General features: G+C 33.4%; 2 protein-coding genes across 2 annotated transcripts; both read right to left on the bottom strand.

Moving 5' to 3' along the window:
* Positions 1–31,375: 31,375 nt before the first annotated feature.
* On the bottom strand, positions 31,376–39,146 carry LOC114944870 (uncharacterized). The gene is made up of 5 exons (XM_085483179.1): positions 38,966–39,146; positions 38,483–38,772; positions 37,828–38,302; positions 37,099–37,353; positions 31,376–31,666 (listed from the first exon to the last, which is right to left on the bottom strand). Exons 2-5 carry the CDS (start codon positions 38,513–38,515, stop codon positions 31,446–31,448), a joined length of 984 nt encoding a protein of 327 aa, XP_085339305.1. The 5' UTR covers positions 38,516–38,772; positions 38,966–39,146; the 3' UTR covers positions 31,376–31,445.
* Positions 39,147–39,248: 102 nt separating this feature from the next.
* Positions 39,249–40,444, bottom strand: LOC146723100 (uncharacterized). Its single transcript, XM_085483175.1, has one exon. It carries the CDS (start codon positions 40,353–40,355, stop codon positions 39,249–39,251), a length of 1,107 nt encoding a protein of 368 aa, XP_085339301.1. The 5' UTR covers positions 40,356–40,444.
* Positions 40,445–72,089: the final 31,645 nt, after the last annotated feature.

Below are 72,089 nucleotides of genomic sequence, written 5' to 3'. Positions count from 1 at the left end.
GACACGACTTCGTCTAACGCCTCGACGATTTTCTTACCGTTAGCTGCCCTTAGCGCGAAACACTCGATCCATTTTGTAAATAAATCCTGGATAACGAGGGCGTATGTGAAACCGGACTTACTTCGAGGGAACGGTCCCATTACGTCGGCAGCTACTACGGTCCAGGGAGCGTCGACAACGCGGTGGCCCATTAAACCCGCAGGACTGGCCTGTTCTACCTTAGTTCGTTGACAAACCTCGCACCGTTTCACATAGTCCGTGATATCTCTAAACATGTTCGGCCAGTAATAACGAACGGCTAATCGGTGGTAGGTTTTCTCAACCCCGAGGTGCCCGGATCGCGGTTCGTCGTGTGCCTCTCTCAACGCGTCTCTCCGCAACTCTCTAGGCAACACGAGTTTCCACCTATCCAGATCCTCGACGATCTCCGACACGACCGGCTTCGGTCGACAGAAATATAGTTGTCCGTCCACTATTCTCCAATCGGTAAACGGACGCGCTTTCGTGGCGACTTCCGTAAGACGCTTCTTATACCAGGCATCGTTCGTGTTCGCGTTTTCTTCGACATCTACAGCGGCGACAATGGGAATCTCGGTGTCACCCTCGAACATTCGCGACAACGCATCAGGCACGTGATGTAGCGCGCCTTTCCTGTGTATGATCTCGTAATCGTACTCCAAAAGCTCTAACGCCCATCTCGCGAGTCGACCTGTTGGGTTCTTTAAGTTGTGAAGCCATCGCAGACTGCTATGATCGGTAATCACCGTGAATTTATAGCCCTCTAAGTACGGTCTAAACTTCTTTATAGCCCAGATAACGGCTAAGCATTCCTGCTCCGTCACGGTGTATCTCTTTTCCGGATCGGCTAAGGCTCTACTCGCGAAAGCGATTACGTGTTCTTCCTCGTTAATAGTTTGCGTAAGCACGGCACCTATTCCGACCGAGCTAGCGTCCGTCTGAAGGACGAACGGAATGCTGAAATCGGGTCGCGACAACGTGGGCGCGGCAACGAGATACGATCGAATTTCCTCAAACGCGTGGACCTGTTTGTTGGTCCATTTCCACGGCTGATCTTTCTTTAACAGGCGCGTTAGCGGTTCGCTCCGCGTCGCGAATTGAGGAATAAACCTCCGATACCAGGACGACATACCCAGAAATCGTCGGAGTTGTTTTAAATTCGTAGGGGCCGGGTACTCGAGAATCGGCTGTGCCTTCTCCGGATCTACTGATAATCCCTCCTTGCTCACAATGAAACCGAGATATTTAACTTGTGCGCGGCAAAATTCGCACTTCTCGGGATTGATCGTTAATCCGGCAGCGAGGATCTTTTGCAACACGCGATCCAGCCATTCTAAATGCTCTTTGAAAGTTGGCGTCACGATCACAATATCATCTAAATACGCAAAAGCATGCGGTTCCATCTCCGGTCCTATCAGTCGATCAAGTAACCGTTGAAATGTCGCGGGCGCTCCCGTCAAGCCGTACGGCATCCGCGTAAACTGATACAGGCCTTTCTCCGGAACGCTAAAGGCGGTAATTTCGCGGCTTTCATTCGCGAGGGGCACCTTGAAAGTAAGCTTGGCTCAGGTCGATCGTCGAGATGTAACGCGCCGAACGCAGTTTGTCCAGTATGCCGTTCATATTCGGCAGCGGGTAGGCGTCCTTTTTCGACACGTCGTTTACCTTCCGGAAATCCAAACAAAAGCGATACTTTCCGTTGGGCTTTTTGATCATCACGATCGGATTTGACCATTCGCTATGCGAGGGTTCGATTATCCCGGCGCGCAGCATTTTATCTACCTCGGCGTGAATTGCTTCCTGTACCTTCGGAGATACGAGGTAGCAGCGCTGCCGGATCGGCTTATTTTGTCCGACATCTATCGTATGCTCGGTAAGCGAAGTGACACCGGGATTCTCAACAGGGTCCGGCAACCGCTCTTTAAGAAATCTACCTAATCTTTCGGTTTCCGACGGGGTCAGTTCCGAGAGTCCACAGCACGTTTGCGCAGATCCCTTATTATTTAGAAAGGGGTACCTGCACGTTGATTCGTCGGCGAAATACCATTCCGCGGCAGCAAAGTCTACTATTACCTTAAACGCGCGCAAAAAATCGACTCCTAATATACACGGGACGGCTAGGCTCGGCAACAAACACGTGGAGACGTCGCGGCTTCGACCTGCTACTTGAAGCGTAATCTCTGCTTCTTCGCGTACCTCCGCTAGCTGTCCGTTCGCGGTTCGAATCTGCGTACGATGATCGCGGTTAATCGGCGATCTCAACCGGCGAATAATTTTTATGCCCGCGGCTCCGAGGATGGTTCTATTTGACCCCGAGTCGATCAGAGCGCGTAAGGTTTCGCCCCCCAGCGAGATCTCGCAGTACGGGAGCTGCGACAGCGTTCGAGCGTCGTCGCCGAGTGAGCTGGACGACAAGCTAGAGGCCTCGCTCGTGGCTTCCGCGCGGGCCTTTTCTAAGTATTCCGGGATCACCGGGGCCCGCCCTAGTGATTCCCGCTTTCGTTTCCCGCACATGCCGGGCACGTTCGGACGGTAACGTTTGTTTTCCCGCAACGATAGCAATATACGCGGCGCGGCTCAGCGCATTCGCGTGCGATATGGCCGGCCTTGTCGCAGTTCCAGCATTTGCCGGATGATTTCGCAGAATTCGCGTGACTCGAGGACGCGACGTTACTCGTGGAGGCGGCAGCCTCACTATTCTGTCGTGCGGAATTAGATTGCGCCTTCGTCGCGCGAGCGGCCTCTTTTCGCGCGCGTCTCTCGGCACGCTTCTTTCCTGGGAGGTCATCCGTCAATCCGATAGCCGCGACCGCGGGAGTTTTCTTAGAACTCTTCGGCGGTGCCCGATACGCGAGATCCGGGAATATCATCTGTTCCGGCGGCGGAGGCGCACGATATCGACTAGCGGCTTCGTACCCCTGCTCCACTCGCGTAGCCTGACTCTCCAGTGAAGCAAAATCGTAAAAGTCGCGGCGCTGAACTACGATTTGCAACCGCGGCAACATATGCCGGTGAGCCTGGTTAAGCTGTTCTTCCAGACTCCACGGCGGACTCAGTCTCTCAAACATCGCGCGAATACAAGTAAGAAAATCGGCAATCGACTCGTATTCCCCCTGCGTGCGTCTCTGTATGTCTTCGCGTAACGCGAACTGAAAGTCCGGACTACCGAACCGCGCACGCCACGACGTTTCAAATTCCTTCCAAGTCCGCCACCGTCCGCGCTCGTTCCGATACCAATATAAAGCCGTGCCGTTCAAAAAGAAAGGGATACACTTGAATACGTCGGCATCGGTGGCCGTGAATAGGGCGCGACCCTCCTCGATACGCAATAGGAAGGCTTCCGCGTCGCAACCTCGAGCGCCGGAGAATTTAAGGTTCCACCGACGCATCATCTGATATACGTCGGTCGCGGAATCGGTACGACGCGCGGGCGCACGAATTTCCGGTTCGCGTCTCGGCAGCTGTAGTAACGGAGGCTGCAAGAGATGCTCCGCGAAATCCATTCCCGGGGTCCGAACTCGATCGTCCTTGATGATCGTTCCGGTACTCGATTCGCCCGATGCGCGATCGTCCCCGCTATCCTCGCCTTCCGTTTCCGGAGTCGGCGGCGGCCTCCACCCTAATTGCTCGCAGCGAACGGCTTTGGTCAGCCGCGCACGCAAGACGGGTAATATTCCTTCCGTTTTCAATCCGCGGCATTCTAATTCTTCGCGCAATTGTTCTAACGATAATTCGTGGAGTCGCGCGACTCGTTGTTCGGCGTCGGAATCCATGGCAAGGATCGTTGTTCGTTCGGCCGTGGACGCGCTAATTGCCGGTCCTCGCGAATCAATCTACCGAGGCGTCGTATTATTGGACCGAAGACCGATCAGAGAACATACCCAAAAAAAAAAATATTTTCCGCCAAGCAAGGGACGAGAAAAAAAAACTTTTCCGAGAACGGACACTCCAGCTAATACCCTGAAATAAATATTTGCTTCACGGCTGTGAACTTCAGAACGTAAACATTCGGCGGCAATAATAAACGGATTAGTCGTCGAGAAGCGATGAGCACGACGGAGGACAATAGGGCCACGTCAATATAACGCGCGGTGTCACGACCTATCGAGAAAATAACAAGTATACACAACAGCGTCACGCTATGATATGCTAACGCGAGCGAATTCTCGAACAGCCTATGAGTCGCGATCGGATTCTTTCTCTTAATGAGGTTTAATTCCCTAGCCCCAATCAGTGCTGTAATTTCATGGATCGTTTCCGCACAATACAACGTGTCAATCGTAAACACTATATAATAGCAATTATCGCTGAAAGAAACGGATTATCGCACATTATAAGAAACACATTTTATGATAATAAAGCATTTATAAATAATGAGCACATCTTATATATGTTCGGCAGCAGACACCTCTCTCTTTATTTCATATGCTTCTATTTAATTTTATATAAATGGTAGATATTTATTCGATCCGTACTTGATTACTTGATAAAAGATTATTATGATCTCAAAAGTTTATATTAATGGAAACTTCTTTGCTGTTACAAGGGGAGCAGCAACAGGATAGAAAAAAAAATTTAACCATAAGGGACGACAACTGATTGAACTCTCTCTTGGAAATACGAGAAAAGAGAGAGAGAAAAAAAAAAGTATATATATAATTTTAAAGTTATCAGTAATAATTTTTCATCATACGCTAATAAATTTTGTAAATAAGTTATAAAATTTTCTATTGAGAGAGTGTGCGCCGGATTACAATTTCAAACATACAAGAAAAATTTTCAATTGATACATAATTCCGTCAAGTACATGTTTAGCCGAAGAAGAAAAAAAAATGTTTGTTCTCGTAATGTTAGTTTTCCCCCAATAGTTCCCGATAAGTAAAGGGAGAAAGCGAGAGAGAAAAAAAAACTTCTCTCCTTCAAATTAGCTCGTCGCAACAGATATCTTCAATTTTCCACGAAAGTTATTTTTTTCGCGAAAAGAAAAAAAAAAGAAAAATTTTTTCTCAGTCTTACGTGATGTCGTTAACGTCAACGCAAAAAAAATTTTAATTTTTCGATACTTATTTTACTCATAATAATTTTACAGAACTTTATCTTCCCAAAAATCTCCCAACAAAATTTTCCAACATTTATTAATTTTTGACGAGCCAATTTCCTATCTCCCCTTAATTACACACAAAAAAAAAGAAAACTTTAATCCTCTGGTGAATTTCAGTTTCTTCGCCACGCACCGGGTCTTCAGGCCCCCACGTTGGGCGCCAATTTATAACCGTATCGCGCGGAATTCGCAGCGAATATCCATTCGTCGCGGAAGGAGAAAAGTCTCCTGCGGAATATCGGTTACCTTCGGCGCGATCTCTCCGTTCGATCACAAAAAAAATTTTTGCAACAAACAAAAAAAAATAATAAAGAGAAAACTAAAATCTCAATTTAGTTGGGCGCCAGGTGCGGCAGCCGCACCGTCTCTCAATTTATAAATTCGCGGGACGCTAAGTCTTAATTTCCTCGGACCTCTTGTCCTAGCCCTTTCGCGGGCGTCAATCACGGGAGAGAGAGAGATCGCGACGGCAACTTTCCCGCTCGGCTAGCCTCTGTGCGGGTAAGGGTTCGGGTGCGTGGCGGCAAGAAATCACCCTAGGAATTAAAGTTAGTAAAACATATATTTAACTTTGGTTCACAAGACACATGAGTATATAATATAAAGAAATAAGCGGCGTGCACAGACGCACGATTGAGAGTTCGGTGGGGCACTACGCCCGGTGGTTCGCCGTGCCGAGTTATGAATAATCTTTAACAAATTCGCGGCAACAAAGTAGGGTCCCCAATAACGAAAAGACGATTAATTAAATCGGCGACGCGCCACCGGGTATATGGCTCCACGCCGCGGGGGCGTGATCCGCGCGGTATGGGCGACAACAAAGGGGCCGGCGTAAGGGCGCACCGCGTGCGCCGTACATAAATTCCACACACACAAAATCAAACGTAATCACGCCTTTTCGTTTAAGCCTTTACAACCTCAATACTTCACAACATTAATACTTTACATTATCAATACTTTAATGAGCCTGAAAGCGTTTATGAGCTCTTTGACTTTCGCTTCGAACAATAATCGGCAACGCGTAAATCGCGGTAATTTTCGCGCGACAATGTTACACGCGAAGACTGTCCACGCGGGAGAGAGAATACGCGAAAACGCAAGAGAGTGGATGGGTCATAGTTTCTCCCAATGGAGTTTCGTTACGTTAATACCGTGACTCGACGATAAAACGAATCTCTCGTAATTCTATAACTGGCCGGCAACTAAGTCCGGCATACTCTCTTAACGATAAGTAATTCGGGACCCATCCACTCGGCTACCTTAATTCGGCGACAGCAGGATGACCACGTCGTCTCACCAGTCCTATAACGATCCTTATCGTCCTCTCCTCTTTCGCTCTCCCTAAGTGCGCTTCCGTCTCGGGACCTCCGCTCTCTTCGGGCGCTCGCTAGACAGTGCCGAACCGGGGGCCCTCAGGAGACACGTCGGTGACCCAATTATGTAGATAGGCCACTCGCGGCGCTATCAGGTCGGCCGCGCGCGCGGCCTCGGTGATCCTTGCGGCCGCGCGCGTAATTATCCTTACCCGCGGAGTCCTGATCCGCGGGTTGCCCTTCGTAGGCGGTCGTCGCGGCAGCGCACGGCAGGGCCGCTCCTTGCTCTCCTTCGGGATTCCGGAAGTCCCGGGGGCGGCAGCTCTCCTGCCGGCGCTCCGTATGCGGGGACTCGGGTGCTTGTTGCACCCGAGTGGCCATCCCCTGTTCGCCCCTGGAAGGTACAAATTTTCAGGCAGTGGCACCTACTCCGTTGTCGGATATTTGGTGAAGAAAATTTTAACTTTGGGCTTACCGGGCATGTCCCTGACGAAGGGGGTCCCCGTCGTCCTGCTTCCTATGCCTTCCCCTTTCTCCTCCAGGTTTTCTCTATCGGCTGAGACTCGTCGCACATCCTGTCTGCCGCCGAAATAATCCTAACTCTCAACAAAACAACAAAAAAAATATATGGAAACGCGTAGCAGCGGGTTCGCGTCCGATCCCGCGCTTTTCGCACGCACGCTCTCTCTCTCTCTCTCACTGTCTCGGGAGAGCAGAGGTCCCGTGCCCTCCCCCGATCGGGCCATTCAACCCTTGTGACGGACAATTTCAATTTGTCACGTCACAATATATATACATATACATATATTAGGCTATGGTCGGACAAGACGCAATAAATGCTTCGAAATATTATGTTTATTCTTGTGAAATAAAGGACAAAGATAAAATAATCCTAAAAAAATCATAAAAATGAAAAAGTCAGGCCATGTTCAAAAGAAGGTACTCAAAAATTTAAACGATCTAATAATAAATTATCACGAAAAGTAACTGATATGTTATTCAAGGTGCCAGTTCAAAGTGAACATACGTAAAGTGTATATTATCTAAATTTAGTAATAATATATTACCATGAAAAGTAACTGTGATATTTTATTCAAGGTGCAAGTTCACATTGAATATACATACATATAAGTAAAACTGATTACAATTTGATTCTAGAAAATAAGTGCGATATGTTATTCTTAGTGCACAAAATATAATAGTCGTTTATAGAGATTTGATTTGAAATTCATACTAGCCCGTACAATGAAAAATAATTGCTCGTAATTCCAGAGTACCAATTTGTTAATGACTCAGAAAAATAACATGGCGGCCTGCTCTCAAAAAACTATGATGTTTCTCGATGTCCATTTAGAAATAATGTCGAAGCTCTTACAGAATAATTACTACAACATTTGAAATACGAAAAGTATTACATTAGAAGAAGATTAGATTAAAATAAGGATTCAACGTATTTTTAAAAGCTCTACACACACAACGAAGTGAATATACAAAACTATATACAAATACCTTTTTCTTCTGTGTTTCTGAAGAAAATTGTAAGTCAAATGAAACCTTGCACTTTGAGAACCATGTCACTTACTTTTCAGAGTCAAATTGATAAATTTTTTTTTGTATATTTTAATGATATTTATTTCTCACTTGTATCTTGAATAATTAATATGTAATTTTTTATTGTATATTACGACAAATAATCAGTAAACTTTTTAAGCGTATAGCTTTATTGTAGTTGACCTGAGAACTGTACATTTATAAATTTTACTTAATATACACCCGTTTCGAGCAACAAGGCAAAGTTTTCTGATCAATAACTTACTCCCTGAAAATACGGTATAACACAAATCGGAAGTTGATACAAAAATTCGAAATTTTACTAAAGAAAGATTGGAGGTTTTTAATTTATACAATTTTCACAACTCTTATTTCAATTATTTATTCTACCCATCGAAAGTTTTTTGAGAGCAGGCCGCCATGTTATTTTTCTGAGTCATTAACAAATTGGTACTCTGGAATTACGAGCAATTATTTTTCATTGTACGGGCTAGTATGAATTTCAAATCAAATCTCTATAAACGACTATTATATTTTGTGCACTAAGAATAACATATCGCACTTATTTTCTAGAATCAAATTGTAATCAGTTTTACTTATATGTATGTATATTCAATGTGAACTTGCACCTTGAATAAAATATCACAGTTACTTTTCATGGTAATATATTATTACTAAATTTAGATAATATACACTTTACGTATGTTCACTTTGAACTGGCACCTTGAATAACATATCAGTTACTTTTTGTGATAATTTATTATTAGATCGTTTAAATTTTTAAGTACCTTCTTTTGAACATGGCCTGACTTTTTCATTTTTATGATTTTTTTAGGATATCACTTACTTTTTAAAGTACAGATATATAGAGCAGCTTTCTAGTAATTCAAGTATCACAAATATATGTATTTTCGATTCTTATCACATAACTTTGTATAAGTAACAATTTATGCAATACAGTCCAAAATAATTGAAATATATGGTATATATGTACATATATAAAATATATAATTATATTATAGTATACATATATATTTTATTTAATCATATATGTAAATGTTTGTATAATTGTAATAACTTTTAACGATACATTGCACATTTATTTCAATTGCAACAGAATGAATTTATATTCTTGTATGAATATTGAAAATAAAGAATGGGCCCCTCCATCGCCCAGTCTCGTGAGAACGCAACCATATATTTTTCTTCGTCTCTCCGATTTTAACACGACATACATATTTCTGTCTGATAATTTTTTTCTTGATGATACTTTTTGAAATGTCATGAAGCCTAGGTCAAATTAGAAACTTATTGCACTCGTTTTAATGCAGCGCTTACAGCAGCTTTTATAAAGCGCCAGAGCAGCCGATATTTTATTTTGGCGCTTACGGCAACTTTTATACAGCGCTAGAACAGTTGATGTTTTAATGTAGCGTTTACGGCAGCCTTTATACAGCGCCATTATTTAATCTGTTCTAAGAACAATATGTATGCCCCTTGTGCTCCTTTGGGCCATTTTTTCTTGAACACTTCCATATCATTAGAATAATACCATTCCGATTTTGTGTCAGCTCTCAACATACACGTGTAGTGACCACGATTCATTTCTTCACCTTCGTGAAATATAGCGCTTATTAGCTTGTACTTTTTTTTATTAATCGTGATATTACTCGTCGGCACGGCGGTCATTCGATTGTTGATAATTTTTTTAGAAGCACCGTTTATAAAAGTATATAAATTGAGCTGTATTACTACGACGGATAAAGTTGATTCGATTACGGTTTTCTTTTTCAACACGGTGCCCTTACATTCGTTACAATTGCCGTTTATCGTTTCCCATTTAAAAAATTCTACATTAATCAAACTTTGTAGAGTGACACCTTTTTTCCTTTTTAATGTCGAATGTATAGGTAATATTAACAAACTACTGCTTTCCAGCTTAGTTACATTGTAATTACATTTGACATTCGAGCAACATGTTACGTGCTTTAATTCGAGTTTTAATACATCATTGATGTCGGAATACGTCGACATTAGAGCCGTAAAAAATTCCGAAACATCTTGTTGTGTTCGTTCTTCGAAGCGTTTTCCGACAGATCTTCTAACCGCTTGAATGTTGCAATATTTACGTTCACCATACGCGCAGATAGCATCAATCAATGCATTCGATGCTTTATTTTTCAGTATTTGTTGCCTAATACGTACGCAATGAAACGCACATTGTAATATTACATTAGCGTAACACGAAACAGCATCGTTATTGCAAAGGCCATATATTTTCCACGTAACTATACTTTCTGGTTCCTCACAATCATAATTCTGCATATCATTAATGATATTAGATTAGAGGATATCCCATCGACGATCGTACATTTTCACAACCTTTTTCTCGGACGGATTGATTTGTGGCAGTTCAGATTTGAATATAGATCTCAGTCGATTCTACAATGGCTCTCGAGTTTGCTTTAACTGATGCTGGATTGAAATTTATCAAATGTAGGCCTTCCAATTTACTTACTCGTGACAAACCTACATAGGCTTGACCATCACTGAATACAGTCGTTCCTAAATCCATCATTGCATTGTTACATGTAATTCCTTCGATTATAAATAATTCGACATTCTTTAATTTGTCTCTCAAAATTTTCAAGACCATGTCTGACAATTGCGTATATTTTGGTGTAGATTCATGACTAACCGGTAGTTGAAACATTCTATGGATTGTCAAGCCATCGATATTGAATGCTGCGATACCCGTGGGAGCAGATATGGCAGTCGTTTTTTCCAAATTTATTCTGATCCAATGTTTAATCGTTTCAATTAGAAAACTTTTCCCTGTACTACCCTCGCCACTTACGTACAGTCGCAGAATCTGATTCTTATCTTGTAAAACTTGGCATACTCCATCAAAGACTCTTTTCTGGTCTTTGTTCAATTGCGACATCATTTGCGATAAATCAATCGGGTCGTCAATCTTACCAAAATCTTCCAGATTTTTCATCGCGTCGTCAGCTTCTATCGGATTACAATCCAGTTCATCGTCATCGGATTTGTCTCTGTCTGCTGTTTTCAGATCATTTTCGCGCTTCTCGATTAATTCAGCAACGTTCTCAAAAGCTTTCTGTATTTCTTCGAGCCTTTCGTGATATTTCATTGCCTTTGTTAAAACGAATTATATAATCGAACTCTGTTTAGAAAAAGGTAGAACATTTCATTTGCCTCTGCCTTTACAAGAAACATTGGATAAGGTATGTCCTCCGAAAGATCCTATAAATTTGAATAACGTGTTGCACATTCTCGTTCGAGGTATACCCAAGAAATCTAAAGTGGTTTGGGAAAAATTGGTAGATATTAATAAAATGTATAAGGCTTTACAATGGTTGAAAGAAAATAATCCTCATTACTCAAAAATTCGTCTTCCAGCGTCATCTGATGATCTATTAAAGAATAAGTTGTAGGAAACAGAATATCGGATTGTCGATGAGGAAAGCGACAATGACGAAATAAATGAAGTGGTTGAGGAATTACCAGCATTGAATTTGTACAATGCCGGAATATTTATTTATTAGAACACGATTGATGTCGAAACATAGTAGATTCAGGTTGAATCTGCAGTATCTGTTCTTCCTTCTCAATGATGCTAACTACCGACAGTTAATAATAAGTGCATAATAAGTGCAATTTTGTTATTATAATTATATATAATAGTTATAATAAGGTTTTTACAGAATATATACATTGATATCAACAAAATAATATTAATGTTACATATTTAACATAACGTTACAATTATGTCATTAAAATTACGTAGTATTTACGAAACTTTTAGAGTATACACATTTATATTTAACCAAAATACATAAATGTTACATAACAAAGTAACACCAAAATTGCATAACAAATTCATTACGTTATTGACATAAATGATACGTCATTGTTTTGTTTCGCCGATCTATAACATATACATATATAGATTATTATGTAATTGTTTCGTAAATGATCCCTTCGTGTTTACTGGGTATCAGAGATGGCAAAATATCAATTAAATTTTTAATAATTGAACAAATGATATGAACAGATTAAATTAAAATATTTTTAATTGACGATTAATTTTAGAAAGATTAATTAGATTTCGTTACAATGACGATTGATATAAGCTAGATTAATCGAAGATCGTTTAATTAACAATTAATATGATCGAAGTCAATTAAAGATTATTTAATTGACAATTGATATAAACGAAATTAATCGGAGAACGATCGATTAAAAATTAATACAAGCTAATTTAATTAAAAGTTTTTTAATTAACGATTAATATGAGTTAATTTTAATTAGAAGTACTTTAATTGACGATTGAAAAAAACAGATTCAATCGAAGACAATTCAATTGACAATTGATTTGAGCAGAAACAATTAAAAAATATTTAATTGACGATTAAATATAGCAAATTTAATGCGAATCTCTTCCATTAATGATTGACTTAAGAAAATCGATATAATTTCTCTATTTCCATTAATTAACAATGTGTAACGATTAATACAATTTAAATTTTAATCGAAGATGTTTGATTGATGATATTAAAATGACTGAATTTAAATAATATATATCTTTTCCTTGGTTCTAGCAAAGTTATTGTACGTAATAGTTACAATATAAATAATAATTCAATTCAATTTCAATTCAATTCAATTTTTTATTCGTCCCCTAAGGGATTGAAGGCGCTTTTGAAGGAGCGTTCCCCAACCTTACAAACTCTTACAATCTTACTTATATCTACTCTTAACTCTACTCTTACATCTAATTTACAAATAACTTAATTCTACCTTAACCTACTTATCTACTACTTTAGAGAGAGAAAGAGCCGTCCCTACCTATCGCTTCGCTTAGGCTTCCGATTCCCCATACATTCTCCACCACCTCATTCATACCTCACTCATTCTCCTCCTCATACTTCCTTCCTCCTTTTCCCCTCCCTCCCTCCTTTCTTCCGTTCTCCCCTCTTCCCTCTTTTTCTCTATTTTTCTCATCCATCCTTCCCCTTCTCCTCCTTCCTGCAGTATTCCTTTCATTCTTTCCCACCAGTTTCCCTTCCCCCCTTCTCCCCCACATTCTCCTATCACATGCTCCCATGTTTCATCTTCTATCCCGCATAACCTACACCTTCTTTTCCCTTCTTCTTCCCAGTATCTCGCCCCTCTCATCTCATTGTTCATTCTGAACCTAACTATCCTTCTCCATCTACTTTCCCCCCATCCCTTTCTCAGGTATTCCGGTAAACCCTCCTCCTTCCATTCCCCATACCATCTATTATATCTCGACTCTCTTATCCTCTCCCATCTTTCCTCCTTCTGCCTCTCCCTGTCTTTCTGTTCCCACCCCTCATATACTTCCTCTCCCCTTCCCCTTTTTTCCTCCATCTCTTTCCCTTCTATTCCTCTTTCTTCCCAGAATTTCCCCCTCTCTTCCTCCCACATCGTTCTTTCCTTTCCTCCCCTTATCCTCTCTTTCATATCCTCAAAACATTTCCTCGCTAAACTTCCTCCCCTTCCTTCCTCCAACTTCCTCTCATACCCTACCGCCCTCCTTCCTGCCCTTATCCTAAATTTGTCTTTTCCTAATATAAATAATAAATAATTTACGTTTTTTAAACCATATTTTTATTCAGAACATTTTCAATTCATTATACATTTTATTATATTTAATTTAATTATATTTAATGTTAATATATATTTCTCGAATTTTTTTCATTTGTTCTAAAATAATAAATGTATAATATGTTATAATAAAATGTGTTGCACATATATACAATATATATTATAATTCAAAATTATTAATCAAATGTAAATATTGCAGGAAGTTTGGTAATATAACGAAGTGTAACCATACAGTTTTCTTCTGGAGAACATTTCTGCATTTAACTAAGTAACCATTTCACAATGTTTTTACATATTACATTTAAATTGTGTTTATTTATTATAAATAAATTATTAGATATTATAATTCAAAATTATTAATCAAATGTAAATATTGCAGGAAGTTTGGTAATATAACGAAGTGTAACCATACAGTTTCCTTCTGGAGAACATTTCTGCATTCAACTAGGTAACCATTTCACAATGTTTTTACATATTACATTCAAATTGTGTTTATTTATTATAAATAAATTATTAAAGAGAAATTTTGAAAAATATTGAATAACATAATTAGAATACGTTGTATATAAATATTTATATAAATGGTCTTGTTTTAAAATTGTATTATTATTTAAATGCTTAGAATGTATATATTTTGTTATTATGTATTTCTTTATATATTTATATTTTTTTTATTTGAAAAGATTCATTTTTCTTTTTCCTTTTTTTAAATTAATAAATTTTATTAAATATTTGTTTGCCAATTAAACAAAAATGTAATCGTACACCAGCAATTACTTTTCAAAATATTATTTTTCTTGTGTGTGAATAGTTTCATATAATATCTGGATTGCAAATATATTGTTATAATAGTTTTGTTGCATATCTATTATGCATATAATTTTTTATAATAAATAAACACAATTTGAATGTAATATGTAAAAACATTGTGAAATGGTTACCTAGTTGAATGCAGAAATGTTCTCCAGAAGGAAACTGTATGGTTACACTTCGTTATATTACCAAACTTCCTGCAATATTTACATTTGATTAATAATTTTGAATTATATTATATATTGTATATATGTACAACACATTTTATTATCAGGAGACGCGGTAGTGTCTCCGGCCATGTTCAAACCCTAAAAGACCTTAAATGACACTACAAGTCTCCTTTTTCATGCACCATCAAAGTCCATTTTTTGGGGGTGTAGAACTACTAAAATATAAAAAATTTAGAATTGCACGTAATATAACCTGAAAGGCGGCATCGCCACGAGTAATTTGAGCCAAGAAAAAATAAAATCGGTCAAGCCGTTCTGGAGATACAAGCGGTCAAAAAGTGACGTTTTTCATGAAAAATGAAGTAACGTCGTCTTCTTCTTCTTCTTCTTCTTCTTCTTCTTCTCTGTCCGCGTATAAATCTCTTCTCACCTTTCACTCACACCTCCCTCAACTTCCACCTTCCCCTTTCCCTCCCACATCCCGCTCCACCCCGCCCCCCCACCCCACCCCCACCCCCACTCCCAGCCACTCTTTCGCCTCTTTCACCCTCTTTCGTCCTCTCCTCACCCTCTTTCATTCTCTCTCACCCTCTTTCACCCTGTTTCGTCTTCTTTCACCCTCTTTCATTCCCTCTCACCCTCTTTCGTCCTCTTTCACCCTCTTTCGTCCTCTTTCACTCTCTTTCGTCCTCTCTCACCCTCTTTCATTCTTTCTCACCCTCTTTTATCCTCTTTCGTTCTCTTTCACCTTCTTTCACTCTCTTTCAGTCCTCTCTCACCCTCTTTCATTCTTTCTCACTCTCTTTCGCCCTCTCTCATCCTCTTTCGACCTCTTTCACACTCTTTCGTCCTCTCTCACCCTCTTTCGTTTTCTTTCACCCTCTTTCGTTCTCTCTCACCCTCTTTCGACCTCTTTCGTCCTCTTTCACCCTCTTTTGTCCTCTCTCACCCTCTCTCACCTCTTTCACCCTCGTACGTCCTTTCTCACCCTCTTTCGTTCTCTTTCACCCTCTTTCGCCTATCTCGTCTTCTCTTACCCTCATTCGTCCTCTCTCACCCTATCTCCAAAAAATCATAAAAATGAAAAGGTCAAGCCATGTTCAAAAGAAAATCCTCAAAAATTTAAACCTAGTCTGTACAATGAAAAATAATTACTCGTAATTCCAGAGTTCCAATTTGTTAATATCGAATAATGTATTTGTTTCAAGTAATGGCAATAGAGTCAAATACATACCTACGTATATGCAGTTTTTGCTGTTAATTGTACTTGAACGAAAAAAATAATTAAATGATTTAAATATAGCACATTTTAAATCAAGAAACTTATATAATCGAACTCTGTTTAGAAAAAGGTAGAACATTTCATTTGCCTCTGCCTTTACAAGAAACATTGGATAAGGTATGTCCTCCGGAAGATTCTATAAATTTGAATAACGAGTTGCACATTCTCGTTCGAGGTATACCCAAGAAATCTAAAGTGGTTTGGGAAAATTTGGTAGATATTAATAAAATGTATAAGGCTTTACAATGGTTGAAAGAAAATAATCCTCATTACTCAAAAATTCGTCTTCCAGCGTCATCTGATGATCTATTAAAGGATAAGTTGCAGGAAACAGAATATAGGATTGTCGATGAAAAAAGCGACAATGACGAAATAAATGAGGTGGTTGAGGAATTACCAGCATTGAATTTGTACAATGTACAGGAAAACAAAAATAATAATGATCAAACCGTTTTAAAACGTAGGGCTTTTCTCACACAAATCACTGAACATTCGGATATTAACGATCAGTATACAATATACCCAATACACGCGAAAAGAATCGATAACGAATCTGCATTGAAGCTTTATCAAATGGTGAAAATTGAAGATTTTCCAATGGATAATCGTTATTAATATCTGGATGTCATGTGTTTCCCTGATTTATATTCTGATGGTGTCAATGGACAACGAGAAGATAGAAACTTTGCATTGCCGGAATATTTATTTATTAGAACACGATTGATGTCGAAACATAGTAGATTCAGGTTGAATCTGCAGTATCTGTTCTTCCTTCTCAATGATGCTAACTACCGACAGTTGAAAAGTGGTATCTATTATACGATGATGGTTACTAACCCACGAGAGAGATACACTGCTGGTAGATACTTGAACGAATTAAAAAGTTACCAATTAGAATGGAATTTAATGAGTATTTTCGCAAAATTGAGAAATACGGATCAATTTTGGCGACAACCGTCCAATAATGTAAAATGCATGACTTTGCATTACGGTCCAGCGACGTGGTTTTTGACTTTGAGTCCTAGTGAATGGAAATGGTCCGATTTGGGTGAATATTTACGAGATATGAATCCCGATAAAGAGAAGTTAGGCATCAGCGAACTAATCGCATACGATCCTGTAAGTACTTCTAGATTCATGTACATAAAATTCAATACCATGATTGATTTATTTGTTCGTCCGATAATCCAATAGGAAAGGTTATTCATTACTTCTGGGGACTGGAATATCAACGTAGAAGTATCCAGCACATGTATTGTATGATTTGGATAAAAGATGCTCCAGTATTAGGAAAATCGCCGGATGAAGAAGTTGCTACGTTTATTCAAAAATACGTAACGTGTGAAACTCCAGATGAAAATGTTTCGCCAACGTTGTACGATACGGTAATAAGTGATCAGAATCATAAACATTACTCGTATTGCATGCGTACGAAACAAACGGAAACTAATATATACAGAAAGTGTCGGTTCGATTTTCCTCGGCCAGTTACTGAGAATTTCGTTTTAAGAGACGTTATCACTTCGATAGTCGGTAGAAAAAATTTACGCAGTAAGAGCAGATTGTACGATCTTCCTCGCAAAGAGTCGGAAAAGTTTATAAATGATTATAATCCGTCTATCAAATTAGCCTGGGAGGGAAATATGGACATACAATTTATTAGAGAATTTAAAATACGAGTAATTATTTTTCATTGTACAGACTAGGTTTAAATTTTTGAAAACCTTCTTTTGAACATGGCTTGACCTTTTCATTTTTATGATTTTTTGGAGATAGGGTGAGAGAGGACAAATGAGGGTAAGAGAAGACGAGATAGGCGAAAGAGGGTGAAAGAGGACGAAATTGGGTGAAAGAAGGCAAAAGAGGACGAAAGAGGGCGAAAGAGGGTGAAAGAGGGTGAGAGACGGCGAAACAGGGTAAGAAAGAATAAAAGAGAGCGAAAGAGGACGAAAGAGGGTGAGAGGGAATGAAAGAGGGTGAAAGAAGACGAAACAGGGTGAAAGAGGGTGAGAGGGAATGAAAGAGGGTGAGAGAGAATGAAAGAGGGTGAAAGAGGGCGAAAGAGGGTGAAAGAGGACGAAAGAGGGTGAAAGAGGACGAAAGAGGGTGAGGTAGGACGAAAGAGGGTGAAGACGAGAGAGGGTGAAAGAGGACGAAAGAGGGTGAAAGAGGACGAAAGAGAGTGAAAGAGGACGAAAGGGGGTGAGAGGGAATGAAAGAGGGTGAAAGAGGGTGAAAGGGAATGAAAGAGGGTGAGAGAGGACGAAAGAGGGTGAAAGAGGCGAAAGATGGTGAAAGAGGACGAAAGAGGATGAAAGAGGGCGAAAGAGGGTGAAAGAGGGTGAAAGAGTACGAAAGGGTGAGAGGGAATGAAAGAGGGTGAAAAAGGCGAAAAAGGGGTGGGGGTGGGGGTGGGGGTGGGGTGGGAGTGGCGGTGGGGTGGGGTGGGGAGGGTGGGGGCGGGATGTGGAAGGGAAAGGGGTGGGTGGAAGTTGAGGGAGGTGTGAGTGAAAGGTGAGAAGAGATTTATACGCGGACAGAGAAGAAGAAGAAGAAGAAGAAGAAGAAGAAGAAGAAGAAGAAGAAGAAGAAGACGACGTTACTTCATTTTTCATGAAAAACGTCACTTTTTGACCGCTTGTATCTCTAGAACGGCTTGACCGATTTTATTTTTTCTTGGCTCAAATTACTCGTGGCGATGCCGTCTTTCAGGTTATATTACGTGCAATTCAAAATTTTTTATATTTTAGTAGTTCTACACCCCCAAAGAATGGACTTTGATGGTGCAGGATAAGAAGACTTGTAGTGTCTTTTAAGGTCTTTTAGGGTTTGAACATGGCCGGAGACACTACCGCGTCTCCTGATATATATATTAATACGATGTTCAGCGTAACAATACGTACGATTTTTGAAATGTTTGCAACAGTTTAGAAAAAAATATATATTGTAAAAATTGATCTGTTTTGTGCAATCTATTACAAGCAATAAAAAATGAGGAAAAAAATTTTTTATAAAAAAAATTAGTGTTACCTTGAATTTTTTTTAATAAAATCATATTTTTTTATATAAATCGATTCTCAATATTCTGCATAAGTTGTAATGTAGGATGGTCAAAAAAAGCGAATAGCTTATGAGATATATTATACTTTCATAATGTACATAAACTATGAAATATCTCATAAAATCATTTTCTGATTATTTTATTCCAATTTTAAATCAATTGGTGTAAAGAAAACACAGATATAAATAAAGATATAAATTGTAAACCAGCAGCTACATATTTTCTCTAAAACTCAAATATCTCGTAAACTTTTCACTTTTTTACAATTTTATCTTTATAATTTTTGATGCAGAATATTGTAACAAATTGATTTAGATTGAATATGATGCTTTTATTTAAAAAAAAATTATGACATTCATTTTTTCATGAAAAAAATTTTTTACAAATTTTTCTGTTACGTTATAGCCTTGAAACAAATTAATTTGTACAATATAAATTTTTCAATTATCAGAAACATCTCAAATATGCGCACTATTACATTAAATACTGTGTATATGTATGTATGTATATGTATAATATATACAGGGTGTCTCATTTTAATCGGCTGAGGCAAATATTTCTAAAAATATTAGATACAAAAAAATGTTTCAAACAAAAGTTATTTAACTTCGAGGGTAACATAAGATGATGTCATTGGTTTGACATTGGATAGTCGTTTGTAGGTCTCATGAATGTCACCTTGAATTTTTTAAATGGAATCCTCTATTTTTTATTATATATTCTTGTAGCTTATCTTGATAGCTTTCCAAAACCTTATAATAAGTATTTTTTCATGGAGTACTCTTTGAGTTATAAAGGTTCAATGAAGCAATTTTTTGACAAAATGTAAAATATCTTGTAAAATATTACATTTTCGGTAATCATACCTTTTTGCACGGAAAGATGAGACCAACGAATTAGTGTAAAAAAAACACATAGTTGCTTATAAAAAAAAGTATGCAGCTGCATATTGAATATTAAATTTTTTTAAAAGAATTATCTGTTTTCCTTACACGATATTTTACATTTCAAACGATAATTCAAATTACATTTCAAATATTCACGATATTCTTCATGTCAAAAATTGTTAACTTTAAACGTTTATAACTCAAAGAGTACTCCATGAAAAAATACTTTATTATAGGGTTTTGGAAAGCTATCAAGATAAGCTACAAAAATTTTTATATAATAAAAAATAGGGGATTCCATTAAAAAAATTCAAAGTGACCTTCATGTGACTTACAAACGACTATCCAATGTCAAACCAATGACACCATCTTATGTCACCCTCGAAGTTAAATAACTTTTGTTCGAATCATTTTTTCGTATCTCTAATATTTTTAGAAATATTTGTCTGACAATGAGACGATTAAAATGGAACACCCTGTATATATTTATATGTATGTATGTGATTTATATAAAGTAACCGAATAAATTATTTGTGAAATTTGCAGACATGAAAAAATAGTTTATATCGACATATTCAGTACAAAGGGGACATCATATAGTAATAAACGATTATTTGATGAGTAAAAACATTGAGGGCATTACAAAGTCAACTTCATTTTTTTAAATGGAATGCTATATTTTTTATTTTATAGGCTTTTTAAATACAAGTTTATTGATATTACATACATATATTTAAGGTCATAAATACATAGTAAAATAAAAGTCAAATGTTTGACTTGTATTCCAATTGTAATAAAAATTTGAAGTATTGACCTTGGACTTGACGACACGGATAAATTTTATGTGTCAAATGATGTACTGCTTCTCTTACTTCTAATAAAATATTTTTAAGTGTTGCAGTTATTCGAGCAATCATATGTATAATATAATTATTATGAGTTCTTTTATAGTCATTCAGAATACACAATGCTTTTCATATATTCCCATAATAAATATAATTTATCAGATTGGACTCAGGTCATTAGATTACATTCTCTTAAATTATTTTTTATAGAGCAATATAAAAAACATGTGTATTCAAAACTATGTACAATTCGTAATAATGATACATGATTGCTCGAATAACTGCAACACTTAAAAATATTTTATTAGAAGTAAGAGAAGCAGTACGTCATTTGACACATAAAATTTATCCGTGTCGTCAAGTCCAAGGTCAATACTTCAAATTTTTATTACAATTGGAATACAAGTCAAACATTTGACTTTTATTTTACTATGTATTTATGACCTTGAATATCTGTATGTAATATCAATAAACTTGTATTTAAAAAGCCTATAAAATAAAAAATATAGCATTCCATTTTAAAAAATGAAGTTGACTTTGTAAAGACCTCAATGTTTCTACTCATCAAATAATCGTTTATTACTATATGATGTCCTCTTTTGTACTAAATATGTCGATATAAACTATTTTTTCATGTCTTCAAATTTCAAAAATAATTAAGTTATTTATATATATATATATATATATATATATATATACAGGGTAGGCCATTTTAATCTTCGCACTAAAATTTCCCAAAATTCAAAAGTTTAAGACAAAAATGTTTCAGATAAAAGTTGTATGGTTTCAAGGGGGACATGAGATGGTGTCATTGATTTGACCTTGAATAGCCATTTGAAGGTTACGTGACGGTCAACTTCAATTTCTTAAATGGAACACTATATTTTTTCTTGCATACTTTTATAGCTGACTTCAAGATCTTTCCAAAACACTACAATAAAATATTTTTTCATTAAGTATTTTTCGAGTTATAAGGCTGCAAATTTGCAGTATTTTGACATAAAATACAAATATCTTGGGAAATATTCATTTTTTGATTATCATACCTTAATACTTTTATGCACAGAATAATGAGATGAATCAGTTGGTGTAAAGAAAACACATATTTACCTTTAAAAAAAATATGAAAATTGCAATAAGCAGTTAGATAATTTTTCTTTAAGACAACTATGTGTTTTCTTTACACCAATTGATTCGTCTCATTATTCTGTGCATAAAAGTATTAAGGTATGATAATCGAAAAATGAATATTTCCCAAGATTTTGTATTTTATGTCAAAATACTGCAAATTTGCAGCCTTATAACTCGAAAAATACTTAATGAAAAAATATTTTATTGTAGTGTTTTGGAAAGATCTTGAAGTCAGCTATAAAAGTATGCAAGAAAAAATATAGTGTTCCATTTAAGAAATTAAAGTTGACCGTCACGTAACCTTCAAATGGCTATTCAAGGTCAAATCAATGACACCATCTCATGTCCCCCTTGAAACCATGCAACTTTTATCTGAAACATTTTTGTCTTAAACTTTTGAATTTTGAGAAATTTTAGTGCAAAGATTAAAATGGCTTACTCTGTATATAAATATATATATATATATATATATATTTGTATGTATGTATGTAGGTGTAATTTTATAAGAACATTCAAATAGACGTTTAAAATGCAATTTTTATTTTTATTTTTAATTTTTATTTTAATTTTTTTTTTATTAAAATGCAATTCTCAATTTTTTTTATCTGAAAGATAATGCAATCCTTTGTTTATTTTTTCATGTATAATTGATAATTATTATTATAGTTTTTATAGTAGTTAGTGCCAGAGGCGGTCTATTCGTGTGCTTTTTAAAAAATAATTCCAGAGGCGATCTATTCGTGTGCTGGTTGTTTTAAAAAATAATTCCAGAGGCGATCTATTTGTGTGCTGGTTGTTTTAAAACTGTAATTCCAGAGGCGATCTATTCGTGTGCTGGTTGTTTTAAAACTGTAATTCCAGAGGCGATCTATTCGTGTGCTGGTTGTTTTAAAAAATAATTCCAGAGGCGATCTATTCGTGTGCTGGTTGTTTTAAAAAATAATTCCAGAGGCGATCTATTCGTGTGCTGGTTGTTTTAAAAAATAATTCCAGAGGCGATCTATTCGTGTGCTGATAATTAAAAAAAATATTACACAATTACAATTACAATTTTACATTAGATGTGGTTTGCATGTGCGCTACAATAGTAGTATTTATATTGTTAGCTATCTATTTTTTCAGTAATACATTATTTTATAATTAATAATATATTTTTAATTGTACATTAAAATAAAGATTTATTTTTAAAAGATTTTGTTTTCAAAAATATTTATATATAAATATTTTTTTATAATTTTTATAATAATATTTAACAAAATACTTATCAATAAATGTTTTCTTGCAGGCGACAGTTACTTATCAGTGAGAAGACAAAGCAAGACGTAAAAAACTTGTCGGAGATGTGTCAAATTGTAAGTGATACAGATATGTATAATGTCGAACAAGATGTTCGATTAGCTAATAAATTAGACTCGAGAAGCATTGAAGATGTTAGTATGGAATCCGTCGACTTTAAAACATCGGATGAATTATTTCCCGATACGACGGATTCAAATATCAAAACAATGCAGTGTCTCGAGTCAAATACATGCATGTATGTCGAACAAGATATTTGTCTTTTCGACGATAACGAAAAGTTAATTGACTCGAGAAACGTTGAGGATACTAGCGAATCCGTTGATTTAAACAAATCGGAAGAATTATTTCCCGATACGACGGATTCAAATATCAAAACAATGCAGTGTCTCGAGTCAAATACATGCATGTATGTCGAACAAGATATTCGTCTTTTCGACGATAACGAAAAGTTAATTGACTCGAGAAGCGTTGAGGATACTAGCGAATCCGTCGAATCGGAAGAATTATTTCCCGATACGACGGATTCGAAAATCCAATCAATGCTGTATCAGAAGTCAAATACAGCTATGTATTCTGTAAAGCAAAATGTTAAACTTGGCATAGATAAATGTTCCGAAAGCATGTATATTGATGATTCCAATGACTCCAAAAGCATGCATTATGATAAATCCATTGATTTTGAAAAATCGGTAGAATCATTTACCGATACAATGGATTCTAATATTCAAATAATGCGATGTCTAGAGTCAAATACAGATATATGCAATGTAGAAAATGGTGTCAAAGATGACAAATATTATGTTATAGAAAAAATTAAAAAGAGCTCTATTGATAAAGATGATATCAAAGAAAATTTGCCTGCAGGCCGTCGCATTATGGACTTTTCTTTTATATGGACTGAGCTGCACAGAATCTTTGACAGACATAATAAAGCACTGGACTGCTCGTCAATTGAAAATTTGTTACTTATAAAGTCTGAAAAATGTGGGTTGAAAACCCAGCTGTTTTTCCAATGTAAATGTGCAAAACAAAAGCCAGCATTTGGTCAGAACCCACAAAACCGGAAATAATGGACATTAATACGGCTGCTGTAGCAAGAACACTTACTGTGGGAACTGGTTATGCCCAGCTGGAAAAGCAGCTTGCAGTCATGAATGTTCCTAGCATGTCCGAGCCAATGTACATCAAGAGTAGAGACAAATTAGTCGACGAGTTTGTAAACACATCTATAGAAAATATGAAAACGGCTGGTGAAATTGAAAAAAAAATCGCTCTTGATAACAACAAAGTTATAAACGGTATTCCGTATATAACAGTTGTAGCGGATGGTAGTTGGATGAAAAGATCGTATGGTACCACGTACGACTCTCCTGCCGGTATTGGAGCCATAATTGGTTACCGCACGAGAAAGGTTCTCTACGTCGGTGTTAAAAATAAATATTGCATAATATGCGATATGGCAGAGCGAAGAAGTATCGAGCCGAAAACTCACAATTGCTATAAAAATTTTGATCGCAACGTAAGCTCCACAAAAATGGAGAGCGATGCCATTGCAGAAGGTTTTAATTGTAGCCTCGAAATGCATGGTCTAATTTTTAAAACGCTTGTTGCTGACGGTGACAGTAGCGTATTAAACCATTAAAATTATAACCAAAGTATTAAAAATAATAATTCATACGGAGAACATATGATAACAGTTACCAAAATAGAATGCACGAATCATCTGCTACGTAATTTATGTAAAAAAATTAAAACTGTAGCAGAGAAAACTCGGCCAAAAACATTCAGACGGCCTGGCTTAATACAAGTGCAAAATGTAATAAAAAACAAAATTTTAGAAATACGAAAGGAAATAACTGAGGCAGCCGCTCTACGAAGACAAGAACGGCAACCTCAACATCGTCAGGCTATGGAATTACAAAAAGATATTTTAAACATTCCTAGGCATGTTTTTGGCGATCACAAGCAATGCAAAGAACGTGGCAAAGAGACTTGCGATGGAGAAGAAAATTATATAGATTCTTTAAAATCACATGGTCTCTATTTAGAAATAGAAGAAGCTGTCGAGTATATAAGTGGTTACTCTGACAGCTTATTGTTAAATTATACGAATAACATTACAGAGTCATTTAATTCGTCGATCTGCGCACAAATTGGCGGCAAACGTATTCTTGTTAATAAAAAAGGTGGTTACAATGCTAGAGTTGCGGGGGCAGTTTTGCAATTTAATACGCAACAAGTAATTACAGAAGTACATAAAAGCATGAATAAGACTGTTCCGCCTATTGTCGAGAAGTTGGAGAAGCGCCGAAGAGAAAAATTAGAGAAAAATAAAGAGTATCGACAAATAGAAGGAAGATCAAAAAAATTCAAACAAGAATCGGGAACAGACTCTTATTATGGTCCACACTCGCAAAAACCGGATCTACCGTCCGATGTAATCGAGCAATTTCGACAAAATCATTTTAAAAAATTGTCCGAAAATGCAAAAAATTGGCAAAAAATTGAACGCGACACTACAAAACAAAATGAATCACCACAATGGCTACAATTGAGACGTAAAATGTTAACGGCATCTAATTTTGGAACCGTATGTTGTAAAAGAATGAAAACGTCTTGCGCATTGCCTGTGAAAAATATTTTATATCCTTCTGCTATTGAAACCGAGGCAATGAAATATGGTCGCGAAAAAGAACCAATTGCGAGAAAAGAATTAGCCGAAATACTAAAAAAAGAGATTAAACCTTGTGGATTATTCATTGATATTGAACATCCATACTTGGGTGCTTCTCCAGATGGACTTATAGATGAAGATGGTCTGGTAGAAATAAAATGTCCGCACTCAGCTAAGAACTTAACAGCTGAAGAAGCTATAAAGATGACTCCACTAAAGAACATCTTTGATAAGAAAAATTCAGAACAAATGAATAAAAATCATAAATATTTCTATCAAATTCAAGGCCAGTTAAATATAACGCGGCGAGAATATTGTGTTTTTACTATGTGGACGCCAAAAAGCTTAAAAATAATACGTGTTATAAAGGATAATGATTTTTGGAGTAATAAAATGCTACCCTTTTTAACAAATTTCTATTATAATTGCATGCTGCCAGAAATCTTGGATAGTCGGCATAATAGACATATGCCTATTAGAAATCCAGATTATATAATAGAAGCTCAAAAAGGAGTAAAAAAATTAAATAGTTGTCGACAATGTAATACAGAAAACAAAAATATTATCAAAGAAAGTCAATGTTGCGAATATAATAGTTTATCTATGAAAGCAACTGTCACTCCTGTTACTGTTATAAGTGCGGAACAAGATGACGATTGCGCTATTGTAAATAGTTACTCACAAAATAAAGAACTAACTGAAAACGATATGGCACGACAAAAAAATTTTCTCGATAATCGTCCTATATCTGATAGTGAAATAGAGAAAAATGTATTACCTGTGGATAGTCTAATAAACGACGATTTATTGGACAAATTCTTGCGCGTCGTAAAAAATACATGTCCTTTTGAAACACAAAGTGTGTTATATTTAGAGTATTCTCATTTAATTGAACCAAGTCGTAGCAACAAAAGCTTACAAATTATTGGAGGAAATTGCAGTAATCATTGGCGATGTATATTTTTTGACGGCACCAAGCTTCGAGTGTATGACAGTCTACCCGATTGTACATACAATAAATTGGTGCCTAAAGAAAAAAATTACATTTATCGTCGTTATCCACAAATAAGTGCAAATGATATTATATTTGAAAAGGTTCAAAAACAACCTGATGGCACATGTTGTGGAATTTATGCTGCAGCTTTCGCTACAACTATAGCTTTAGGAGAAAATCCTTGTAATATGACATATTCGAATCGTATTGATAATATGAGGCAACATTTTCTTTACATTATCGAAGAAAATAAACTGTCGCCTTTTCCAAAATTCTAAAAAAAGAATCTTTAGGAAAAAATTCCTCAAATAAATATAACACAAATTTTATGTATTTATATCTAACGATATATACATAAAGAGGTGCATGTTTTTGTATATATCGAAATTATATCGATTTTGCAAATAATACATAAATGTCAATATTGCTATAAATATCAGCACTTGTCTCTTCTCCCTGTAAAATGAAACAAAAATTCTTTCTCAATTTACACCTACCTTGTCGTGGTGAAAAAGCTTTATACTAAAAGGTGTAAATAAGAGAGCAACAAAAAATTAAATTAGAAGTACATTTTATATCATGTTTTTTAGTGTCTAAAAGAAATTGTACAGACACTTGTACCTTTTCATCATATAAATATAAATATAGAAACACATATACATATTATGTATGTCAAAGTGAACAATAAATTGTGTTCAAATAAAGTAAAAAAAAAAACACATTTATATTTATATTCTTATCATCGACATTATACGCAAATATATGCGTATAAGATGATGTGTAACAATGTGTATATATAATTATTTTTTATAAAATTACAAGTTATATAAAATGGGACATCCTATTTAAATATATATCCTATATATATATATATATATATAGGATATATATTTAAATAGGATGTCCCATTTTATATAACTTGTAATTTTATAAAAAATAATTATATATACACATAGTTATATATATATATATATATATATATATATATATAAATATATAGAATATATATATATATATATATATAGAATATATATACAGGGTAGGCCATTTTAATCTTTCCACTAAAATTTCTCAAAATCCGAAAGTTTAAGACAAAAATGTTTCAGATAAAAGTTGTATAATTTCAAGGGGGACATGAGATGGTGTCATTGATTTGACCTTGAATAGCCATTTAAAGGTTACGTGAAGGTCAACTTCAATTTCTTAAATGGAACACTATATTTTTTCTTGCATACTTTTGTAGCTGACTTCGAGATCTTTCCAAAACACTACAATAAAATATTTTTTCATTAAGTATTTTTCGAGTTATTAAGGCTGCAAATTTGCAGTATTTTGACATAAAATACAAAATATCTGGGGAAATATTCATTTTTCGATTATCATACCTTAATACTTTTATGCACAGAATAATGAGATGAATCAGTTGGTGTAAAGAAAACACAGTTGCCTTTAAAAAAAATATGAAAATTGCAATAAGCAGTTAGATAATTTTTATTTAAAACAACTATGTGTTTTCTTTACACCAATTGATTCGTCTCATTATTCTGTGCATAAAAGTATTAAGGTATGATAATCGAAAAATGAATATTTCCCAAGATATTTTGTATTTTATGTCAAAATACTGCAAATTTGCAGCCTTAATAACTCGAAAAATACTTCATAAAAAAACATTTGATTATAATGTTTTGGAAAGATCTCGAAGTCAGCTACAAAAGTATGCAAGAAAAAATATAGTGTTCCATTTAAGAAATTAAAGTTGACCTTCACGTAACCTTCAAATGGCTATTCAAGGTCAAATCAATGACACCATCTCATGTCCCCCTTGAAACCATACAACTTTTATCTGAAACATTTTTGTCTTAAACTTTTGGATTTTGAGAAATTTTAGTGGAAAGATTAAAATGGCCTACCCTGTATATATATATCAGGAGACGCGGTAGTGTCTCCGGCCATGTTCAAACCCTAAAAGACCTTAAAAGACACTACAAGTTCAGGAGACGCGGTAGTGTCTCCGGCCATGTTCAAACCCTAAAAGACCTTAAAAGACACTACAAGTCTCCTTATCCTGCACCATCAAAGTCCATTTTTTGGGGGTGTAGAACTACTAAAATATAAAAAATTTTGAATTGCACGTAATATAACCTGAAAGGCGGCATCGCCACGAGTAATTTGAGCCAAGAAAAAATAAAATCGGTCAAGCCGTTCTGGAGATACAAGCGGTCAAAAAGTGACGTTTTTCATGAAAAATGAAGTAACGTCTTCTTCTTCTTCTTCTTCTTCTTCTTCTTCTTCTTCTTCTTCTTCTTCTTCTCTGTCCGCGTATAAATCTCTTCTCACCTTTCACTCACACCTCCCTCAACTTCCACCCACCCCTTTCCCTCCCACATCTCGCCCCCACCCCACCCCACCCACACTTCCACCCCTCTTTCGCCTCTTTCACCCTCTTTCGTCCTCTCTCACCCTCTTTCGTCCTCTCTCACCCTCTTTCACCCTCTTTCGCCCTCTCTCACCCTCTTTCGTCCTCTTTCACTCTCTTTCATTCTCTCTCACCTTCTTTCACCCTCTTTCATTCCCTCTCACCCCCTTTCGTCCTCTTTCACCCTCTTTCGTCCTCTCTCACCCTCTTTCGTCCTCTCCTCACCCTCTTTTATTCTCTCTCACCCTCTTTCACCCTCTTTCATTCCCTCTCACCCTCTTTCATTCCCTCTCACCCTCTTTCGTCCTCTTTCACCCTCTTTCGTCCTCTTTCACTCTCTTTCGTCCTCTCTCACCCTCTTTCATTCTTTCTCACCCTCTTTTACCCTCTTTCGTCCTCTTTCACTTTTTTTCACTCTCTTTCGTCCTCTCTCACCATCTTTCATTCTTTCTCACCCTCTTTTGCCCTCTCTCATCCTCTTTCGACCTCTTTCACACTCTTTCGTCCTCTCTCACCCTCTTTCGTCCTCTTTCAACCTCTTTCGTTCTCTCTCACCCTCTTTCGACCTCTTTCGTCCTCTTTCACCCTCTTTCGTCCTCTCTCACCCTCTCTTACCTCTTTCACCCTCGTACGTCCTTTCTCACCCTCTTTTGTTCTCTTTTACCCTCTTTCGCCTATCTCGTCTTCTCTTACCCTCATTCGTCCTCTCTCACCCTATCTTCAAAAAATCATAAAAATGAAAAGGTCAAGCTATGTTCAAAGAAAGGTCCTCAAAAATTTAAACCTAGTCTGTACAATGAAAAATAATTACTCGTAATTCCAGAGTTCCAATTTGTTAATATCGAATAATGTATTTGTTTCAAGTAATGGCAGTAGAGTCAAATACATACCTACGTATATGCAGCTTTTGCTGTTAATTGTACTTGAACGAAAAAAATAATTAAATGATTTAAATATAGCACATTTTAAATCAAGAAACTTATATAATCGAACTCTGTTTAGGAAAAGGTAGAACATTTCATTTGTCTCTGCCTTTACAAGAAACATTGGATAAGGTATGTCCTCCGGAAGATCCTATAAATTTGAATCACGAGTTGCACATTCTCGTTCGAGGTATACCCAAGAAATCTAAAGTGGTTTGGGAAAATTTGGTAGATATTAATAAAATGTATAAGGCTTTACAATGGTTGAAAGAAAATAATCCTCATTACTCAAAAATTCGTCTTCCAGCGTCATCTGATGATCTATTAAAGGATAAGTTGCAGGGAACAGAATATAGGATTGTCGATGAGGAAAGCGACAATGACGAAATAAATGAAGTGGTTGAGGAATTACCAGCATTGAATTTGTACAATGTACAGCAAAACAAAAATAATAATGATCAAACCGTTTTAAAACGTACGGCTTTTCTCACACAAATCACTGAACATTCGGATATTAACGATCAGTATACAATATACCCAATACACGCGTAAAGAATCGATAACGAATCTGCATTGAAGCTTTATCAAATGGTGAAAATTGAAGATTTTCCAATGGATAATCGTTATAAATATCTGGGATGTCATGTGTTTCCCTGATTTATATCCTGATGATGTCAATGGACAACGAGAAGATAGAAACTTTGCATTGCCGGAATATTTATTTATTAGAACACGATTGATGTCGAAACATAGTAGATTCAGGTTGAATCTGCAGTATCTGTTCTTCCTTGAATAGCTATTTGAGCAATAAATATATAACTAATAACTAACACCTACTTGCTACTACTCGTACCTATACATGCAATATGTTAAAAATCAAAATAAATAGCTTGCGCAGTGCAGCTTTTCTAACTTTCTTTTTTATAAAATTCTTCGCAATGTAACTATAACTTTTAGCTTAATGTGTCATATAATTAATTTCACATATTGCACTTGTAATCATGAATATATATTATCAATAAAAGAATTGTAATAACTACACAGTACTGCTACTGTACATACAATATAAATATATGAAGAAATCAAAATAAATGACTTTGCGCAGTGCAACTTCTCTAACTTCTTTTTTTATAAAATTCTCACAACGTAACTTAATTTTTAGTTCAATGTGATGAAATAATAAAAATTAGGTATTCTACTTATTTTTTGCATTGCTTAAATTTAAATACAAGTAATCTACGTATTATTTTTGAATAAAAAATTAAAATATTTCCGATTTGACTAAATAAATATTTTCTGAAAAAATATTTATTCATTTAGTGACGCTTAAATTTGCCAGATATATAGTTATGGATCCACGTTTTAATTTGAGCAACGGATCGATTAAATAAGCACTTATTTTTTTCTTTATACAGGAAATTTTTTTGTTAGATGGCAGCTGTGAAGTGGTAATTTCTTTTTGAAATTCTTTCAATATTGTATTACGTTCTTCTTCCGTCCAACGTCTTCGTTTTGTTATACCAAATGGAGATGCTACAAAATAAATTAATTATCTATGAATCAGAATAAATATTTCTATATAAAAAGCAATAATTTACCTAAATTTTATTTAAATGTATTTTTATTTAAATTACTAGTAGAATAAAATTACTTTAAAATTCTCTTCAGAGTACTGACAAACTTTCATTAATAAGAAAATATAAATATTATAACGTCATAATAATAAGAATAAAAAGAAATAGAAATGCAAAAATAAAATAATATAAAATAATATAAAATAATATAAAATAATATAAAAAATACAAATAATATAAATAAATATATAACTAAATTAAGCTAATGTGTGTGGAACCTTTATCATTTATCATTATTATTTTTTAATTAAATATTGTTGTTATGTACATTAAAATTTGTTGGAATAATAGATTAAAATCTATTCTGTCACCTTCCGCGTTGTTATATTGTAACGCCATCTCGTGATTATCGAGATAGGCAAGGAGCGATATTTCCTCAGCTTATGTTCTCTCTCTACTGTTCTTCTCCTCTTTTCATGTGCCGCGCACGTATCTTTTTCTGCTGAGTCACATGTATATTTTCTTGTATTGCTAAGGTTCCAATTAAAGGATATACTTGCTAATTTTGCACATATATCTCTCGCGACTATTCCTTATATCCTACCACTCGCAACGTGAGATTCACACTAGTTCTACAGGTTATGGGCCCAGGTTTCGCCGAGCGTTGAGGTTAGTTTTTTTTTCTTTACTTTCTCCACGTGCTCGATTAACCTGTGTGAATTCACGCTTGACCCGAGTGTCTACACATTTTTTCATACAATGGCTTCTGCATCATATGGACCGTATCGTATCGAGTTGCTGTCGAAAGACAATTACGATACCTGGAAACTACAGGCAGAGGCATTGCTTACGAAGAATGATCTGTGGGAGTATGTATGCGGAGAGAAGGTTAAGCCAGAACCTATGCCTGGGACGGCAGCTGGAAATGCCCTCGCGCAGGCTTGGACTGTTGCAGACAAAAAGGCAAGATCAGATTTAATCCTTTCAATTCACCCTTCAGAATTATCGCAAATTCGTGGATGCGAAACGTCACGTGATATATGGTTAAAACTCGAGTCAATCTACGCTTCGAAGGGGCCCGCAAGGAAAGCAACGTTGTTAAAGCAGCTCATACATCAGCGGATGCAAGACGGCGGAAACATGAAGGACCATATCAACAAATTTTTTGACGCTGTAGACAAGTTAGAGGGTATGGATGTGCAGGTAAATGGAGACCTGTTAACTATAATGTTATTATATAGCCTTCCGGCGTCATTTGAGAATTTTAGATGTGCCATTGAGTCTCGAGATAAACTTCCCACGGCTGAGGAATTAAAGGTAAAGATTATGGAAGAAACAGAAGCCCGAAAGGCTGGAGAAGAGCTTGTTACTGCATTGGCTGTGAAACATGGCAAACCAAGAAGATTTCGACATCCCAGAAGAGAAAAGACTGATGAGAAGGGAACCGAGAATAATAGCCCGATAGTAAAATGTTATGACTGCGGTGTTGTAGGACACAAGAGGCCGGATTGCCCAAAAAGGAAGGAAAGTAAGTCCCCTCGAAAAGCTCAGCAGTCGGCAAGTGCCGTTGATGATTCGTATGCTGCCTGTCACATGACTGTGCCGATTGAAGAGGCATTTGGAGGCAAGTGTGGAATAACAACTCGACCTTGGATTCTCGACAGTGGATGTACTGCCCATCTGTGTGGTGACGAAAAAAGGTTTCAATGGATTCACGAATCAGGCAGAAACAAATTAAATTTAGCTAGTCACGCCGTTGCAGAAATTAAGGGCGAAGGCGACGTCATTCTCAATGCTGCGACTAAGCAGAGAAAACGATTGGTGCAGTTCCGAAATACGTTATACGTGCCCGACTTACGCACAAATTTAATTTCAGTGGCAAAGATAACAGACATGGGACACGACGTATTTTTCAATAATCGAGAAGCGCGAGTAGTGAGTCGAGATGGTGATGTGAGATTAGTAGCGGATCGTAAAGGCGACTTATACTACGTTCGCGAAGACGTAAAATGCGAAAATGCTGCGATCGCAACGGAGTGCTCCGAACTGTTGAAGTGGCACTGCCGATTGGGTCATTTAAATGCGCGGGACCTCTCGCTTTCGATTCGGGACCGCGTTTCGTCGAATGTAAACTTAAAAGATATTGATAATCTGTCGCGTTGTACCATATGTTTAAAAGGAAAAATGACTGCATTACCGTTTCCAAAGGATCGAAATCCGTGCTCTGAGCCATTGAAGATTGTACATTCGGATGTCGTTGGCCCATATCGTTCACAGGCTGCAAATGGTGCACGATATTTTGTAACTTTTGTTGATGACTGCACTAGATTGGCCGAAGTTTATTTTCTACGAAGAAAAGCGGGCGTATTAGAGGCGTTTAAATCGTATCAAGCTATGGTAGAACGAGTGACCGGAAGAAAAATAAAGCTTTTGCAGTCAGACAATGGCAAAGAGTATTGTAGCGCCGAGTTCGACCAGTATTTGGGAAAGATTGGCATTGAACGCAGATTAACAGTCCCTTATACTCCACAGCAAAATGGAGTAGCTGAAAGATTTAATCGGACTTTGCAAGATATGGCTAGATGTCTGATGCTTCAGTCGGGATTGACTGCAAGTTTCTGGACCGATGCCATCGCTACTGCTTGTTATATACGTAATAGGTGCCCAACGAGTGCCCTAAACGGAGACATTCCATTTGAAAAATGGACAGGTGAATCATTAAATTATAATAACCTAAGAATTTTTGGTTCCAAAGTTTTTGTTCTAGATAAAGATCCGACGAAGGATAAGCTAGCAGCCCGTTCATTGGAAGGCATTTTTGTAGGATATCCTAGAGACACAAAAGGCTTCCGGGTGTGGATCCCGTCGAAACATAAAACTATCATTGCTCGAGATGTTCGCTTCCTAGAGGAGATTAATAATCTATCTGATGATTCACAAATCTTGGATGAATTGACAGTGGAAAGTACAACGAAATTGAGTGAAGAATCCTCCAAAGATTCTCCCCGCGATTGTATCGAGCTAGTTCCTACCGACCCCACAGCAACGGTTCCACTGGTTGCCTCTCCTAATTCTCCGTGTGAACCTTCGATACAATGCGAAGGGCTCAAGCGAGCGCCTGGAAGGCCTAGATTGCTTCGCACCGGAAACCGAGGCCGACCCCAAAAATTATTCAGATCCCAGACGTCGACGGAGAAGGCTGAAGAGAGTCCGATAGAGATGGATTCAGAAGAGACAAGCGACCCAGACGATGTTTTTACCGGCGTGGCCGAAGTATCTGTTCAAGAAGCACTTGAGGGTAAGGATCGTGAAGAATGGAGAAGAGCTGTAGAAGAAGAGGTCGTAGGTTTGTTGAAGAATGATACATGGGATATCATCAAAAAATCCGAGGGACAGAACATTGTTGGCTGCAGGTTTGTGTTGACGAACAAATATCGTCCAGATGGACAGATTGAACGACGCAAGGCTAGAATAGTTGCAAAAGGATATAGTCAACGCTTCGGAGTCGACTATTATCAAACGTTCGCCCCCGTTGCAAGATTAGAAACGGTCAGGACCTTGATGGCCCTTGCTGCAGAGCTAAGGCTAAAAATCTGGCAATTCGATGTTGTCACTGCTTATTTAAATGGTCAACTCGAAGAAAAGGTCATTATGAAAATGCCTGAGATGCTTGAAGAGATGCTGAAAAGAATTGTTGCTAAGACATCGAATGCTTCAGAAGTTCACAAACGCGCTCAGACTATGTTGAATATGATCGAAAAAGGGGGAAATGCATGTCGTCTTAAACGAGCTTTGTACGGTTTACGTCAGGCTGGACGACAATGGCATGCAAGGTTGAGTCAAAAAATGAAGGATCTTGGGCTCAAGGCCACAGTGAACGAACCATGCCTCTATTATGGCTGGCGTAATTCCGAAATCATGCTTGTCGTCGTCTATGTTGACGATTTACTCGTGGCAGCGCGGGATGAAACCTGGATCCAGGAGATCAGAGATCAACTACTGCAAGACTTCGAAGTAAAGGACCTAGGACCTTCAAAATATTGCCTGGGATTAGAAATTACACAAAAAAACAATGTGATTGAGCTATCTCAGACGGGTTATATCATGGCGTTGCTGAAAGAATATGGAATGGAAAACTGCAACGCGGTAGCTACACCTTCTGAGATGCCATCACAGCGTTCCGCAACCGAGCCATTGGTGAATAAGGCTCCCAACTCAGAAAAATGGCCGTATCGTGAGTTAATCGGTGCATTAATGTACCTGGCTGTAGCAACACGGCCAGACATCGCAAATGCTGTCTCCAGACTGGCTCAACATGTGAATGACCCTCAGGCTAAACACTGGTCAGCGGCTAAGCGAATTCTGAGATACTTGTCGGGGACGTCTGATCTGGCGCTTGTCTATACCCAAGCAGGCGACCCTATCCACGGATTTTCAGATGCCGATTGGGCGAACGACACATCTAACCGTCGTTCTTATACTGGTTACGTTTATATTTTAGGTGGAGCCGCAATCTCTTGGAGATCTCAGAAACAACGGACAGTTGCCTTATCGTCTACCGAGGCCGAGTACATTAGTCTCTCGGAAGCTACCAAGGAAGCCATCTATTTGCGAAGCCTGTTCCACGAGATTGGGATGGACGAATATGGAAAGATCGTTCTCTCTGTCGACAACCTCGGGGCATTATACATAGCTTCCGACCCTGTTCATCATGCTCGGACGAAACATATAGACGTCCGATGCCATTTCGTTCGTGAGAAGGTCGCATCTGGTAAATTGGAATTACAACACGTGCCCACAACACGTATGACTGCTGATATCCTCACTAAGGCACTTCCTCGTGTCTCGCACGAAAGATGCCTGAAAGAGTTGGGACTACTAGCTGCAAACTTCAAAAATCATTAACGCGCAACTTGAGAGGGCGTGTTGGAATAATAGATTAAAATCTATTCTGTCACCTTCCGCGTTGTTATATTGTAACGCCATCTCGTGATTATCGAGATAGGCAAGGAGCGATATTTCCTCAGCTTATGTTCTCTCTCTACTGTTCTTCTCCTCTTTTCATGTGCCGCGCACGTATCTTTTTCTGCTGAGTCACATGTATATTTTCTTGTATTGCTAAGGTTCCAATTAAAGGATATACTTGCTAATTTTGCACATATATCTCTCGCGACTATTCCTTATATCCTACCACTCGCAACGTGAGATTCACACTAGTTCTACAAAATTCTATCAAAAAATGCATTATAAATAAAAGCTTAATATATTAATATACTTTGACATAGTCACATGAAAATATAATACTAAATAATATTTAAAAGAAAATCCACTCTGACTTGATAAGTTTATAAAAACTGAATACAATATGTGAAAATGAGAAAATAAACTTACTACTGCCACGTTTCTTTATCTTTGGGAAATAAGTTTCGTCAAAATCATTGTCATTATTCACTATAGTATGGTTTTGATGCACGATTTTCTTTTTGACAGATTTTTGTTGTTCATCTGTTACGCTAAGAAATTTCGGTAATTTCCTTTCTGTTCGTAATAAAGAAGGCTTACGTGAACTTATCATACATGTTTCGGCATCGTTTTCCCATTCTGCACTCGAAGTATCTTTGTTTGTTTCTTGCATCTCTTCCTCTTCTGTTAATAATAACACAATATTATGATAATTATTATATATGTATATATATATGTAACCAAATCTTGAAACTAAGGGCTAATATATGCTACAACCGCGGACGTCGATGCATAAAAATTGAGTAAAGCAGAATGAACACAATAATGAAACGTATTCTCAATTTGAATCCATTTCAATGAATATATCATATTCATACTTTGATTTAATAGGTTCCAAACGTAACGTTTCATTGTTGCATTCATTATTACTACTTTTATTTCTACACAGACATCCATGATCGTGGCACACATTAGCCTTAATTTCATAAGTTTTGGTTTATACGGACTTTTGTCTGATTTTTTCTTCTAATTAAATAGATATATTAAGAATGCAGAAAAGTTTAAAAAAGGAATACAATAATTAATATATTTTATACAAAAATTAATATATAAAAAGTACTTGTGGCATATATATAATAAGATAAATAGTGTATATACCTGAATCACTATTATTAGATTGCTGTTGCTCATTTTCACCTAATGCTGCTTCAAGAAATTTCGTCATACGAACTATCTCTACAGCTGCTATTGACTGTCGATAATGGCGTTTATGAATTTTCTCGTGATGTCCCATAAAGTTCGCCAAATCATCCACTTCATTGTCAGATAAATTTAACGTAATGCATGTTGTAGCAATATGTTTACGTAATTCAGTACCTCTTAAGAAATGTGGTATTTGTGCATCACATTTTTTAGAAAAATATCGCATAAGGATACACGCTCTTAAATATTTGAAATGACGTTTGGTACTACTAGGTATGCCAAACACATACGGATTTTTCTCAGGAACATTTGCATCCTTTCGCTGGTTCAAAATTAGTTCAACACATTGAACTAATACCATGTCTAAAATCACAGGCACTGTACGTCCCAATTTTCCACGAATTAAGAATCTTACGTATTTATCAGCAACCTATATACAAAAGTTATATATGGATTATTATTTTGCATCATATACCATATTGTGTGTAATTTAATTATAATATTTGTAAACAAATAATATTTATACATAATATTTATAAATAAATTTATCATATTTAATACTTTGTGTAACATCATCTTTCCTCAAAACTGGGAATAAAAATTTTCTTACTGTCTCAATTGCACATTCATGAATTCTGCCCATCAAAGCACGTCCTAAAACTTGTACATTTCTGCCTTTCGATTTTCCTACACATTCTTTAAAATGATGCCTGATATTATTTTTAGAGAACCATCCTTTACACTTTGCGCAACTTATAAAATCTTGTACTGTTTTGCAACTATTTTTGGCAGGCCTTCGACAAACAATTAATTCTCCCGTATTTAAGAAAGGATCCGTATTATGTATGAAATTCCTTTTTTTTCTAATAGACTCTATAATTTGTTTTCTTTCTAAATTACCTGCAATGAGAATATTAAGTAATGTATATATAATGTAAATAATGTATATATAATGTAAATAATGTATATATAATGTAAATATATTAATAAAAATTATAACATATTAATATATTATATTTAACAAATAATCAATATTTATAAAAAAATATACTATAAACTTAAATAATTATACAGAATTGAAAAATATGATCACCTTTTGGTAATAATACAAATTTCTTTACTTTAGGTTCCAATTTATGCACGTTTTCTAAATGACGTGCAATTTTACTCTGAAACTTTTTGCAATAGTAGCAAAAATTTTTTTTTTGATGTCCCTTAGGTTGAGAAAATGGAACATATAAATTGTCTTCTCTACAACCAAATGTATTGATAGAAGAAAAATCTATCAGTGATTCTGAAGAATTTTTATTATTAGTTGGAGATAGGTTATTGCGGAAGCTTTCATGTTCCGTAGTTATTTTGTCAATTGTAATTTCCTATGCTGAAGGTAGATATTCTAAAGTACTTGATGTGTTTGCAGAAACAATATTGACATTAATATCATCACAGGAAATCATATTATTATCACTATCATTACTTAATGTGTTTGCACAAGCAATATTGTCATTAATATTTTCATAATCACAGGAAATCATATTATTATCATTATCATTATAATTTATAGAAGCTTTGGCGTTAGTGAGATCATTTAAGATACTAGAACTATTATCATCGTTAAAAGAAAATATCATGACATCTTTGAGAACAATACCCGTTTCAGACACATTGAAATTGTCATTATCACAGGAAAATGTCAGATTATTATTATGAGAATTATTACTGTTTATAAAATTAATATCAATATCAGTATTTACATGACAGTTATTGTCATTATCACAAGAAAGTATCACATTATTATCAAACTCACAGTTATTCTTAGAATTATTAGCATTAATGTTATTATTATTGCACAAAAGTGATATATCAATATTAGGATCATTATCATTCGCAGAATTATTGATATCACTATGTACTGTTTTGCAACCATTATTGTTCTCATAAGAAAGTATCACATTATCAAAATCAGTATCATTTGCAGAATTGTTAGCATTAATAGTACTATCTACTACATTATGATTTCTGTCATTACAGGAAAATGTAATGTTAAGTTTAGTAGCTTTTACTCTATTCTGCTCATTATTAGACTCACTAGGAATTATCATAGCATTATCACAACCAACATTTTTCTTAGAACTATTAGTTACACAATTTTTATCATTTATTGCAGTGTGATCATGTTCATTAGAAAATGTCCCGTTGTTATCAAAATCAGTACTATTCGCAGAATTATTGTCATTAATATTTTCTACAATGCTATCATTTCCATTATTATCGGCATTATTATTTGTAAAATTATCAGTATTACCAATAATTTTCGTTTTAAATCCGTTATTAGAATCAACGTGTTTTATAAGATAATTGATGTTACTTTGATCATTTGCATTGTGGCCTTGTTCATTATAAAGAAATGATACTACATTATTGTCAAAATCAATAGCATTATATAAATTGTTAGTATTAGTATTCTTTTTAGTATAATTCATATTGATAATGCAAGCATCTTGTGGTATTTCTGTAGTTTCTACAAAAAAAGTATAATTACTGTAAAAAATAGAAATGCAATATATTGCATGTAGTTTTAGAATTATAATACTGTAATACTTACTATTATTATTATTAACAATTAATTTTATGTTTTTCAGAGCAATACGTGGATTATTTGTATTTAAACTTTTAGCAATTGCAAGAAGATCATTTTTATTTTCTGTAACAATAAATATAGTAATTTCAATTATTTATATATAAATAACCAGAAATTAACGCGTTGATGCAAGAATTTAACTGAAAAGAAAACTAAAAAGCAGTGCTAAGTAAAAACTTTAGATTTTTACGACTTAAGTTAATATTAACCTGTTAAAAATCGAATAAAAAGGTTACGTGCTGTTGTGCTCAATATTAACAATATTATTGCAATAAAAACATTTTATATTATTTTAAATAAATATAGAATGGTGATACTTACTATTCTGTGCAATTGTACGTATAATACATGTTTTTTTACGATTCCTAACTGGACATTTTACGCGTCTTCTCTTGTGTTTTATATTTACATGATATTTATGATAATTACAAAAAAATAATATATATCGTGACATTTTTCACTTAATGTGATGCAATCGCGTACAAACGAAACGAAACGATTTTCATTAAATGTAAACCGAAATCTTATATATATTACGCAATTTCTTATGCAATATTGCTAATAAATATGGAAGGTGCCGGTCCCGCCAAATTATAAGTTTGTTCGCATAGCAGGCTCCCCCCCCAACATACTTCTCGCTCCAATGCGATCCTATTGGATTATTTGGATATAAAGATGCTTTTATATGATAGCATCAAACGTGTCGGCGCAAAAACTCATTGCGCAAATGTTAAATAAAAAAATAGATTTCAGCTTCTTGCTGCTAATAATAAGATGAATCATACGAGATCATACAATGAATAAGTCGAGATCAAATGAATATTAGCACATATTAGTACTGAAAATTAATATAATATTAATTATAATCATTATATTTATTATATTTATTAATATTATTAGCCACAAGAAGTTATTTTTATCTTATGTGACATCTGCGCAAACGTAGATGCTTGACGCTTGATGCTAGCATGTAAAGGCACCTTTATGGCTCCTGCACACCAGCGCGATGACGCGACACGCGATGCGCGATATCCAATGAGCGTGCAGCTTTTCCGCACGTCATATCCGTCGCACTATAGAGTGCGACATCGCAAAAAAGTTGACCAAGTTTGAAGATTTGTAGCGCGCGACGAGCGATTTACTGCGATCCTATCTATAGATGCGATGTCGTTATAAACAAAGAGGATCTCTTTGGTTATAAATAAACGTGCAAACGACATCGATCCGAGAGTGATATTGTCATTAAATTATAAAATTGCAATAAATGGTAAATATGCAATAAATGATGTTAGGTTTCGTAATCGCGCATCGCGTTTTATATGAATAGGTAGAAAATCCTATTCTCGCGATTCGTCGCATATCGCGTGTCGCGTCATCGCGCTGGTGTTACTGAGACTGAGAGAGAGAGAGAGGAGAGAGAGAGAGAGATTGCGGTGGAGATCGAGTTAAACAGTATTTAGATCATGTGCCGAACTGAAAATACAATGGGCACTAATCAACCTTACGCGCGTGGCCTAGTCCAAAGTGTTGTGGAATTAAAAAAGTTGTTTTGATGTACAGGTAATTTTTTCAAATTTTTTGATAAACGATAATGCACGATTGTAACATTTGGTAAAAGAAATTTTTGTAATTAAATTAATTCGCAAGGAACCATTTAGTGCCATCGTTTGAGGAATAACATTCGGTACTCGACCAGACGGAAAAAAATAGAACGGAGTTGGTTCCGCCACCGGTGCTGGAAAAAGTTCCGTTACTAGCTTCGTTGTTTAGACTGAACAGAGATCAGTTCTTTCTGGCGAGTATATTAATCGACAACCGTGAATATTCAAGCGCGCTTACAATACAACTGAACACATTAGCGTTTTACAGTTCATACACTTGCAAAAAATAATTCATTGTATGTTAATTGCAGGTGTATAAACGAAAGAAAGACAAAAACATTCCAGATCCCGTTTAGCAATGCATAAATAAGATAAGATTTAGTTAAGAGTTGATTTTCGGGCTACTAACTAATCGAATGTGAGAATGTGGAATCCGTTGGATCAGATATACCTATTATGCAACATATATAACAAAAACACTTCGAGGAAATGGTAAAGTGCATCTTTAGTTCATCGATATGGAGGTTTGGATGCCCAGTCTGGATGAACCCGGTGGTAGTAATCTCAGCCCACTGCCGGCAGAGACAATGGTTCTGGCTTAGTCAGAGTGTGCCTAAACAATGCGAAGGCTATTCTTTATCTGCCTTAATATTCTAAGAAAGCAATTGTTCCTTGGATTAATGACTGGATATTTATTTATATATGTGAAAGTAGCTCGTCCTTTTTTTCTTACTTTCTCATTTGATTTTGCTTCCTTGAATAATAAAAATTCTTAAGAGTACCTCAAATATGAAAAAATTTATCTTCGTAAATCCAATGTTAAGTAGGAGGCGTATAGTAATCCCTCATGGATGCTCTAACAATTATTATTAAGAGATAACTAGAACTAAGGTGAGGGTAAACATTTTCTGCAATTCTTATGAAGATAAATATTTAAAAATTAAGTTAAATAATTTTTTTTAATTTTGCATTTTTTTACATAATGGGAAATGTCGTTAAGCTTATAATCTTTAGGTGATTAAAATTTTTGAAAATTTTTGCCTAATTATTATGTGGCCATAAATATAAACACAAAGACGAATACACATTAATTGTGGATTAATAGGAATTTTAAGAAAAACATGTATTATAGGTTAATTGTACAGTAATAGGTATCATTTATTCTAATTTTATGGTAAATAATATAAAAATGTGTTCATTGCCATTTATAATATTGTAAGACTTTAAGCTGCATACAACAGCAAATAAAACTATTAATGTTCGAATTTTGGACGTGAGGTTAATATAATATTTATTAATAAAAATTTAATCCTCGTATATTAATTGAGTTAAATTATGGAGAAGGAGGAAGGACGCAGCCTCTCCTCTGCCTATATATAAAGATCATAAAGAGACTTTTTTCGCTAAAAAATAAACATTATTACATCGCATACAAATTTTGGTGTCAAACTTTTATTTATTATATTTCCTAAATTAATGCCGACCGCCACTTGATTCTTGTGGAGAATTAGAATACACCTATAACATATTTAAATAGCATTTAAATTGGTGAGATGTGAATTTTTATACATATTTATCAACAAAATTATGTTATAAATTATAACATTTTATACTTTAAAACAATAAAATAAAAAAATAAAAAGAAGTAATCAAGCGCCGGTAAATAATAAAACAAATTAAATAAAGTTTTTCAATGTGGACCAATCAGCCAAAAAATTATTTATTCGTAATACACTACGTTTCGACCAGCAATTTCTAGTCCTTATCAAGTGTCTAAATAAATTTGAAATATGAAATATGAAATAAATATGAAATAAAAAAGATGTGTAATGATTTTTAAGAATTAAATTTAATAAATTTTTTAAGAATACATATGTATATAACACGTATTTAAAGAAAAAGAATTACAAAGAAAACTGCATTACTATACAGGGTGTCTTAAAATAATCTAATCAACGCTTAAGAACAGATTCTTTTGGTCAATTTGGAGACAATTTTTTCTCAGTGAAAATGTCAAGAAAGGTCATTTTTTGCAAACGTCAATTTTTGTTATTGTATATCTTTGTAACTAAGCCTTAAATTAATATTTTATTAAAGTAAAATAAATAATTATAATTAAAAAACGTAATTATGTTAATATTTTAACTCTACAAAGTTTAATTTATGAAAATCCTATTTTTTTTTAATTGCTTATAGCTCGGAAATTATTGATGTTTCAACAATTTTACTAACAAAGGAAAAATTGTCTTTAAATTGATCAAAAAATTCGTCCTTAAGCGTTGATACGGTTATTTTGAAACAGTTTGTATATGCGTGATTCGCACTTATTCGCCTCTTGTTCAGTAATATTAATTTATATAGTTATATAATATATATAGTTTTTATATAAAATAATTTGTAAAATCCAGGAAAATGTATGTGTTAATGATTTATAACGTTTCCTGCTTCCGATTTGGAGCTTGCTTGAGCCAATTTTGACATGTTCTTTTAATTTTATTTATGTCACAATTTTCTTTTTTGTCATTACGCCTAAAAATAAATATAAAATTATGTCATAAATAAATTATAATTATTATATATTATACATATAAAATTGATGATATATACACTACTCAAAAGAAAATAGAGAACACTTTTTACAAAGCAAAAAGTGGGCTATTTTCAAATCGTTATAACTCCGTGAAAAATCATCGTACAAAGGTGTTCAAAAAAGTATTTTTAAGGTTGAAGTTTTTACTTTAACGTACTATCGATAGTTTTTAAAAATCTCTTTATCTTCTTAGTGCTATGCTCTAAAAAAATCATACCGTTTTTTCCTTAAATTTATGTGTATTTTTAACATTTTATATCGTGATAAAAAAAATTCTCTCGACAAATTCAACGAAATTTCCATAAACTACAATTTTTAATCTACAAAATGCTTTTTTTAAATTTGTCTACGATTTTTTTAGGCCGAGTTACATGACTTTGAAGCTAAACCTGTTTTTTTCACAATTATTGTCATAACTTAGCGAAAAATCATCGTGCAGAGGTGTTCAAAAAAGCATTTTAAAGCTTGAAGTTTCTACTTCAACGTACTATTAATAGTATTTTAACTAACAAGTGCAGGAGATCGTAAATCGAGAGTGCGGCAGTACAATAATTTTTCACGGAGTTACAACGATTTGAAGCTAGCCCATTTTTTGCTTTGTAAAAAGTATTCTCTATTTTCTTTTGAGTAGTGTATAATTAAAATATATTAAAGATCAAATATACAAAATAATTTATTTTGTATCAAATTCCACATATGAAATTTTTCTAAAGCAATTTTTGAGAATTCGGATCGATACCTTTGAAATTTATGTTCTTCGCTAAACAGTTATACATTAATTTTTTCATTACATTCATTGTTGCCTTAGTTTTGTCTATATTATTGCCATAACAACTCATATATTTTATCTGTAAAAATTTACGCATAAAAATATAGATGCAAGTAAAACAAAAATGCACAAAAAGCTGTAATAAATTGTCACTATAAAGATTTGACTAAATAATGTGGAGAAAAACTTGTGTAAAAAATAAATAATTATAAGCAATTAATAAAATGTAAAATAAGAAATAACACAAATCAAAGATAATTATATAATAGATAAAATTATATAAATTAGTGTAATAATTTACCATTGCAGACATATTTCCTGGATCTTTCAAATATTTTTCAAATTTCCAAAAGTTGTTAACAGTCTTTAGAGGTAAAGCAGGTAAATTAGATGGTTTGATCACTTCTCTCTTATGAGGAATAAGGAAAGCCATCAATTTTATTTGATTTGCTATTGATACGTCGAGCTTGCTGCTGATTTCATCAATTCTGAGCGAAAGATTGTTAAAATACATATTGACATCTTGTTTAGAATCTATAAAGATGTAATAAATTTTAAAAAATGAAGAATAATCGAACATAAAATCAAGAAATAGTACAATATAAATATAAATATTATATTAGTATAATATAAATATAAATATGATTTATTTATTAAACCGAATATCAATAGGCAAATCCGAGCCGTACGCGATTGGTGGTGCGTAAGTTTCGTGGAAATCCTAAATTCCCACGAAACTTACGCATCACCAATCCTAAATTTCCACGAAACTTAATTTCGCGTACACGGAGCACTTATATTTTCTCAGATATACCAAGACTAAACGTGATTCGCGATTTAGTTCCGAGATTCTGACGAACAAACGCGAAACCCCCTTTACCCTCCTATGGACTAATAGGTGAGAAAAATATTGGAGCGAAGTCGCTGAATCTGGAATTATTTATTTATCAATGCTTGCATTGACAGAAGAAGCCTGTTTACTTGAAGAAGCAGTCATTTTGCATTCTTTTTTATTTTGTAAATTTGGTTCTGATCTGACAGATGAATCTGATAAATCTTAACAATGAGTTTGATTCTGCAGGCGATAACCATAAATGATCCATAAATGATGAATTTCTAGGAGATTCAGAAATAGATTGCGCATCAGATTCATATGACTTATTTTCTTCAGAAAAATCTACTTTTCTAGAATTAGCTTGAGGCAGTGACTTTCCTTGTTTGTTTGAATTTGTTTGAATTTGTTCATCATTAGATAAATCTTTTCGGCATGTAGAATTTTTACTTATAAAATTTTTTTCTTTAGTTTTAGAGCATGAAGCTAGCAGAAGATCTATAAGTAATAAAAATAAAGCTTTATTATAAATTAAATTCTTGTAAATAATATTACAAAGTTTATATATTTAAACAAGTTTCATTATTAAACAATTTTCAAAAATATTTATTTCTGCATAACTAAATAAAATAGAAAAATTTTAATAAAATTTAATAAATTTAATCAAATAAAATCTTACTTGATAAATTAGACTTCTTATTTTTATTAATTTTATTTATATCTTGAGGTTTTAATAGAACTTTTGGAGGTGCAGGAAACTTGCTTTTCTTTTGAATTTCAATGTCTGAATCACTCTCAGATATAATTTGATTAACAATTCGCTTTCTTTTAATTCTTTTTCCTTTTCCAAATTCTTTTTCCGTTTCAAAAGTTGAAGTTTCTTTAAAAGCTTTTGCACCTTTTCTAGCATTTAAATACAGGCCTTAAAAGAGATTATGATAAAAATATATAATAGTAAATTGCAATTAAAGGATAAAATTATATTTTGCACTATAACATATAGCTATTGAAAAAGAGATAAAAAAAGTACAAAATGACGATTTTTTTCTATATTTATAAAAATTGGAAACTCATCCTACTGTGACCTAAATAATACTTTTTTATATAACCAAATTTTAATCTTATACAAAATAAAAATAAATAAAATAAAAAAATTACAGTAAAACTATGCAATTAACTAAAGAAAAACATTAAAAATTATTTAAAAATAAATATTAAATTTTACAGTTTATGTCTACATTTATTAATTATATATATATATATATATATATATATATATATTTATTTATTTATTTATTATTACATTTATTTACTTTTTTATTTTTATTTTTTTATATGTTATATTATTATATCTTTTAATTAAAAAAACAGAGAAAATTAAAAATCTTCAAAAAATGAAAAAAATGTTATTAGTTATATAATATGATATAATAATATTATTTACTCACTATACCACCGCTTGATTTGTACAGAACAGATAAGCCAATTATCTTCAGGAATTTTCTTTTTCTTTGCATAAATACTTGGCAAATATGGCTTGGGAGGCCAATACACAACTGTCTTTTTTGTCTCATTATTTATTTCTTTTAACCATTTTTTATAACCAACATCAAAACACACATCATCATTCTCATCACTGCATTCTTCATCCTTATCTTTTAGAAATTTTGCAACAAAGTACTAATAAAAAAAGGATATAGAAATAAAGATATAAAATGTTACAATTATGGTATTTTCTTAATAAAAAATTAATTAGACAAATTTAAATATTGCATGTGCACAATTTTTTTGAAATCTACTTATCTCTGTATCTATATAAGTATTGATAAATAAAACAGGTTTGACGACTAGTCCAAGCCTTTTCTTTCCATGACCAATAAAAAAATTTCAATGAAAGAAAGGTTCAATAATGTATCACGAGAAAAAGCATATGGTGCCTTTGATGAAAGCTTTTCATTTGATGATATAGGTATTATAAATTTTGTTAGTTCGATTTCTAATATCACGACGTTAATGTCCAACAAATGTAGGACGAATTTTAGTATGAATTTTATTATGTAGAAGTTTGTCAATTTATTTCTTAGCAGACTTGATAAGGACCTGAACTAAGGTCGAAACGTTGTCTGAATTTTGAATAAATAACTAAATAATAACATTGCCAGTTGTGGTCGGTTTATTAACACATTTTATATTATATATAAATGATTAAACTATCAAAATATTAAACTATGAAATTATAAAATTATTAAACTTTAAACTATTTATAATTTTTGCTTTTTGTTACTTAATTTATATATTTTCTTATTATATTATAATTATTTATCTCAATATATCTTTATTAATGTTCCGTAATTTTATATGTTCGAGTTTGAACTAAGCATGCACAATAACTTTTTTAGAAATTTATAATTAATTTGTTTACAAACAATATTTGTTAATTTATCGAATATATTAAATTCTTGATCTAAAAAATTACCATGTGAAATGTGGAGTATAAAAAAGAACAGACCTATAATCTCGAAATATATCCAGAGTTGCGCAATTTCGATTGAGCAATTAGGACAATTAGAAAATTTTAGGGAACAAAACGAACAAATCTATTGAGAAGTGGCTTGTTATTGGGGAATTTCCTGCAAAAATTCAACAAAGAAGATAAAGTGATAATATTTGCTTTACTCGCAGAAGAAGGAGGAGTATTTGTACTGTGAATTTCGAGCGGAATTTTTTCTAACATATTTGTACTTATGTATATACGCACTTCTCTATTAACTACAAATCTATTATCAAATTAAAAAGAATTATTATCGGAAACAGAAATACGAGCGTTAATATAATATAAGTTTAGTAAATTGGGTCACTTGTCTGTAAATAAAATGTTCATTTGTTCTAGAATTTCTCATTTCTTTATCCAAATGTGTCAAATAATAATAAAATATAATTATAAATTTTTTTATTTGTTATTACTTTATTAAGGAAGTTATTACTTAAGTATAATAACAAATAAAAAATTTAATCTAAATACATATTTGTATAATATAATTTATATATCTAAATTATATTTTGTAAATATAGTAATGATTAGAAAGCAATAACAAATAAAAAAATATAAATATACATACATATATTTCAAAATATATGTAATATTTACATATATTTCTAAATATATATTTACATATATATTTTTTTATGTGGAAATATTAAAATCGATTATTGCGTTGAGAGATTAATAGAGTTATGTTATAAAAAAAATTTATTAGGAAAATATATTCTTGCAACCTGAGAATTGGAGAGCACAAAAATAAAAAAGGCATATGTTTCGAATGAATGTAAAATTGGCCGTTCAAATCTTTAAGAAAGAAGTCAGTGTAGTTTTAAATTATGCAAGCACTATATGTTTCTGAGCAATTTAATTATTTGAAAGAAACTGTTTTCATTTGTTCAATATTCAATTTTCGATTTATTAAATATCAGATCAATGTTTTGCAAAATAAACGAGTGTATAATATGGTTCTTATAAATGAAAATTTTAAATTAATATATACACAAAATATAATTATGGTGTTTAAGTCACAATTATATTTCCAAAATAAAACGCTTGTAACATATGCTACACTGCCAGATAAGACTGCGCGCGAAAGCATTTGCGGAAAACTTTCCCGTCCGTAAAGTCGTGCACTCGTTCGTGCCTTCGCCGCTACGCGGCGTCTTTTCTCGCAGTTAGAATTCCGCAGAGTGAGGATATAAGGCCACGCGTTGCGAGGCGGAAAAATATTTGTGAATATATATTTGTATACATACGTATATATATATATACGTAGTGTAAGTGTCACTAAATTATTATTGGACACTGTTAGATATATAATCTCTAAAAACTCACCTTTAAAAAAAGGTAAAAAAAGGCGACCAGTTAAGGGCACGCCATTAACAAAAATTATCCATTGCAAACCCATGTAGAATCCTATGAAAAATTAATCATTGCAAACCCATGTAGAATCCTAGGCAAAATTAACTATTGCAAACCCATGTAGAATCCTATGAAAAATTAACCATTGCAAACTCATGTAGAATCCTATGAAAAATTAACCATTGCAAACCCATGTAGAATTGTATTAAAAATTATCCATTGCAAACTTATGTAGAATCCTACATTGCAAACCCATGTACAATAGAATTGTATGAAAAATTATCGATTATAAACCCATGTACAATCGTAACAAAAGTAATGAAATAAAAAAAAATTGCGCCAAGTGAAAGTAGAAACTTGTACCAGTGGAAAATTAAAGTTGCAGACATATATAGAGTCGTATAATGAATCAGTAAAAATTTAAATTTGCAAATGTAGAATCGTACCATAAAAAAACTTATCTTTTAAAAAAAAAGATAAACAAGATGCCAAGTCCATGCGCCATGTGAAAAAGAAATAAAAAAATTTTAGTTAAAAAAACTGGGCGCGCTGCTAAGTTTCAAAATTACAATGCACCTTAAAGTAACATTAATTAATTTAAACACAAAACATATTTTAACTGTAATGATTTTAAAAGTAACAATTTAATTTTAATATTGTTAGAATATTATTTAGCAGCGCTCCCAGTTTTTTTAACTAAAATTTTTTTATAAGAGTTTTTAACAAGGCTCTGTAATATAAATATAAATTTAACGTATAAGACGGGCAACAAGAGCCAAATCGCGGATGACAATGCGTTATCCTAACGAAACTAAATAATTTTTCGTTAGAATTAAAATACCGGTGCACAAGGCACCAAATTTTTACTTGGACACGGCCAAGATTTTAAATATGAAATAATCTCATATTTTGAGATTTAATTTCAATACCACTTTAACCCCCCTACGGAAAATAAATAAATGAATGCAAGAGAAAAATATAGATCCGAAAATCGCTGAATCGGGAATCGAACCCGAGACCTTTCGCTTGCCGGGCGACTGCTCTTCCAGCTGAGCTATTCAGATCCTTTCGATTCTATACTTTTCTCTGTTATATATATTAATGTTGGTAAACAAACGCATTTTTTAAGCCAGCGTGTATCAAATATAAGAGTTTTTAACAAGGCTCTGTAATATAAATATAAATTTAACGTATAAGACGGGCAACAAGAGCCAAATCGCGGATGACAATGCGTTATCCTAACGAAACTAAATAATTTTTCGTTAGAATTAAAATACCGGTGCACAAGGCACCAAATTTTTACTTGGACACGGCCAAGATTTTAAATATGAAATAATCTCATATTTTGAGATTTAATTTCAATACCCCTTTAACCCCCCTACGGAAAATAAATAAATGAATGCAAGAGAAAAATATAGATCCGAAAATCGCTGAATCGGGAATCGAACCCGAGACCTTTCGCTTGCCGGGCGACTGCTCTTCCAGCTGAGCTATTCAGATCCTTTCGATTCTATACTTTTCTCTGTTATATATATTAATGTTGGTAAACAAACGCATTTTTTAAGCCAGCGTGTATCAAATATAAGAGTTTTTAACAAGGCTCTGTAATATAAATATAAATTTAACGTATAAGACGGGCAACAAGAGCCAAATCGCGGATGACAATGCGTTATCCTAACGAAACTAAATAATTTTTCGTTAGAATTAAAATACCGGTGCACAAGGCACCAAATTTTTACTTGGACACGGCCAAGATTTTAAATATGAAATAATCTCATATTTTGAGATTTAATTTCAATACCCCTTTAACCCCCCTACGGAAAATAAATAAATGAATGCAAGAGAAAAATATAGATCCGAAAATCGCTGAATCGGGAATCGAACCCGAGACCTTTCGCTTGCCGGGCGACTGCTCTTCCAGCTGAGCTATTCAGATCCTTTCGATTCTATACTTTTCTCTGTTATATATATTAATGTTGGTAAACAAACGCATTTTTTAAGCCAGCGTGTATCAAATATAAGAGTTTTTAACAAGGCTCTGTAATATAAATATAAATTTAACGTATAAGACGGGCAACAAGAGCCAAATCGCGGATTGTGCACCGGTATTTATTTCTAACGAAAAATTATTTAGTTTCGTTAGGATAACGCATTGTCATCCGCGATTTGGCTCTTGTTGCCCGTCTTATACGTTAAATTTATATTTATATTACAGAGCCTTGTTAAAACTCTTATATTTGATACACGCTGGCTTAAAAAATGCGTTTGTTTACCAACATTAATATATATAACAGAGAAAAGTATAGAATCGAAAGGATCTGAATAGCTCAGCTGGAAGAGCAGTCGCCCGGCAAGCGAAAGGTCTCGGGTTCGATTCCCGATTCAGCGATTTTCGGATCTATATTTTTCTCTTGCATTCATTTATTTATTTTCCGTAGGGGGGTTAAAGGGGTATTGAAATTAAATCTCAAAATATGAGATTATTTCATATTTAAAATCTTGGCCGTGTCCAAGTAAAAATTTGGTGCCTTGTGCACCGGTATTTTAATTCTAACGAAAAATTATTTAGTTTCGTTAGGATAACGCATTGTCATCCGCGATTTGGCTCTTGTTGCCCGTCTTATACGTTAAATTTATATTTATATTACAGAGCCTTGTTAAAAACTCTTATATTTGATACACGCTGGCTTAAAAAATGCGTTTGTTTACCAACATTAATATATATAACAGAGAAAAGTATAGAATCGAAAGGATCTGAATAGCTCAGCTGGAAGAGCAGTCGCCCGGCAAGCGAAAGGTCTCGGGTTCGATTCCCGATTCAGCGATTTTCGGATCTATATTTTTCTCTTGCATTCATTTATTTATTTTCCGTAGGGGTGTTAAAGGGGTATTGAAATTAAATCTCAAAATATGAGATTATTTCATATTTAAAATCTTGGCCGTGTCCAAGTAAAAATTTGGTGCCTTGTGCACCGGTATTTTAATTCTAACGAAAAATTATTTAGTTTCGTTAGGATAACGCATTGTCATCCGCGATTTGGCTCTTGTTGCCCGTCTTATACGTTAAAATTTTTTTATTTCTTTTTCACATGGCGCATGGACTTGGCATCTTGTTTATCTTTTTTTTTAAAAGATAAGTTTTTTTATGGTACGATTCTACATTTGCAAATTTAAATTTTTACTGATTCATTATACGACTCTATATATGTCTGCAACTTTAATTTTCCACTGGTACAAGTTTCTACTTTCACTTGGCGCAATTTTTTTTTTATTTCATTACTTTTGTTACGATTGTACATGGGTTTATAATCGATAATTTTTCATACAATTCTATTGTACATGGGTTTGCAATGTAGGATTCTACATAAGTTTGCAATGGATAATTTTTAATACAATTCTACATGGGTTTGCAATGGTTAATTTTTCATAGGATTCTACATGAGTTTGCAATGGTTAATTTTTCATAGGATTCTACATAGGTTTGCAATGGGTACGATTCTACATGGGTTTGCAATGGTTAATTTTGCCTAGGATTCTACATGGGTTTGCAATGATTAATTTTTCATAGGATTCTACATGGGTTTGCAATAGGATAGGATTCTACATGGGTTTGCAATGGATAATTTTTGTTAATGGCGTGCCCTTAACTGGTCGCCTTTTTTACCTTTTTTTAAAGGTGAGTTTTTAGAGATTATATCATTCATTTTTGTATATTTTTATGACCGGAATAGAACAATTATTAAACATGTTTATCTAAACTTCTTTGCTTAAAATGATGTGTACAATCATATCCTAGAATCCTGATCATTCCTCCTAAAGCATCCTATTTATATAAATTTACCCATATGTGTGTGTGTGTGTGTGTGTGTGTGTGTGTACTAATGTCGAGCATTTTTTATACATTTTCTATTAAATTTAGATAAAAGTTGCAGGATTTCGAAAAAGAAAAAGTTGACACAGACTTTTTCCTAAACGGCGATTTTCAAGGTTATTTAAAAGTCACTTATATTTTCAAAATAGAATTACCTTAATTTTTCTCATATAAATCGATTCCTCGCAATATTTACTATAAAAAGTTGTAAAGGTATAATTTTTATGTATCTACATAATCTTACATAAACTTCGAAATATTACAAATATTTTATTTTATGAAATATTTCAGTTTATGTAAAATTATGTTAACTATCTTTTAAATTATTCACTTTTAGCCATCTTACCCTTACAACCTTTTATAGTGAATATTGCAACAAATTGGTTTATATATATAATATATATATAACATCAGTTATTATTAATTGATGTTTACATTTATTTTTAGACTTACTAGAGCTCAAATGCTCCACATTTTTTGCAAAAACTGTTTATTCTACAGATTTCAAATATGCTTTTAAATGATGATTAAATATTTCCTTTTTTTAATTATTTTTATTATTATTTTTCAATCTCAATCAACTTTTATAACTTTATGCCAGCACGATACAAATACATGTGTCTTTATTTTTTTTATTATTTTCATTATTATTTTTCAATCTTAATCAACTTCTATAACCTTATGCCAGCAGGATACAAATACATGTATGTCTTTATTATTGTATCAACTCTTGTCTTTTCCATGTAACCATGTCTTCATAGTTTGAATTATCCCTTCATCTTCTCAATCTTTCGCAGAGATTTAATTAATTAAATACACTTCACACGAAATAAAGTTTGCTGGAAGATATACAGCAAACGATAACTGTAAAAACATGATTACGTGGAAAGAACAAGAGTTTGTACAGTAAAGGCAAGTAAGTAAGTACATGTAATGTATCGTATTGGCATAACGCTATATCCGCGGAGCAGATAATGTGGCTGTAGAGGTAGTCTGCAGTGCAGCTAATGTGGACGTAGATGTTGATTGAGATAATTGTCTAATATAAAATAGAATTTCAAAATTTAGTTTAAAAAGCTGTTGCATATATAAATAAAGTTTATTTTTTCTAAATTTGGAATATGTTTAATTAATTAATTTTTTAAGTCTATGTTTAATAAATTTTTTAAGTCTGTATTCAATAATTTTATTCATTTGATAAATACATGTATGTCTTTATTTTGATATGTTTAATATAATTAGAAATTCATTATTAATTAGATATGTAAACTATAAATTCATATATAATATTTGAAAATATATGTGAATATTTAAATTTTTATCTTCTCCTTCCTCTCCTTCAATCTCTTTAATATCAATATGTGTATGTGTGTACACGCGCGCACATTTGTACGTATTTATTTAATTATTGGATAGTTGAGAGTATTTAATTGATAAAAAATTATGACAATAATAATCCTTGTTTTTTTTTCTTATTATTTACTCAGATTTTTTTGTCTATCTTATAAGATAAACACTTTAGAGATTGAATATTTCAAGTAAACTAATTGTAAGTAAATTTCACATTAATGCATATAGATGTTTAATCATGAATGTACTAAATAAGTACACAAGACGAACAGTGAGTGAGTGAGTGAGAATGAGAGTGTGTGTGTGTGTGTGTGAGAAAGAGAGAGAGAGAGAGAGAGAGAGAGAGAGAGAGAGAGGAGAGAGAGAGAGAGAGAGAGAGAGAGAGAGGAGAGAGAGAGAGTTAGCCAACATAAACCCCGCACGCTGCCGATCATGAATGTACTAAATAAGTACACAGGACGAACAGTGAGTGAGTGAGTGAGAATGAGAGAGTGTGTGTGTGTGTGTGAGGAAAGAGAGAGAGAGAGAGAGAGAGAAAGAATAGAGAGATAGAGAGAGTTAGCCAACATAAAACCCCGCACGCTGCCGATATGCGAGCGCCACTATCGCCATCTGTTGTAAAACGTGCGAGGATGGACAAAATTACCACTACATGCATCTTGTATGTGTTGTGTACGTGTGATATATGTGTGCGCATGTGTTGTATACGTGTGAAACGTGTAGCACGATACTACTATGTATGCGTGGTCGATGATGATAATGATGATGATAATGATGATAATGATGATAATGATGACGGGGACGTTTCTTAATAGAAATTTTTCATATTTCGACTTTGCATTTATATATCTCTGCTTACAAATCACGTAGAGCAGAAATAAAGACACTTTTATTATATAATTCGAACTCAATCTATCGATTAAGTCTAGTATAAACTCGATTGCTTCAGCCGTTATTGAGGATGCGAAATATTATAAAGACTCAAATGTCCGACTCGCGTTAAGATACACGGTGTCTCCGCTACGCCCTTAACTGGTCGCGAGACACTACCGTGTCTCTTGATGAGATCTTATTTGAAAATTATTTGGAGACAATTTTTGCTCGACGATCGACTTTCGAAAGTAGATATTTGAAGCTGGGTAAAACTTTTAAAATTTAAATTCTTATTTTGCGAAACAAAGTCGTTTAAAATTGGTCTACTTTTTGGACAAAATCTTTGACTATTTTAAGATTTTGTATTGTGTAAGAAAATTTTACGGAATTTTTTGATCATTACTTTTATTTGATTGTGGTAACATTTAGGTATATATACTGTCAGTACTCTCGATATATTACATTTGTCAGAAATATCAAAGTTATTTTGTGTTAATATTGAAAGAATTTTGAAGATAGATATAATACATATATATAAAGTGACTTTAGCATGATGTCTCTGTTGAGATATGTAAGAAAAATATATCAAGTGAGAAGAAACTACTTCTAAAATATCATTCAGGTTTTCGATAATAATAAAAGTTTTTATTGAAAAATATAATTAAAAGGAAAATAATATTGTGTAATGAGTAATAAGAATAAATGTTATAATATTAATTTTTGTTGTATAAACTATTATATCCTTTTAATACGATAGTGACAGCAAAAAGAAAGTTAGAAAGAAAATACTAAGTTTATTAATATATAAAATAAAAATGTATATTTTAATTTTTTTCCCCCTTATTCATGAGACTACTTGTTGATGTGGGCAATATAATCACTTTCTGTTACGTAAATTTCTAATTGATCAAAGGGTTTATTGTTCGTACATTCTACCAACAAAGATTATTTTACTTCGCCGTAACTAATAACTTTGTTTATTTTATTTATCTTCTTTTTCATTCATCCAACTCACTCATATGTATTTATTATAACAATAATGTTTAGACATGTATAATAAATCGTCGACGTCGTATTTATCCGATTTTTACAATATACTATATTTTAAGACATTCGCCTATTGTTTTGAAATATTAATTCAAATTCCAAATAAAATTTACCTAAATAGAATATAATATATATTTATATCATTAAATTTCGGGCGTTAACCTATCGTTAATTATAACATACAATATTCTAATTAAATATAAAATAATCTAAGGTTCAATAACGGCTCTGTAATATAAATATAAATCTAAATCATAAGGAAGGCGTAAAGAGCCATACGCGGATGTTTTCTACGTACATTTACAACGAAACTAAATTTTTTTTCGTTGGAAACCAAGCGTGCGCAAGGCACGTGTTATTCTCGGTGTACCAACCAAGACTTTAAAAATTGAAATAATCTCTTGAGATTTAATTTCAAAAAACCCCTTAACCCCCCCCTCCAATGGGGTCTCCATTATCACCAATCATAGCTGATTTGGTCATGCAGGATCTGGAGGACACGGTTTTTAAGTCGTTAAATTTAAAATGCACGTTTTATTTCCGTTACGTAGACGATATAATACTGACCACTTCTACGACCAATATGAGTCGGATAGTTAGTAGCTTTAACAATTATCATGACAGACTAAATTTACAATAGAACAGAAGGTTAACCGCAGCTTGAATTTCTTAGATCTATCAATAAAAATTATGAACAATACAATATATATAGACTGGTACCAAAAAGAAACCTTCTCAGGAAGAACTATCATTTTTTTCTAATCATCCACAATGTCACAAAATTGGAATAATTTATAACTTATTAGATAGATGTTTGCTATTATCACACCCACAATTTTTAATAAAAACATAGAGATAGTTATTAACTTACTTATAAGCAACGGTTACCCCCCTGGATCTTATATTTAACAAAATCAATCGTCGGATAGGATACCTCATTGCTAAAAAAAGCATTACGGAAAGACAAACAAACATAGAAAGAACAGAAAATATAATAAAAGAATTAGAAACAAAAAAACTATTTGTCATTCCATATGTAAATAGGATATCTGAAATGATTGTCTCTTCGATAAAAAATACAGAATTTTTAGTAGGATATAATGCCTTAATAAACTTGATAAAATTATTAAAACACAAAAAAGACAAAATTAAACATCCTTGCAATTCTAATGTAGTTTACAAGATTAATTGCAACAATTGTAATGCATCTTATGTGGGCCAAACGAAAAGAATTACAGACGAGATTGAAAGAACACAAAAATAATATCAATTTTTATTCTATTAGACACTCGGTAATTTCTGAACATATTAAAGACGAACACCATACATTCAATTGGGATAATGTATTGATTATAAATAAAGAAATTAATTATCATAAAAGACTCATCTCAGAGATGTTACACATTAAAGAACAAAAAAATGGATTAAATTTAAATAAAGACACTGAGCTTCTTAGCGAGTCCTATTATGATATTTTAGACAAATTAGCAAAAATAAAACAATAATAAGACAAATAGGACATCAACAGTTTAGGCACATCTATCCGATATTAAATAAACACACGTAATTTGCGATTGAATATAGTTCAAAATGAGGTGTCTTGTTAGACGGTTGTTTTATATATTTATAATAATTTCAATTTTTTTAAAAAAATTGTGTTAAACTGTGAGAAGAGGCGACACAAAGTAAGCATAATAAATTTATTTAAGGCCCTTTATCTATTAGTAGACATGCGGTAATCGTTATTCATTTGTTAATTATAGCGCCTATGGATATTAAGAATTTTTCGCTTAATAACGAATAAATAATTTACAGAATCCAACATCATAAGATCACATTATGGCGAATACTTTTATAAATATGACAATTTGTAACACGCATAAATTTCTAACAAATTCTCGACTCGTATTAACGGACTGTTAGTAAATTTTAAGAATATGATGTTTTTTGTAAGAATTATAAATTACGTAACACTGTGTATACTGATGAAGACCGCGTGCGGTTGAAACGTTTATATGGAAGGTTTTTGTAATTTTAATATATTGTGTATGAAATAAAATTTAATTAGATACATCTTAAATATTGCTCGATAAATTGGCCTCTTTTAAATACATTTGTTTTATATATATATAAATCAGATATTATATATATATATATATATATATATATATATATACATATATCTGATTTTTATTGTTGAGATAAATTTATTATATAATATATACATACCTTTTTTTTTATATTTAGGATAGTTTTTTATTGTATATTTAAAATATATGTATTTATTACATATATTTTGTCGATGTATTTAGTCGTGAGCGATAAAAATACGCACACGCTTGACAGATGCACGAAAATGGTTTACTTATTACCATAGTAACCGATATTATGACTATTATAATCAATAAAATATATGTGTTAAAAAATATATTATAACATAAATTAATAATAAATAATAATGTAATAATAATAAATATAAAATTCGATCATATATCTGTATGAAAATTATATACAGAATGTCTCAAAATCTTGTTTTTATTGATTGTGACAATATTTTTCACATTTTTATAATTTGTATCATAAGATAAAACAGAATTTAAGAATAAAAGCAAAAAATTGACGTTGAATAGACAAACACGTGGATTAAAACGTCTTTTAACCAATTATTTTATAGTAAATATAACAGTTATATATATATAATATAAATTATTTTATACAGGTCTCATAACTCACGAGCTAACATTCGTGAGTAGATTCTTTAGTCAATTTTAAGATTTCTCAAAATAAAAAGAAAAAAATGATTAAAAATATACACATTGTTAAAAAAAATCAAATCAGTTATGCAGAAAAAATCAATATCACCTGACTAGAAAAAAATCAATAACAGATGACAGATCGATACGCGTATATAAAATGATTGGTTAAAAAGACGGTCGAATCCACGTCTATTGAAAGTCAATTTTTTTGTTTTTATTAAATTCTGTTTTATATTATACAAGTTATAAATTTGTAGAAAAGACATCGTTACAATCAATAGAAACAAAACTTTTGAAAGTAGTTTAAAAGTGGTTTAATTTGGATACCAATTTCAACCATACACGACATAGACGTTCAATAATCGCCTTCCGACTTGTCGTTTCTCATTGGGTATGAATATAACGTCATAATCTTCGACTTTTCTGATATTTTGTGAATTTATTTTTATTTATGTTGCTATATTATATTTGCTTGTATGTATTTTATTAATATTTAAAATAAATTAATTTTGATATTTTAGGTAAATAATAATTTTTTTGTTTATTTTGCTACATGTTTAAAGTCAATTATTGTTTCATAAATGCATTTCGAATGTAATATTCTTAATAATTAAGCTTATGTAATATTTATAAATTTTTCAATATATCTTTTTATATTTCTAATAAATATCTTTCCTTCATAGATATTTCATCTAATATTATTCAAACTTGTTTTACTTTGCTGCTGACTCTTTCCTTCTTCCTGATTACCTTCCATTCCTCTATTTAAAGGTAAATTATTTATTTATAAAGTAAATAATAATTTTATTTGAAATTTTTCAAATTTTAATTATTTTTTATATATGTAGTTTGAATGTCGTATATGTTTTATATATGTATTTTGAATGTTTTTATATGTGTATTTTGAATGATCGGATGCAGTATCAATTTTGCATAAAGCTTATATAGACAAATTTGTTTAATTAACATAATTTATTTAACAAAGATAGAGAATCTATTGCTGTAAGAGCCAATATATAATGCTTAGCAAATTTGCCAAGATGAGGAACTATCTCAAATCGAGATTTTATAAGTTCCTCTTCCATCCTAACAAACCTAAATTTCCTAAAATTAATATAGACGAGAAAAATATATCGGTCCGAAAAAGTCGGCTGAATCGGGAATCGAACCCGAGACCTTCCGCTAATAATTTATTTAATTATAACCTTAATTATTTTTTATAAAGAAAGATCCTGCGGGCAATTGGCTTCGCGAGCCGGAGGATGTATAGGACGATTGGTCGCGCGACGGAGAGCAGGATTTAAATGCGTCTAGGATGGACGAGGCGTCGTGACGAGAAGTGGATTTAATCAGGAAAGAGAGGAGAGGGGAGGGGGAGAGGAGCGAGAGAAGAGAGAGATGAGACGAGATAGAGACGATAGGGCTAGTAATCTCAGTCAGCTACTCTCTCTCCTCTCGTCTCTCCTTCTCTGCTCGCTTCCTCTCGCGCCGTCTCTCTCGTCTCTCCCTCTCATCTCTATCGGTGCTCTCTCAGTTTCCTGGAGAGTTTGCTTGCATTGGCGTGGCGAGAAATAGAGTTTTTGCGAGGAGAGAGACCTGGAGCAGCCGAATAGAAAATGGGATTCGAGAAATGGATGGAATAAATGACGAATTCCATGGAGAAGATGGTGCGAGCGGGCATAACGACTATTGGCGAATTATTAGCACATTTTGATAGAGTGATTACGATTACCTACAGACTACGAGAACGAGATGACTAAAATATTAATAGGTTCGAGACTCAAGGGAAAGGTGGCCAAGTGATTTCATTCGAAGTCTGAACATATCGAGATATCGACCTTCTCTCGGCAATGAAAGTCTCATTTGATTAATTGTCCAAATAAATTAAAACGAAAAAAAGAATTTGAGGGACAAGTTTGGAAGAGAAGTAAAACCTTCGGTGCGTACATGCACTAAAAAAAATCCATATATTTTTCCATGGAAATTACTTGTTCAGTATGGGAAAAGTTACTTGCTTATTACTGTAATTTATTTTTTCCATTTGTTTTAAAGTTAAAATATATATTAATGTAAAAATACATGTAAAATATAGGTAAAGTTACTATTTTTATGCAAAAAAAATCATGTAATTTTAAATTTACTATTTTTATTTTGTTAAAACTTTATTTTATAAATATTTATCCATCTTATTTATAACATTATTTTATAGCATTTATACATTACTAGCATTTTCTATGTATAATTCCATGTTCAGTAACACATTTTTTAATTTTGAAAATATTTAAGAATATTATTTCATATAAAATTACATATAATCTGTAATCTTCCATATAAGTAGCAATATTGCATGATTATGTTGGGTCGGAAAAACCTAGCATAGTCATGTCATTTTACATAAATATTTTTTTGCAATAACAATAAAAATACAAATTAACGTTCGTGTAAAATTTAAAATTAATAAAACATAAAAAGTAGGCCAAATAAACGAACCAAAATAATTTAGATGTAAGGATAATTAAAATTATTTGGCTTGTTATTTGGCCTACTTTTTATGTTTTTTTTGCAATGCCTGTTGCGAAAGTTGATTTTCGATTGCTGTTTAACGTGCGGAAAATGGCTTATTTCTCAACGATTCAATGTATGCCTTACTTTACCACACTAGTGCGAGAAAAGCATCCTTATGATTTACTTTACCGCACTAGTGCGGTAATGTGGGTTACTATGGTTACATTTTACCGCACTAGTGCGGAAAAAATCTTTCTTAATGGTTATTGATTGATAGTTTTTGTTTTATCATTTCTCGATTGACATAACAAACTTGAACGTAACGAAATTCACGCGAGACAAAACGTCAATTTGTTTATAACCTTCATTATTCAAAAAGGATTAAATGGATAAAAGAAACGAGTATTTAAGACCATCTACGCCGTTAGAACTTATAGAAGCAGCTCAATCTGCCACGAAGACTTTATTATCGAAAAAATCAAGAGATAAGTGCATGAGTAAAAACATCTTAAATCGAAACTTTTGCGATAGGCATTACAAAAAATATTGTATGTGACATGTGCGGAGGACAACAAATACATCGCGCGTAAAGTTGCCGCATTCGCCTTAACTTATTATGCATTCACACTCGTACTCGTGTGAATGCATCATCATAAGCCTTCGGCTCATGCGGCAACTTCACGCGCAATGTAATTTGTTATTTTCCGCACTTGCCGCATAGAATACTATTTTTCAGTGTGCATGACAAATTATCTGGCAAAACAAGGTGCCAATTTAGGAGACTGATCTTGTTGATTATTATCATCTGATGAAATAAACGGACTTTTTACATGTTACAAGGCATGATCAAGGAAGTGCGAACTCAAGAATTGGCGACGACGGCATCTCTGTTGCGGGCTTTCGAGAAAGTGATCCTCCGGGCAAGGGGACAGAAGGATGGCATGGTCACCCCGATGGAAAACCGGACGGCAGTGCGAGTTTTCACAGAGGATTGAAACAGCGAAAGAGTAGACGAAAGAGGCAGAAATCGAGACGATATTACAACTTGCGGGGAACAGAATCATATATGAGTGCAAACTGTCCAACGAGGGTGAGCGGCGTAAAATGTTTTTGCTGCGGCGAACGCGGACACGTTAGCGGACAGATAACTGTAGAAATGCGTTAGGAGATATGATCCGAAATTATACGCCAAAATATACAATACGCGATGTAGAAGTTAAAATGAAATTGATTCTTAAGATGACAAGCCCGTATACCAAAGAGCGGCGAAAATGTTCCTAACAAGAAAAACAAATAATAAGAGACAGATAGATGAGTGGCTGAATGACCGATATTTTACGGCGTCGTTGTCGGAATATGCGAGCCCCGTGATCTTGGTAAAAAAAAGGAACGGCGTATCGATTATGCGTAGATACCGGCGACTAAATCAAAAGATTGTTTAAAAAGACCGCTATACCTGCCGCGATGATCAGCTGGATCGGCTGTAAAATGCAAAATCTTTTCCATTTTAGATCTTGAAAATGGATGTTATTTTTTCATTGTCGAAGTAAACGTCAGACCATCGAACTTCATTCATGCGTCAAAATACGGCTATAGCGCTTTTATACCAATATGACAATGAATCGATTGCATCCCTTATTTGTAAGCAGGCCGATACGACTTCGGGCGACGAAAAATACAGTAGCATAGCTCGATGTGCTTGCCATTATGAACCTTTGAAAAAGTCCGGTGTATTTAATAGGATATCCTTTAAAATAATAACAAATTGTAAAGCGTCAGTTAATCATCAAGGTAAAAAAAAGATTTATGCGTTTTGCATGAGCTTTACAGCTAGAAGAATTTAGTTATAACATAGAACATCATTCGGGAAAAAACGGAAATTAGAGCATATATAGATGCACTGATTTATTGGTTTATGTTAATTGTTTCTTTGGGTGTACCTATATTCTGTTTATAATGTAATTATTTTCAAAACAATCGTTGGCTCTGTTTTGACATGCAACGAGTAATCGCGCGATTTCATTACCGGGCCGAGTGTTGAATGTGTCATTATGATTGACTTCGCAAAATTGAAGTGATTATAAATAGTCTCTCCTAAACCTCGAGTTCAAAGACCGCCGAATTCAGCCAAAAGGAATGCTTGTAATTCGTAGATAAAATAAAGCGAAAGTTTATAGAATATCCCCTTATGTGAATTTTTTTCTCGTATTTAAAAGAATCAAGTCGTAAACCAAAGTATTGTATATAGAATCAGCGCTACCAGAAAATCAATATCAAAGGTTAATGTCAAGCGCCACGTGCAGAGTGATGCGAGGCCACCCATGATCTATTACGCGCCCTTCCCAAACCTTGCGCCCTATGTATAACGTGTATTGCGTACTGAATGTAAGCCTTGTACAACACAGACTAGGTCAAAATTTAATGGATTCGTAATATTGAAAAGAGTAGAAAATGGCTTTTGTAATAAAAGAATGTAAAATATAAAAAACGTGAATAAAATAATAAAAAATAATTTAAGAAAGTCAAAGAATTGATAATTATCACTAAACATCACATTACAAGTGCTATTAGAGATATTCTCTTTAAATTATTATATTATTAATTATATTATTAGCTTTCATCATGTGCTTATTCTTTTATATCAACAACAAAAAAGTTATACGTGTTTTGAATGTAATTTTTATATTAAATTTTGATATAAATTAAAACTATTTTTCCACCCACGTTTGCAGCACGTCGCGACCTCCGTTTCGCCTATTGTCAGCTCGCGTTCCGGCTCGCGCGCGGGCTATTCGAAGCGGTTTTCCTTTTTTTATTTATAACAAACAAACTTTGCCTCCTCAACTAGGCGAGAGGCAATACCGTCGTTTCTGGTGATTATTGTCAAATGAGCAGTCTATCGAGCGGTTTTCCTTTTTATGAAACCAAACAATTCAAACAAAATTAACGCATATGTGGTTTTAGTCAACATTGGATCATTTCAATAAGCAGAACTCCCTAAAAAATGATTGTAATTGAAAATTCTTTTTTTTTCCTTTTCAAGCTGAAGTCTCTACTTTCGAGAAAGCATTCGTCAGGGAATTTTTTTATTTGAATTTTATCCTATACCTTCCTTCGCTACGAATTCAAAAAGGAAAACGTGCGGAAAAAAACTCTAAAAATAAATTTAAGTGAGATTTTTTAAAACATTCTATGTAAATCTTCATTGCTATCTAAATTCTCTGTAAAATCTTCGAATATTCAATTTAAATTTAATGTAGGTATGGTAAAGCCAAACTCGATTCTCTACTAGGTAAAGTTATATTCAGATCGAAATATATCTGCAGTAATATATTCTATTTGATCTAAATACATTTAAAATAAATAATTTACCCTAAGATTTTATGCTCATTTAGTTGGCTAAAGATCATTTTATTTTTAAATATTTTTAAATTTCTACAAGCCTTCAATTTTGATATTAAAATAATAAAATCTATCCTGTTTTGTTTCAAGTCAAATCAGTAGTAATGCAGTCTTAATGGTGATATTAATACTGCTATTGTTGAACACGGAATCTCCCGGTAGTGCGAAAATCCATTTTCTGATTATCGAGGAGGTGAAGAAAACCACGAATCTCCGCGGGAATCCATTATTGATTTTCGAGGAGAGGTACGAGGAAGAAACGTTCTCGTTATAAGTGATAAAAAGGAATATCTTGTTTGGAATCGGGAATTATTTACAAGAAGTGAAGTGAGTGTAAGAATTGTCATCTGAGGTAACTTTACTACTTATTGACGCGTTTTGAATGTCGAGGATTCGTAAAATTTAAATCTCTAAATTTTGACTATCATTTTGCGCATTAATTGTTGATGTCGACTTTTTATTAATATAAAAACATTCGAGACACACACACACACCATCTCTTTCGCAAGTTTCTTTCTTATGTAAGGATTACTGGGTGGAATCCCAATGCAAAGTTGGAGGGTAAATCTAAGCAATGTCGAGTAATGACTGAAAAATTTCTTGCCAAAGATCATTATGTTGCGTCTTTGGTTCCCGAGTCTCGTATTCAAATGTTCTGCTTTGTCTCAAAGTATCTCATCACAATCATTACAATGATACATATACCCATTCTGTCGTTTTTTCTATTAATTGTGTTGTTTCCTCTTTTCTTATGTTATCTAACTTTTTAGGAACAGTATGATACATATGTAAGACTTTGAAATTTTTATTTTTTAAAATTGGACAAATATCGTAATCCAGATTAATAATCCTTAAGTTCGCTCAATAATTATAAAAAGTCTTCCTCAAAGGTAAAAGTCGACCCAACTGGCAATGATTATTAGAAATAATTGTTAAATAGAACGTTACGGCGTTGTATTGCAGCTCTTTTCAAATTAATCTATAAAAAGTATCATAAACATATTATTAACAAACAGGAAAAAGGAAATTGCAGAAATGTTGTTATATAAAAAAACAACTTAAAGGGCGATTAATTTACAGCAAGATACGGAGAATTTAGTGGGATTTATGATCGGGTTTTTGACCGCTATGTAAATTATTGTTTATTTTTACTATTTATTATTTATTTGAATTGGGTTAGAGGGTTTTAGATTGCGAAGACACATAGGAGGATGGCTCGTATTTCTTAAGCGTAGTGGACTAAGATTCTTGGTAAACTGTTAACTCTAATTTATTTCGATTACTTCTTGTCAGGTTCTTGACACTGGTCATTAAAGACAAATGGTATATATGTGGTGGTATGCAGTAGATTTGATTTACTGTATTAATTTATTATGCATTTACGTTTGGTAGCGAGCATATTTTTGTTGGTTATATAAATGTATAAGATTTGTTGCGAGTGAAATTGTATTAAAATTATAATTATTTTTTAGAACTTTTTATAGATTACTTGAAAAGGGCTGCAAGACAGCTCAAAACATTGTATTTTAACTAATTATTTATAAAACGTGGACTGCCAGTTTGGTCGACTTTTACTTTGAGGAGAGATTTTTAAAAATGATCGTAATATTTTTATAAAAGAAATGTGATATTAATTATATGTTTTTTCCAAAGAGTACGTGATATTAACATTATCATTAGTTCAAACCGGAGGTAAGTTGCCTGATCCATTTTGTAAAACCTTTTCAATCAGTCTTCGGAAGACACTTATTGAAAAGCGTTTCACGATATACTATGTAGCATGTGAAAACCGATATCAGATAATACCACCGCCTAGTCGACCACCAAATTAATTATGGTGTCATTTTCTAATTGAAAGGATAGCCAGAAAATAGTGATATACCGTCCAGGAATATGTCGAGATACGCCTACAATTAGTGTGTATACTAAATCTGTACTCTTGTGAACCGAAAAACATTGGAAAGTCAAAGTACAATTCGTTCAGTTGGTATGTAAATGTAACCTAAGGATGATAAACTATTAAAAAGCCAAAAACTTCTACTAATCAATCTTTTTTTTAAAAAAGGCATATTAAGTCGGAATCTCGAATGTATCGGTTACTCGACAATTCGAAGTATTGTTGCTCTTTTGTGCCAGCCATTGGATTTGTTACAGCGTTACGTCGTGAGAGGCCCTGTTCATGTGCATATTTGACCAGTGTATGATCGAGGGGTTGTAGTGTAGTGATAATAACTGTCTTGTAGAAGGATTTGGTGTATTGAAGAGTTTCAAATTTGAGAATAATGTTTCTAATTGTGTGATTGAGTGATTTCGACTTCAGTTTCTTGTCAGTTAGAAAGAGAAATAGGAAATGCGGTGAATTTATGGATAATAAAAATCCGTTAATTTATACATAGATAGAATGCAACGAATTAAAAGTATTTCACAATAAAATTGCGAGTGAAATTAAAATATATACATAATAATAATAAGAATGAAATTTTATGTACAAATAAAAAATTCGACGAATTTCGGTATTTACTATGTAGATGGTTTGGTTATATAGATGTAATTCATATTCAATAATCCTAGTGCCTTAGTTGGAAATTTGAGTTTCAAAATTGTAAAAATGCGTTACCATCATGATGGGAAATATCAAAAACATTGTCAAAGCAATCACACAAGATCAAATAGGTAGTTAAGAAAAACAAGTATAATGAAAGTGTGCGACGAAACAGTTATCTATTTATCTAGTTGTGTTATCTTGTTAGAAATTTCTTATTAGATATCAAAGTTGGCCATCAGAAGTTCAGTATCTTTCTTAAATTTAAAACCGTTGTTGTCTTTAGTGTAGCATTTCTGGAAACGTTTTTTTATGATAATAGATTGGAGTCCAAAATTTTTACTTATCCCATGAAAAGAATGATCGTATTCATTATATGTCAGAAAATGACTGAGAGTTAGATGAGTTCAGCTTTTGATATTATTAAATGTCTTAAGTCTAGTACTTAGTTTGTCTTTTGTGTTGGTATAACATATGTGGCATCAAGTCGTTTCACATAGACTTATAAAATGACACATTTGAGTTCCGACATGTTTCGTTCGATCTTATGAAAACCTTATGAAGCGATTATAAGTGTTTAATACCTGATATCCTATTGTCAGATCTTGAGTGTTTGATCAAAAGATGCAAGCTCTGGTGGAAATTAGTCTATATCTGTATGCCAAGAAATTTTCCGTCATCATTATTTTCTACAGAATTTTAAATTGCACCATTGATTTTTATTATGTTTAAAGCCACTGATGGTCGTATTTTTGAGATGTTTATCATGCGATTGATAGAGAAGTAAAATAAAATTAAGAGGATATCCATGTTAAGAATAAAATTAATAAGTTAAAAAAATGTAAATTCTTTTATGAGAAATACAGATTGGGATAAAAGAAGAAAGCTCTATCAACTATTTTATATTCTATCTTATTTTTATGTGTCATATAAATACCTAAGTTCGTAATAAATTATTAAATGTTTTGATAAGGATTAAGGAGACAGATATCGGAATGTTTTGTAATAAAGTAACATGGATTGATGTCATTTAAAAAGAATAATTTTTTAAATGAAGTGTTATGGTCGTGTGACCCACATGAACGTTGTACATATAATAAACGAGCATGAAATAATGAATATGGGACGCTTTAACTCAAGCCAACAAAAAACATGAACATTGTACGGCGTCTTGCACATTAGAATTCTATAAATGTTGGTATTTATAATAAGTTTCGATGCTAACTACTTGAAATGATTTTATTGTTTGGACATATTGTCATAGAGATAAGTGATATTGAAAAAGGACGTCGTACATCGAAACGTTGTAATCTTTTGTAACATTAGTATTATGACGTAAGCATAATATGAAAAAATTTGTTTTTTTTTAATTAATATCTATAAAGACTCGTTAAGTTGGCCTTTGTATTGTGATCAATAATTTTAATTGTGTATACGAGACGAAGTTTTAATTTTAAAGTATATTATTAAGATGTTTTTACTTGCTCTTACTGTGGCAGCAGTTCTTAATTATTTTTAGTCATTTTTCAATAAGTCCTGGCATTTTGAGAGGATTTTGTCTCTATAATTTTAATATCTAAAAAGATTATAATAATAAAATTAAAAACGGCTATTAGCCGGATAAGGTGAAAAAGTGCCTCCGCGGCCGAGCGAAATAACTTAATAAGCATTGCGCAATGTGTGTATACCCAAGAGAAAGTTTTTTTAGCGCGCTGTTTATAACCCCATTCTGTTTTCTCCTATACATAGTAAAAAACGATGTTGTAAATTAGATTTGTTTTTAATATCTGTGTTTAAAATTCTTCATATAAAAATTATATTAATAAAAAGAAAATGCTTTGTCTTGAAAAAAGTAATTTCTTAATTGTTTTACTGTCACATTTAATTTTAACAAAATGCATGTGAAAGATAATATATTATGCGCTAATTAGAGCAACATCTACGTTCGTTTGCGTCTAAACATTTATAAATAAAAATATTTCAGATATTAATAATATCATTATTATAATAAATAAGTATTATTAAGGTGTTTTTCTGTGATTTGACATTTAAATTGTTTTTAAAAAAATTTTTTTTTTATTATTTTATTATATTTATCCTTGATCATAAGTTTAATTCTGCAAAAAATGTGACTTTATTACTTTACCTTGTTGCAATTTTAAATGCTTTTTTTACTTAATGATTAGTATTTTTTATTAGGATGTTGTTGAAACAAAGCTAATGTTAATATTATATAGAATAAAAATGATTAGCTAACAATACGTTGATGTACTAAAATAAAAATCGAGATATATTTGAGTTAATATGGGGGGGGGAAATTGTTATATATTGAGTTAAGGGGATGCGGCAGGTCGTTTCACGACCGAATGCGAATGATTAGTTTGTTTATATATTTTTCTATGACGATATGATCAAAAATCCTTTTCCCCGATTAAAGTACTTATAAAAACCGGACCGCGCTTGCTGGATTGTAATAACACTCTCGAATAGTAACCCAAATTATCTACCAAAGGGTAAACGATCCGGATCATTCTGATCTGAATCCATAGATAGGCTCGAGAGTATAGTTCATTGATTCATAGTTTGTTGTACTATTTGTTAGTGGATGTTGAACATTTTCATAAAATACGGTGAGATCATATTCCGTGATATTAAGAAATAAGACTTTTGTGAGATAATAATTACAGTTCCTTTTGAGTATTCATATAATTTGTAAACGTATAACTGTTTTATTGGTCATTATAGAAATAAAAGAGGACATAAATAGACTGACGTCAACACGCAACACTGATTTCCAATACAGTATGTTAATGTCCGTCTAATCATAACACAAATCTTAATCATATAATATGTTGTGTGCCTCGGAAAGCACAAGGGGGGTGCGCGCCAAATTGGGATGAGATCGGGGCTCGTCAGGGCTTTTTATATTGGGTTGATTTAATAAATGCACTTCCACCTTTTCACTGTAGTTCAGAAGAAATGTATTCACATTACCACTTGACTGTCTTTATGTCAATATGATAACTTGTGCTATATCTATTTATACTGGTCCACTATTTCAACTAAACTTCGCGTACGCGCGCGATGCGAGAAGAGTAAGATCGCATGCGGTAGCGAGTCGTTGTTAACGACGCGAGAGCGTCTTGAGAGCGACTGATCGCGACTGCGAACTGGCTGACTGCGACTCTGCTCTTTTATAATATCGCTTTTGGAATTCCCTTGATAGGAAGGGGTGCCTGGACCAGATGGGCCTCCTCGGTAAGAAAACCTAAGTCAAGCGAAGGATGATGCAAAGTCATTCTGCTTTTGCTTGCACGTGAGCAATTCGGTTCCTAGATAGTATCGCAGCGTATAGTTTTACGCGGTCAGTGTTCCTCGTCAAGCGGATGTAATTCGTAGTGTAACTATACAGTGACGTCTATATCTAGGGATTTTTTAAACAATAATATTGCTAAACGAAGCTATTTGTCACTTGAGTACTAATTTAGCCTTGTCTTTTCATTGCAATTTTAGATACGATTTTATGATGGATTA

Source organism: Nylanderia fulva, unplaced genomic scaffold (genome assembly GCF_048542155.1).
Source record: "Nylanderia fulva isolate GAGA-0341 unplaced genomic scaffold, ASM4854215v1 Scaffold232, whole genome shotgun sequence".
Lineage (NCBI taxonomy): Eukaryota > Metazoa > Arthropoda > Insecta > Hymenoptera > Formicidae > Nylanderia > Nylanderia fulva.
The sequence above is the reverse complement of the archived record's forward strand: the minus strand, read 5'-3'. Positions and strand labels throughout refer to the sequence as shown.

What these genes read in the sequence shown, in the direction of transcription:
- LOC114944870 (XM_085483179.1), bottom strand. Translation starts at nt 38,515, where the DNA reads ATGGGCAGAATTCATGAATGTGCAATTGAGACA. An exon ending in ATCTAATAATAGTGATTCAG is followed by an intron (nt 37,354 to 37,827) that starts GTATATACACTA and finishes TATTATTAACAG; the next exon opens with AAGAGGAAGAGATGCAAGAA. An exon ending in GATAAAGAAACGTGGCAGTA is followed by an intron (nt 31,667 to 37,098) that starts GTAAGTTTATTT and finishes TTTATTTTGTAG; the next exon opens with CATCTCCATTTGGTATAACA.
- LOC146723100 (XM_085483175.1), bottom strand. Translation starts at nt 40,355, where the DNA reads ATGAATTATACTAAAAAGAATACTAATACTAACAATTTATATAATGCT.